This window comes from Manacus vitellinus, unplaced genomic scaffold (genome assembly GCF_001715985.3).
Source record: "Manacus vitellinus isolate BGI_N305 unplaced genomic scaffold, ASM171598v3 scaffold_3_pilon, whole genome shotgun sequence".
NCBI lineage: Eukaryota > Metazoa > Chordata > Aves > Passeriformes > Pipridae > Manacus > Manacus vitellinus.
The window spans coordinates 22,871,573-22,943,661 of NW_021940535.1; the positions used below are offsets into that span (position 1 = coordinate 22,871,573).

At 39.1% G+C, this 72,089-nt stretch overlaps 1 protein-coding gene across 2 annotated transcripts; it reads left to right on the forward strand.

Moving 5' to 3' along the window:
* Positions 1-19,664: 19,664 nt before the first annotated feature.
* NPVF (neuropeptide VF precursor) lies at positions 19,665-55,806 on the forward strand. 2 transcript variants are annotated; one of them, XM_018075229.2, is made up of 4 exons: positions 19,665-19,768; positions 53,064-53,158; positions 54,349-54,697; positions 55,580-55,806. In XM_018075229.2, exons 2-4 carry the CDS (start codon positions 53,093-53,095, stop codon positions 55,585-55,587), a joined length of 423 nt encoding a protein of 140 aa, XP_017930718.1. In that variant the 5' UTR covers positions 19,665-19,768; positions 53,064-53,092; the 3' UTR covers positions 55,588-55,806. The 2 variants fall into 2 exon arrangements, with proteins under 2 accessions (XP_017930718.1, XP_008918642.1); XM_008920394.2 differs by lacking the exon at positions 19,665-19,768 and having other exon boundaries at positions 53,012-53,158.
* Positions 55,807-72,089: the final 16,283 nt, after the last annotated feature.

Sequence of the window (72,089 nt, forward strand, 5' to 3'; positions counted from 1 at the left end):
TTGCTATGGAGATGGATATGAGAAGGAACAATTAATAGATCTACCACCTTCTGCTTTCCCACTGAGCCACACATCACACAGTAGAGCTGATAGGAAACTCTGAGGGGCTGCAGAGGGTTTCAGATTGAAAAATATTTCAATGGGTATAAAATTCCTGAACCAAACAACCTGCAAAAGCTCTGCTGTTTTTTCAAACCCTGGTCTCTTATCTCTGAACAGTCCTTCTGAAAATTTCTTTTGTGCTTTCCACAGCCTGCAAAGAGTGTTTATTTATTTATTTAGTTTTACCAGAGCAGTATCAACTACATGGTTGAGATTTAGCTATCAGACCATTTTTTATGGACAATGTAGTAGAGCTGTCAACAAGAACAGATGTGTGGGAGGGTTGAAGAAAAGGCCAGGCACCTAATGCAAGAAATATTTAGGTCCTTTCCCATGAGTAAAGCCTGAAATCTCCTAGACAGTTCACAGGCAGTGTTGTTCACAAGAAACTATGTGCATACCGAACAGAGCAGAAGGCTTCAGAAGGCTGATCAGCGAAATCACACAGCCACAGTAACTGCTGCCTATTTTTTGTCTCATGCATGTACACTCTCAAAGTAGGGCTGGGAAGGATATCTGAAAAACTACTGCTGCTGCCAGCTTCATTAAATAAAACACATCTTCCTTGGAAAAAAAAAAGGAACAGAAATGTCATTTGCTGACATTGTCATTCCCTGCTGCCCAGTAAATAAACATAACATCTATTTGTCACCATGGAAACATCTTGCATGATCCAAACTATGCAAAGGAGAGGTATTTGAGAAACTCAGAAGACTGAGAAAATGAGCAAGTATCTAACCTAAAACTTCATGTTGTATCTCTTTGCGCTTTGCTATTTTTTCTTTTCTCTCTCGAGTACAAGCATACTTATTTTAGAAAACGCAGAACATGTTTTGGAGACAAAGCTTAATATTTGCTTAACATGCTGTATCTACTGTGCCTAGTGTTTTCTCCCTCTTCCCTGCCAGGGAGAAGTGTGTAAATAACCACCTTATTTGTACATCTAAAAGGCACTTATTTCTCCAGGGACACTGCATTTATTCTTCTCATATTATGCATCAAAGTTAGAAAGGCATTGCCACAAGCAACATAAATGATGTATTGATTTACATCAACAAAGCTCAGCTTCTGCTCACATTGTGTAGGCAGTCACCTGGAGATGTGACAAACATGTCTCCTCCTTCCTGGGACCTGACCATCCTGCCTGCTTGGGGACAGATGCCAAGGTGGCCCCATGCTAGCTCCTCTAAGTCTCACAGAGACATGCCTTTCATTTACACAATACATAAGTTACTTAGGACCTGGGTACCTCCTTTTGCACTTCCCCTATAGCAGCTGTTGCAAGATCAAGGTGAAAACAGTCTGTTCTGCTTGAGTCTTTCATCATAAGTGTTACAGTCACCTGCAGACATTGAAAGAACACTAAAGTTCATGTGAAAAGACATTCTTGTTACTAGGATTTTAAAGAGCTACAGACTTGGGAAGATGTGTCCTCCTGATACTCCATATTATCTCCTGAGACAAAGGAAATCAGAAGAGAAAACATTTGCATTAATGAGTACCCCTAGACAAAATAATTTGTCACTTATCTTAGACAGGAAGCCAGCATCACACCCAAGGATCACGATCTTCACAAAATGTGCATGTAAGCAACATCTCGAACATTTAATTTGGAAGTATTTGTGTTCCCTGGAATAGGAGACAGTGCAGCTCACGGCGTTGGCAGCCAACCAGCATGACGACCGCAAACAGCATTTGCGTTTCTACCTACAGTCCAGCTCAGAAAGTCAATGAAGGTATGCTGTCTGAGTTGCTGAGGCAGTACAAGTATGAAGAGAAAGCAGGAAACCAGCTTTAAAATGAAAGTGCTAAGAAAAGAGGGATTTGAGACCTAGAAGGGTCATCAGCTCAAATGCTTTTGCCCATTCTTCTACTATTTCCCTGTGGAAATAGTAGAGGTGTGCATATCCCGTGCATAGAAAACAATATCTTAACTGGACATGACCAAAAGTATTCTGGTGCAGGCAAGAGCCATTAAGTAATTCAATTGAATTCCAGAATGCTGGGAATGACCATCAGAAAAGACTTAGAAGGTTTTAACAGGTAAAAGGTCATCAGTTTATGAATATAAAGTCAATTTTCTGCCTTCATAAAATCTCAGCTCTTGAAACTGTTTACTCTTCCACAGAAATACAATGGAGCAGCATTTGACTTCAGAGCCAAACTTGAGATTTTCTGTTCTAATTTTTTTATTTTGGTGAAAAACAGCTCCTGGTATTCACCAGTGTCACAGAGCAGACGACTAATTTCTGCATAACTTCTCCTTTCTAGTTTTGATTTCTCTTTAGCCAAAGAACTGTCGTTAATGTTAGAAAGCGCTAGTGAATATCGATTTGTCTCACTCCAGCACCCTTCTTCTGAGCAGCACAGGGACAATATCTGATTTCCTTTCAATTTTTTAGCAGTTTATGATTTCTCCTTGCAGCTGCAAGATCTTTTTTTAAACCTCACATGCATACGCACACACACACCCCCCTCTCCCAGCAAAACTGTTTTTCCTTCATCATCTTTCCACAGGCTTCCAGTGCTGGTCCCTCACATCTGAGGGTCCTCTCCCTGCCTGAGATAGAGCCCAACCCATGCACCTACAAACAAGCCAGGGCAAACCAGGCACAGGTTCTTGGAGGAGTATATGGAGTTAGGGTTCATGCTCAGCTTTAGCATTTCTGCCTTCCTGCATTTCTTCAGGTCCTCTCTTTCCCTCTCATCTCTCTATCATGCACTCTGCATTGATGCATCTCTTTGTCTTCTTTCCACAGATAGATATTTCTAACCAACTTTTATTTCTGTCATGCTGCTCTTCCTCTCTTCTTTTAGCAGTGTAATTTCTCCTCATGTCAAGTGACTTCTGCCTTTTCACCCACCTTATTTTTCCTAGACTTGAGACTCTGCTCATACCAATGTACAACTGTGCAACTATCCATTGTCTTTAGCTAAGTAGTCTTGATTCTGTGGGAAAATAATTCTCCTACATTGATGTCTCTAGTATCAAGCTTCAGCTATTGTTTTTCTTCTCATGCCCATTGACACAATATAGTACATGCTCTAATAATACCTTTCCAACTGTTAACAATCGCTTTTTTCCCCAAATACCAAGGATGGATAAAAGTTCCCTTTCAGACACATTTTTCAACAAATATTTCCCAACATGTTGACTTTATTTAGGAAAATATGCATTAATCCAAATAAATAATGGCATCCCACGGTATTGGCAATGAAAAAAATAGAAAAGACACAAACGTACAGAGGGTGGTATACTTTTGCATTGCTTTTCACTTGGGGGAAAAAAAAAAGGTCTGACCTTTAAAAGAATCCCATTCCCTCCTACAGGTTGAAAATATAAAAATGGACATTTTTTTCCATGTAATTTCTTGATGATCTATGCAGACCTGGAAAGTCAGAGGCAGTATTGGTCAGATGCAGCTATGCTGATTGAACTTTGGCAAAAAGCTGGTGCAGCTTTTGATTTTGCTGTACTCAGTTTTGCGAAGCAATCTTGGCCCCTCATTTTCAGGAACATTAAAATTCACTGAATTTAACTTTTTTTTTTATTAAAAAAGGAGAAATGACACAATTTTAGCCTGTGATTAGGAAGCAGTCTTTTATTTATAGACCCATTTGTTGCCTAAAAGCATTTCTTTTACATAATTGCTTCTTCAGACCGTTTGCTTATGTCGATCAGAAAACGTATTTTGGAAGATTAGGTCATTTGTACTTGTGTAAATCTGACCAATAATTCAAATAAAGTAAGGTCGGTTTAAATGAATACCATATCTAGCACAGGGATAAACCTATTAAATTAAAATCACTGAACATAAGACTGTTGACGATGTACTTACAATGGAAAGTGTCACATGAAGATACTTTCTATTTACTAATTTATGTCAATGACACAAAGATGGGATGAAATTCTCTTTAAAGTTGAAAGGGGGTTAGTACATGTCAGAAGGTCAAATGGGAACTGATTTCCAGTTGGCAATAAGTTAATGTTACTTCTATCAGTCTTAGAAAATAGTTAATACTTGATTCCTAATATAAAAAAAAACAAACCAAAACCCCAAGAGTGGTAAACAACCCAGACAGCCAAACAAAGGAGCTGAGTTCATCTCAATGTTACATTTTAAGAATCTGAATCAGAACGATTACATTTGTAGTATCTATTATTGGGTTTTTGAAACAATGTAATAATTCTGTCTATAATATTGGAGTTTCAATCATTCATGGGCAAAAGCATAATTTCAGATGTATACCTCAAGCCTGAAAACTTTACATAGGTGCTCGACTTCACATGTGAGAGTGGTTCTACTGAATGCAGCAGACCTGTAGTTCTCTTCTGCCCATGAGATGAGTTTTAGCTGTCAGATCCAAATTTGTTGGTAATCATTACACTGAAGGACTGATTTTCAGATTGTTTGCAAAACATTTGTGTTTGAAATTTAGATATCTAAACTGCATAATATTGCCTTTGTTTCTCCCATGGATGACTGAAATGGGAACTTATCCAATGAAATTACATCCATCCTCAGTGTTTCAGGAAAATACAGAAGTATATGCTTCAGCTAAAGAATGTACTCAAAGGCTTTGCTGAATGAGGCCCTGATGAATAGAGGGGAGCTGCACGATGGTCATTTTGATAAACATTCACCTCTGTTAAAACTAGAATATTTAAGAATTTTGTTATGTGCACAGAAATCTTCCTGACCAGGAATGAGAACAAACAGAACTGGGGACCAGCTGTATCAAGAGACTCCAATCAGACTTCTCACTCCTTGAAACTTTTAAGAGTGTGACACAGGGATATGTTTACAGTTGGTATGCTTGTCAGTTCATAAATCCTGGGGCAATTCCATGAGATATGAGTTCCACAGTCCCTTGGGTAATGGGGAAGGAATGAACAAAGAAATGAGGCCACAGATCAGGTGTCTGCTCCTGTTTATAAGCTGCTTGTCAGCATATTTTTTGTATGCATTTACATGTACATAGAAATACATATGCATGTAGAAAAAAACTGTACCCAGTGCACAGAGGATCCCTGTTGGTACCACATTCACAGGACATAAAATTCCTGTTCTGATAGTAACTGTGTTATCAAAATTGCGTTAACCCACTTTTTATCCTCTTTCTCACAACCTCAATGTTTAGGGAAGACTTCCTGATGTTTAGCACTGCAGGCCACTCATGATGCAGCCATTTGAGCACCCTGGCACACGCTGGGTGTGATGCGGGGCACAGCACCACTCCATACTCTCTGATGGGCTGCAGATGTAACCATCCTGATTCATCATGCATCTCATTTTCTTTGTGATGCTATGGTTGTCTTTTTACGCAAACAGTCCTTCTTCACCTTCCAAGCCCCTGCAAAACCTCACAATAGTTGGAAGATGACAGTATTCCCAATGCCAAGAGATGTTGCATCCAAAGAGGGGCTGGGGTTTTCCTACACTGGGTTAATCAAGAAGGGTTAAGTCATAATTTGTAAACAAAATTGAGTTTAAATAAATTTTCGTGATGCATTCTGCTTCAAGTATCCCCTCAAATGTATCACTTAAAGTTAGCATTAGAGGAAAATGCTATTAAGAGGGCATAAGGTAAACTCATTTAGTTGCTCAAATTGTATAACACAATGAATTAATATGGTAATGCACCTTCAGAGACCAGAAGTAGATAATAGAGGTGAGCAGAGGTTTTCTAGCTTGGTTTCAGAAAGGCAAAAGTAATTTATCATTCTGTTGCAGTTTTGGAGGGTAGCATTTCTCATTTCTTCTGACTCTCCCTCTGTTACTCTCTTAGTTTCATTTTTAAAACATCCAGGTTTTGAGGTTTTTCTTTCTTTTTATTTCAGGTAGAGTTCCTATTGAATTCAGCCATACATAGCTTCCCCTGGAGAGGCAGCAAGCATCAGACACTTTTAATTTCAACTTTGTGCTTACAGGCTTTAAGGGGCTGCAGCAACCAAGGACTTGTCTCTCTCAGACCTTCAGCTCACTTCCCTAGCTCACATAAGCAAGGTATGGAAACAATAAAATAGTATAATTTCTTTTTTTGCTTCAGTTGTCAGGGTCAGGGAGAGACTGCAGCTATGATTGGTGGTTTATGAATAACCCTACTCCTTTTCTTTATGGCCACACAAATACGTGTTATGTCTTTATTACGTTCGTGCATTGTCCTATATGGGCCTGTTTTTAATTAATAGAAAACAATGCCCTTTTGACCTTACCCCACAGGAAATACTGCCTCATTTATGCTAGCCATAAATTAAGCTAATACTGCCTGTGTGCCCAACATATTTCTCTCAGGTAACATTCACTCAAATATTGAACAGGGAGAGAAAAGAAGGGAAAACCTATTACTAAACCACTGGCATCAAGATGGACTCTGTATTTGTTAAAAGGCACATCTGAGAGAGAGAGAGACTTCATTGTACCATAATAGTTGTGGGAAGTAGAGAAAAGCATCTGACACAATTGAAACAGAAGGAAATTTTAGCGATGCAAAATCTAGTTGCCCAGACAGGAATGTCGTCTGATGCTATACTGAGGCAAACATCTTCAAAGGAATTTAGTGGAGAACAAAAACCTTTACAGTGGAGAATAAAAGATACTCTACAAATATATCATAATTAACCATACTAATTTGGCTGTATAATTAGATAATCTCTTTGTTTTTCCATTCGCTTTTTTAACTTCAAACAGTGCACAGCAGTAGCAATACAAAATATTTTACTTTGCCTTATGTGTATGCTTAATGTTGGCAAACAGTAGATATCTCCTCACAAATGAGTTGTCACAAATAACTCCTTGTTTGGTGGCGACATCCTTGGTCTACATCACAGCTACAGGAAGCCTAATCAATTATGCCCCTAAAATGAAATAAGAGCTCTATGGTGCCAGGGGCATAGCTCATAGAATTAATTACAAGGCAAGTTTACATACTGAAGTACCAGTTTATGGAGGGACTAATAATTTTTGATGAGACTTTGACAGGATATTACTCACAAGGATTATGAAAACACAAAAATCATTTGCAACTGGCTACTCAGACACTGGCTTGCGCCTCACAGCTGTACATCCCAGCTGTCACCCAAGGCCTGCCCCTTTCCTTTGTCAAGTGCAGACAAAGATACCCAAGGATACCATATCATTACCCAAGCAGAGAGCACAGAGCAGTCCCCCTCAGCTGCCTACATCCACCCACACAACGTCTCATCTCTCTGCCTCTCCCTCTTACAATTCTATGTTACATCCTGCAGATTATGGCAGTGTGGGGCACACAGAACTTTTTTTTTTTTTTTTTAAGACTGGGAAACCCCTTTGAAGAAAAAACCCCGAGATGTTATTAGTGGCTGCAGTGAGAGCAAGGCTGCAGGGTAAGCTCTCGGATCCCAGGGAATCCAGCCAGGGGCAAGACTGTGCAACTTCCCCAACCTCAGTGCACTTCCAAGGGCTGATAATGGGAAATAGGATTAGTCAGGCATTGGTGTTTGCTGAACAAAAACAATGTGGAGAAAAAAAATGTAAAAGATGAACAGTGACAGATGGCAGATCTTTGGGGGAAACAAGCAATTTTAATGGTAAAAGCAAACAAAGCAAATTGTGGCATGGATTAATGAAGAGCCTTTCATGCAAGAATTGAAAACATGTTGCTAATCAGCCCACCAAATCACTGAGAAGGCAGGTAAAACCTTTACACCGCTGGCTGAACTAAGGCACAGAAAGGACAAGCACCTTGCCAGTATACTGCAGCCCGACACAATAATGCAAGAATGCCTGGCCAGCAGTGGGGTGCCATCCACTGTTTTTTACCAGCCCGCTGAGTCACATCCTGGAATGGCTAAAGCTGTTTAATGAATTGCCTTTATGAAGCTTCAAGACATTAGGACCCACATAGAACTCAAATGATGAATAGCCTGCCTCAAAAATGCCATTCATAATCAAATTTTAAATGTAATTCAGCTGAATGGAATCATTGCTCTTCTGTGCACCACTTACAAGCCCGGATGTTGGTCTCTGTGAACTGGGATAGTACCTTCTCCTGAAAGACAAACTGTGTGTTATCCTTCACAGGAGCTCAGGAGAGAGCTGTAGAAAGCCACACAGATAAACTTTCCACAGAGGGGGGGCAGGAGGGAAATGAGATGTATGAAACAAGGGTGTGAGTACATGTGAGCATGTCTATTTATAAGCATCTTAACTTTTGTATGCACTGGCCACTTTCAAGCAGGCACGATACATGGGTAGCCATCAGAGAGATGCTGCGGTTTTCCAAATGTTGAGTATGGGGAAAACAGGTTGCTGAGCAGGCAGGAGGGGGACCCTACCTGTGACCTATTTGGGGAAAAAATCTAAATGAAGAGCCAAGGACACTGGCCAGAAAGTTCAAAAGAAAGTTTTACAGCACCTTAAAGCAAATCTTTCAATTGCCAAGCACAAAGTACAAGCATGTTCTTTAAATTATCATTACAGAGTTCCTTGCTACTTAGACTGGGCAAGAGATTTTTATTTAAATGGAGGTCTCCTCAGAAGTGCAAAGAGGCCTTTGGGGAGGTATAGGGGAGGAAAAATGTAATTTTTCAGGCTCCAAGTGTTCTTTTGTGTTTTATAAACAGCTGAGTGACAGCCCAGTGATTAATAAGTTACATAAATAATTATAAGCGACATGTAGCTGAATCTAGTCCACATTCCAGACATGGTACATTAAATAAAGAGAATTCTGCTCTTCCCCCTAGAAGAAAATTTATCTGGCAACAGCAGATAAATCAGAAATGATACTGTTAAAGTATATCCAATTCTTTAGAGAGACAGCTCATCAAAACCAGAAGTTTCTACTGAACCCCTTTCTCAAGCAGATTGTTTCATGTACTTCAGTCCTACCTTGTACTCATTCAGGATGAAAAATTACTTTCTTCCTTTATGCATCCTCTCTGGTTGAGTTTATTATTTACCCAGAAGTGCCAATGTGAAGAAGAGTTTTCTGCCAGTACAGCCTCATCCATAGGAAGGTAAATGCTAGTTTGCAGTGCCAACACTGGAGCTCATCAGGAGGCTCATCAGATGTGTTTAATTGGTCATGTTTTACAGCACCATCGAGAAATTCAAGTTAAATTGGTCCATCTTCCTTAGATGAGGCACTGAAAGAGATAAAAATAAAGACTGCCTGCCTATGTTTTCTGTTGCAAGCACACACTTATAGGCCATAGGAATTGAGTAGTATCTCTGTAAGTTGTTCCTAGAAGTTTTTAGAGCATCTTTCAGTCTTACCCAGCAAAATGAAAAAGCATGTAATAGAAGAGAGTAGTCTGACCCAGTACAATCCATAAGGTTAGGAAATACCCTTTTTTGAAATCCAGCTGTGCCCCAAGATCTCCTTATTGGGTGGAGGGTAAGGATGTGAACTCCCGTCAGAAAGTTGTATGATGGGAATGATCCCAGTACTGAGAAAACATTGAAAAGTATTTTGAAATATGTCTAAGATGATTTAAAAGTACTGGCTAATGCTTAGCACCTTTCTTCCCCTTCTCCACCCACCAAATTCCTTTTGCATGTGTTATTCAGGTGTGTATATGTGACTGTGATCCTCAGACATACCTCTCCCTTTGTAAGTGCTTCATGCCTTCCTTGCTCTTATGGGGAAGAGGAGTAACACAAAGACCTACTTTGGTCACTTCTTATAATATAACACTGAGTGGTTTTCTATATTTTAGAGCTCTATATTTTCTATATTTTAGAGCTTGTGGAAATATTAAAAAAGAAGAATGCTCGTAACAAACACTGTTCTTTTCATGAATTTCAGTAAAACACGGATCATCTGGTATATCATCTTAGCAGATAGTAGCCACGTTTCCAAGAAATGTCATTACTTCAATAATGAAAGTGTGTTTTTAATGACTTAGATTGTAAAATGAGGCATCATTTCCTAGATTCACAGATTTTAGGGCCAGAAGGGACTTGAATGATCATCTGCTCCCAGTTCTCTTGTAAAAACACCACTAACTTTTTTACTGCTGTTCCTGAAGCAAATGCATTGCTTCTTGTGAAGTTAAGCACAGCTTTTTCCAAAGTGGATTTAGTTGTAGTTTAGTGATAGCACTTAAACTTTCTATGTTTACAATAAATTGCATCTTCATTCTTCTTCTTGCACTTAGGATAATTTACCATTGTAAAGGTTGCTGACAGCAAGAGGAATGCTAAAATTTGACTCCTAAAACAATACACAGACACTTATTTACATTAAATTTCAGCAAAGAATCACCTGAACAGGACTACTGCACTGTTATTTTCCTGTTACTACTCCTGGCAGGAGCAGCAGTGATGCTGGTGGCATCATTAGCAGAGGCAGCTTGTTCCTGGAGCGTGTATCCCTTCAAAATGGATTGCATGCTGGGATTAGCTCATCAGCTTTTCTGAGGATCAGCTCACATGTTCAGGGTCTCTTTTTTTTTTTTTTTTTAAGGTTTTCTCGTACAGGGAAGTTTCAGCCTAAAAGCTCCTGCCTGGAATCTGAAGAAGCAGAGAACTTGCTAGCACATGTTATCCATGTCTTGCCTGCCCCTACTCCAGGGTACAAAGATGAGCACTTAATCAGCCCTTGCTTTCCAAGTTGTTGCCATGGACAGGGAAACCCTGCTCGCACCATGAGATCTTCTATATGAGTTTTGTCTTCCTGACTTTCTTTTCTAACTAACCTTGATCTCTTTTTTCCCCACTGTACATAAAGGCCTTCTGGCAGAAATGTCACCCTTAATCTTCTGTTTATACTTCTGTAGTACATGCTAGTGACCCCTATTTTATCTTGCCAGCTTTGCCCTGACACAGCATCAGCTTAATTCCCTCATTGAGGTCCTAGCCAAGCAAAACTCACCTTGTTTTCATCTCTTGTTGTAATGCATTCAAAGCTCTTCCAAGAACACCGAAGATTTATTCTGTCATTTTAATCTGTTCTGGGGAAATAGATTATCCAAACAGATGCACACTTTATTTTTAGCTTCTGATTTGTACGCTGCAATAAAAGTGGAAAAAATGCAACCTTCAGTAATAACTGAAATTTTCAGGGAAATTCTGATCCATCTCAGTGACTATATGAAAAATGCAATCAAACAAGGGAAGAGCTCAAAATATACTGGGGAGATATGGGTGAGAGGGAAACATTTTCTTGTTTATTATGGTACAAAACTGCTGTGCAGAACAACTGTCTCTCTTCTAAGGTTTCAAGTTCACTGCAAAAATAAAATCCTCCAGCAACCAGTGGAGATGCTTTATAATCACATCCTAACTCCTTATGTGCTGAGTCCTCTGACTCCTAATGTGCTGTTTTTGTGGCAAGCTGAAAAATGAACCCAAGTGTGAATTTCAAATATTTCTTTTTGTCTTACCATACTGCATATCATAGTACTGTTCTATTAAAAGTAACTTCCAGGAGAAAACTTCAGAAGGCAACATGCTGAAGATCATGTGCAAATTATTATAACTACTTTAGTCACGTATTGCAATTTTTAAAGGTTTTAACTTTAGAGGCAATGAATGGATCTCATGAAAATGAAAACCATAGAAATAAATCAACCATCAGTAATGAAAAAGAAAGAATGATATAATTTCTATTTGGCAAGGTATAATGATGTCACCACACATTTATCCTCTGCACAGGTTGAAGCCGTTCAACAAATCTCTCCCAAGCCACATACATTTGTTGCTTTAAGGATGGCTATAGAAAAGCTTTCTGATTAGTTAACACATCATTCATCAATTAGAACAGAAGGTAAAAGTTATTTCTCCCTAACCTTTAATGTAATGAATGACAGCAGAATCAAGAAATAAATAAGAGGAAAGGTGACGCCTGAGGAGGTCACTCTTTGAAGAATTCCAACTTTTTCTAGAGCAGAGGGAAATGAGGAGTCATGGACAAAGGGGGACTTAACAGCTGCACAAATACAAGCTTTTCTGTGACTCAACACAGTGGCTATTAGTACAATAAGACATATGTGCTATGTTACGAGCCCCTTTACAAAAGAACTTACTAAATAATGAGTGCACTGTTATTTACAGCAAAATTTGCATTGAGTATTGCCCACACTACTAACTTATCCTCAAAATTCCTGCAAAATCAAGTGAAGTTATTTTAACCAATTCTAACAAAGAAGTTGAGTGATTTGCCCAGGTTTTCACATGAATCTTCAGCATAGCAATTTTATTCTTATACAGTGCATATACTGAAAGATGTCCCTCCAAATATATTAGCACACAGCTCTCTGGGTTGACAGGTAACATATTCACGTAAAGGTGACAGACATGGATTGTTTCCAACAATTTATTCAAAGAGAGTAGCATCAGCTAAAGACACCAGTCATGTTCCCCACCCCAGCCCACTCAAAATGCCATACAGCCTTTTATCTCCATGCCTTATAGCACTGCAGGTAGTGAAGGCTTTCCTTGATGACAGGGAACTATGACTGCCTTCAGGGAGAGGAGCAGATCTGAAGTCAGATTTCCCATTTTGGAGGAGTGTTCTAACCACTAAGCCTCTGGGTAGTCAGCATGAATCTAACCCAAGGCTTTCTCTTACAAGGGCCACAAAATGAACTACTTCAATTTTGTTAAGTTGTTCTTTTTGCATCTAAGGTTGGGTATTTTGTTAAATAGATCTATTTTATAAGGGCAGAGGTTGAAGGAGGATATTTATTTTGCCATTTAAAGTAATAATAGTAACCTCTGATTCAATCCAAATTCAATTCTTCATTTGGTTTGTCCAGCAAACCAAAACATTAGGCTCAAGTCAGGTATTTGTTTGCGGAACAGCTGCTGCAATTACTAAGTTAGCTACCCTACCTATTGCATCAAATAGGGTGAATAGCTGCAGGCACAGTTAAATGACAGGGGTCCTTGGGGTGATCAAAATGAACATATTTCATTTACCTGAAGCAGTTGCAGGCCCAGTGACAACACCCCACTTCAAGGGCAGTAATTCACTGCAGAAGGATGGGAACACAGGCAGCCCTAGGTGCTTCTCAAGTGGATCCCTGACTGCACCCTGAGCTGTTTGCACTGCTCCAGTTGTGGTTCCCCATTTACTGCACTGGGCACTGCTGGGAGCACTGTGCACTGATGACAAGCAATGCATTTTCATACATATCCCAAGTCCTGGTCTCAGCTAGACCAGCTTTGCAGAGCCCTGATCTCACTGTCTTATTGACTCTCATGGCTGCCCAGTAACATCAGTGTAAACCCTGAGCTCATTTTATTTCCTACTATAACTTCATAAGTAGCAACTATTTCAGATGAGAGGAGAGAAATTAAACTGAAGACTAACCCCACTACCCATTCAGTGGAAAATATACAGGATTGGGCTCTAAGCTGCTGCCTGCCAGGGCACAATTAGCCCAGAAGCAACCTCCTTTTCAGTAACAGAAGTCACCAGCTTTGGTACATAACATTTCCACGCTTTTACCAGTGTCCCTGTGACTGTCATCCCTATTACGGCCTCTGCATTGGCTTTGCAGAGCTACAGCAGCTTGTGTAAAGTCCTCAAAATCTGTGCACGCTGGGGGTGGATTTTCCATCATCCCATCGGGCTTACATTGGCATAAATTGATGGGGAATTAGAGGCAGGACATGTATTATCGATTGCAATGCAGGAGGCAACAGTCTTGATTTTCATCTGCTTTGACAAACAATCAGTAGAATCAAACCTAGAGAGAATTTGGCCATATTTTTCATTTATAGTCTCTTTTAGTTAGAAGGCAGTTTGTAATCTAAAAGTACCAGTCATATTGACTGTACAGTTGTCAGCACTCAAAACACTGTAGTTGGCTCAGTCCAGATTCATTTTTGCCACCCTTAGGAGAGGCATCCAGGGAAACATTTGGTACAGGTTGCCATATATTTTCCTGTGTGACCACACTGATCTGGTAGGGATGAGGTGGATCAGGAGATGTGATGACTCCATTCACTTTCCATCTCAGATTGTCATACAGGGAAGATGTTTCTTCCCACAGAAGGAACATAACCGGATCCCCACCTGCCTGCTCTGATGGGCTGCAGGAGAGGTGGGACCAATAGAAAGGATGTTTCTGGCACCATTTCCAGCATGGAGCGAGTGAGAGACAGAGAGATCTATGCCCTCAAAAACATTTGGACCAGAGATGAGCAAAGCCATCACCCTGAGCAAAGCCATCACATCCCTGAGATCTGTGGTTTCAAGCAGTTGACAATGTCAGCCTGTAATTGAGGAAGTTTAATGAGTCAAGCAAGATGCTGTAAATCTTTGTCTCTATTCCTCTGCAGTGAAAAATTTCAGGAGCGTTCATGGCCAGAGAACATTGTCACAACCACTTCTCTCTTCTTAAACATACAATGAAGTATATCTCGCTCAGAATCATCTCATACTTCCTGGCTTTAAGGACTGCATTCATTAATTCCATATTATTGAGGGGATGTATTCTTTCCATTGTGGACATCTTCTTCCATCCATAATTTTTATTCTTTTGAAAGCTACTTTAAAAAAGCATTGTTTCCTATTGACCAGCTAAAATCTTCATTATACTCATGGTCATATATGCAGAGTGGACCTCACATAAATGTGATATAACACCAATTGCTCTTGGTTTGCTCCCATTTGTTACCTACTGATTTTCAGGGCTCTGGTATAACTATGTGTGCAGTCAATGAAACCTCCCACATCCCAGTGAAATGACACAGGTTAAACTGTACACTACATTTGTGCCTGGATGCATATTTGTTCAATCTGTGAATTTCAAGAGCCATGAGCACAAACTCGCCTGTACTAAATACACTTTAAGAGCTGACATTAAAGTTAATATGAAAGTTCAGAGGTGCAAAATAATTTAAATGTACAGAAGAGGTAGCAATAACGTTTCTAAACTGCGGCAGTGAATTATGTATATAAGAAATATTAAAAATGCAAAGCTGACTCTATTTGCATTCGGAATGCCCCCTAGTTGTTACCAAAGAGGAGGAAATTGCTTTATGCTGAATTCAAGGGCATATTACTTAGTGCTGCATTTAAGTCTAGAAGGAATATCACTCATTTTTATTCTACCACTTAACTTGGGCTTATGTAATCTGTCTGATAGCCAAGTCAGTTGTCTTATTTTCTATCACAGAGAGAGAATATATAATTCAATCACTAAACCTTTATTTTCAGCTGGTTGCAAGATCCCTCAGAACCACATTGCTACATGTAAATCATGGGCTGTCATCATCTAAGACGATGGAAATATCGGTGCTTTTGGGCAGATTACTTTGGGTAATCATAGGACAAAATTAAACTTATTCACCAGTTGGAGAATATGTAGTTGATGTGGAAGAATCAAATGATGCCCTGTTTGCTTGCAGGGAGTGGGGGTTAGGTATTACTTCAGGGCACCAAGATCTAAAAACAGAAGCCTGATTCATCTAACTATATTTAAACCTTGTCTGGGTGGAAATTTGTGAGTGAAATTTGCCTTTCTTGACTGCTGTAGTTGAAACCCCTGTACTGCGACTACCAGCAGGGATTTTTCTGTAGTATTAACAGCAGGGGGAATTAATGTAGAAATAATTTTGCAAACTAACAGTTCCTGTCTGTCTCTGATTGTACTGTTTCTTTGCCACTTCCATGTTTTCCACCATGACCAGTAAAAAGCAACCAATTTTCACAAAGCTTTTATTTGAAGTCAACTTCACTTCCAAGATATGTTACATATATGGCAGGAAAATATCACAAAACAGCTGCTTCCACCTTTGGCTTCATAAGGAGAATAAGCAGAGGACCAAAGTGGAGTTTACACATTTCTCATCCATAAGCTTCTGCATGGTGACACAGAGACAACTACTTCTTGTGTTCAGAAAGCCAGCATTATTGACCAAGCCTGGATTTAAAATGTCTGATCAAATTAATCCTAGTTTCCTGCGGCAAACAAAAGGAAATGGTAGCAAGGATGTATATATACAAGGGCAAGATATGTTTAAGTAGATAAGCATATTGCTAGTGCATCTGTTTACTTCCATTTATATTATAGGTGTACCATATTATTACCTTGTATTTTCAGCAGCCTCAATATTTAATGAAAGACTAAAATTAAAAAACATTCAAAGTGTATCACATATCCCAGGAGTCTCCCCATCCCAACAGCTGCACAATACAGTATGAATACAAATTTTCCCAACTGTCACATACTTACAATTAAAAGAAATGATCCTTTCCTCCTCAGCTCTACCAAAACAGCCTCTCAGAGAAAAGTATAGAGAGGAGATACTCAAGCTCTGTGTTAAATCACAGTGTTGCCCCTAATGCTAAGTAAGGATTTAGGCTTGGAGGTGGTATTGAGAGAAAAAATTTACATACTGCTATCAGGACATTTCAGCTCACAATGGCAGTAAGTTATCAAAACTGACCTCACTTGATGTCAGGAGAGCTGTCTAAAGTGTAATTCTGGAGTTCTGATGGGATTGACTGCTTTTCTGAAAAGACCAGGTCCCTCCTGATCTCTCAGAACCCAAAAGATATTGCATGGTTTTTTTCTCTTTTTTAAACAAAGAAACAAAAGATGGTAGGAGAATTACAGTTAAATCCAGGAAGAAGTATATGAGAGATTAAATTCAGGTATGGGAATAAGAAACTTCCATTAAAAGAGACATTGATGTGAGTCTCTGAGTGTAGCTCACTGAGGGGCAAAACAGAGTTGGAAAAGTGAACATCTTCTTAATGAATATCAGAAACATGGGGAGAGGAGGCAGACAAATCAGAGGTAATGTGTTGTATCACCCGTGTCAAAAAGAAGCAAGAAAATAAATGAGACTTGCAAGAGTAGACTAAAGCCATTAGAACAGGGATAGCTGGAGAGGAAGGGTTGAGCACAGCACTAGAAATTAGCAGCATCTGCAGAAAGAAATACAGCTTGGATTTGCCAATTTTTGGCAATTACTGTAACAGAAGATTTCTAGCAGAAATGGCATTAGTCTGTGTTAGGTGCAAAAGACTAGTGAGGAGATTACACTGTACGAGGCAGTGCAGGATAGCAGAAAGTGCTGCTCCAGAGAAGTGGTGCTGCAGGACAGAGATCTGATGCCAGACATCACTGCTTGGAAGAAGTGGAGGTAATATCCATGGAGAAACCCAAAAGAAGAATACTCTTAATGCTTTGGTCTGACATATTAAAGGGCAAACTTATGCTGACTGTTAAATCAATATCAAATCAAGACTGGAATCTGTTTTACGATCATGGACAGTGAACTCCTTAATGCTGGAGTCATAAATGACGTCACATTTCAGCAGTCCTGTGGTTGCCAGAAATGCCCATTTTAATTAAAAACTTCAGTCTGAAAGGCAAAGTGTCACTTGCTGACAGCAAGAAGTACTACTTTGTGCTTCTCATGTGCTCTTGAGGCTTTGTGTGCAGCAGAGGACAGTTTACATCCTTCTCAGCACCATCACGTCCCTCCGGCAAAAACCTGTCTGAAGACAAACCCACAATTTACACCGTCAAAACAAGTTTGATGTGAGAGCTGAGAAGAACACAGGTCTTGAGCTGGCCTTTGGGGATGAAGGAATGCCACTACTTGTGTGAAGCACAACCCCAAAGTACCCTGTGCACTTCGAAAGCAACTTCACTGGAATTGGGAAGTCCACTCCCTTATGTCCCTCCCCAGTACCACTGAGCAAGGAAGCATGTGCTTTAAATCAGCAGTGCTTTGTCTGGCTTTACAATTAAGTTTGTTTGGTATGGCCTGGACCCTGAACTCTCTAAAGACAGGTGCATTTTGCATCTGAGACTTTGAATCAGATCCCAGAGGATTAATTTTATCAAGAATTTCATATCCCAGAATGACTGAAATCAACAGAGACCTTTGCCACTTTTTTTATTTATGTTGCCTCACTTGGTGAATACATGCCAGTGACTGGGAAGGCTGTACTGCAAGATCATTTTTTATACCTTTCAAAGTAAAGCATTATTTAGGCACATGTCAAAACTTTCACAGGTCTTAAGGATTAAACAAAAGCCGCAGGTGTTTTCTCAGGGATGAAAAGGTTTACTGACATAGGGGATGTTGAAGCAATGAGTCCCATAAATCCAAAGACTGTCTGGAGGCCTGTGAACAGGAATGTCAGGAACTGACTCCCTCTTGCTCTACTGCAAATCTGTGTTGTAGATCCATAAAGACACAGAAACATCAGGATCTCATCATTATGAGGTACATTCCCAGGTCAGGATTCCCTGTGTGGCCCATGACTGATGACCAAATGCAGGTGAAATCAACTCACCCTGTTCAGTAAAACTCTTCCAGGACACTGACAATTACAAGCTCTTCTGCTAGATCAGTCACCCTAGAAAAATAGCTAGTTTGGAGATTTCATCAGACAAAAACAATGTCAAGTAAGAAACTTTGCATTGCTCTATTCTAGTAAGTCCCTCAAAGTAGTTGAGTACAGTTGTTTTGCTGTTGTAAAATGCATAGGCATTTATCCATCAAAGTAGCATGAATAAGAGGGATTTGCTTAGTGCTTTCTCTTCTTCAAACAGACAAAAAATATCCTCTCTGCCAAATTAATGTCACCTGCTAAATTCTAAGGCTAATATCTCCTTTGCTTTTAAATTTGCCTCAGATTTGTCAAAGTTGCTTTCACAAGTGCAGGCTGACATGGTGATAACCCAAAAAAGACAGTGTCTAATTGGAGCAGGACATATGTTACAGTCATGCTATTTTACAAAGGGAAAATCAAGTTTTCTAGCTCACATGTTATGATAATTCCCCGTGACAAATCACATTGTTTCTCCTCAATCAGATTTTTGCGTATATAGTACAGATCTTCTTGCAGTAAAGAACTGGGAATATTCTGTGAGTTTCCACAAAAAGCTTAATATATTACGCTTGCACCATGGAGAGCATTCAACATGTACAAGAAAACATGTCTATGTATGATTAACACCTCATTTCACCTCTGCTTTTCAGTTCAGAAAAACTGTTAAAAGTATATTTAGATAGGAACACTTTTCACACACCTCACAAGTTAAGAAGTAGAGTTCATTACTTCAAAATTTAATTTAAAAAAATCTACCTTTTGCTTCAAATAAGTCTTTTTTTTTTTTTTCTAGGCAGACTTCTTCCACCCTGGCCTAAAGTAATTTGTACTAGAAGCTCTTTGACAGAGAACACTGAACAAAATAAGCTGACAATTCAATGCAGTATGATCATCCTTATCAGTACAAGAATATTACTTTTAATTGCTTTATTTGAAAATGGCAGTAACAGCCTATTAACCTGGAAATTAACTCTGGACAACTGTTCCTTTGAGGTAATATATGGTTTATATTTCAATGAAATCTCTGTCTTTATATGGGTAGCTTTTACATAATTTTGTTGGCTGCAGATGTGTCCCTCTATTTAATTTAAATGCAGACAGAGGTATAAAAAATGGAAAGTTTCAGAATGAGATCCAGGTTCTTGCCTTTTGTCACTGTGAAAAATCCTTTTCCTCACCATGTAAAGGTTACTTTGTAAATTATGATGTAACTTTTCTCTAGAAAACTAACTTTGCTCTACCTTTGCAGCATTAGCTCCCTGGTTATGCCAGGATCCAAGGTCCATGAACGACGGGCAACACCTTCATTGATTCAATCCGGTATCTGCCCTGTTTTACAAGGCACTTGAGTCCATTCAATAGCAGCAGCCACCAGGTATGTATCGATCTGGCAGTAGCAACAGTGCCAACTTAGCCCTGATCTGGTGCAGGCTGCACTCTGACTTGCGTACAGGGATGGAAGTTGCTCCATACCGTGAAATACAGCACAAAAACTTCAGTGCTGCTTCTACCTGCAGTGTCCCCCCAGCTCTAAATTCCTTTTTTTTCTCCCTAATTTCCATTTAGTCAAGATTTTCTCATTCCCGGTGTAAGGTCAACTTTGACAACTCACAGGTGTCATCATATATTTCATCTAAGGTCTATCCTACAGGTGCCTGTAGGTGGTCCAAACAGTTCATGGAGGACACACTGCTACATGGTGAATGCAGTGAGAGTGCACAAGGCAGGCAGTGTGACTGCAGCACTGCTCTCCTGCTTCCTGCATCATAATCCCTGTGACAATTTCACCATATAATACTCCAGTAAAGGAGCTAATGCCGTATGATCTCCATTTAACAAAATTCTTAAGTACCTGCTAAAGATGTATGCCTTGCTGCCTCTGGATTCAAAAAGATTAGTCATATACTTGCAGTTAAACACATACGTGAGTATTTAATATGTTTTAATGCTTCTGTATATTCATTTGTCTGCTAAATGGCTGCAGTTCTGGATGTCCCCACTGCAAACAGAATGAAATTAATACATCAAATGCCTTCAGACCACCAGACTGTTCAATGGCTAGAGGAGTGTGCATAAGCAGAGATTTTGTATTATGCAACAATAGATAGGTACATTTTTTTGTGGATTGATATGAAATATTCATATTTGTTGTTTCTCTGAAAGCATACTTTGAGGAACTATTATGAAAGTGACTATAGAAAAACACAGCTGTACTTAAAATGCTCTTTTCCTGCTCTCTTTGTGTTGTACAACAGACCACAGATGTAACTGTCAACTCACACAAATCAAGAACCATTAAGGTGGACTTCTATCATACATTTTCATTTTCAGCTTCTGGATCTTCTATATTCTTTAGTTTAATCTATTAAAAATTTTTTAAAGCATCACCTATTTTCCTGATTTTAATCTAAGATTTACTTAGTGAACAATAAATAGTCCAATTTTCACAGAATCATAGCGTCATAGAATTATTTAGGTTGGAAAAGACCTTTAAGGTCAAGTCCAACCTTTAACCTAGCACCACCAACTCCACCACTAAGCCATTTCAGGTAAATGGTTTTTGACTGTTATTGTAGCTCACGCTTAACTGCTGAACAGACCAACAATCAAAACATTTGCTTCTATCGCAATAATTCTAGTCAGCAGCAGTAATTATTATTACTCTTTAGGTTACACCAAGTGGAAGACCATGCTATTTCCCATCAAACTTGTCATTTCAACAATGCATTTTAAACAACCTGCTATGTAGTGCAAGAGGTGGCTTCAGCGGTGCAGTCACTCAGAGTGGCTGTAAACCTGACGTAAGCAGACACTTAAGGTGAGTTTATGACTGCTTTGCATTGTTAAAGGAACATGGGCAGCTAGATCGTACCAACCAGTCTGGCCCAGGATATTCTATCATAAAGTGCCATATGGTCATTTACAGATCTGGATGCAAATTCCATTGAGATTGTAAGCAATTATATTTTAATTAAATGCCATAGCAAGAGCTGTATGAAGTGTTATTCTTTATTTTAGAAGCAAAGTAGAGAAGAGCACTGCATCACCTTGAAGAGGACTGGAATAGATTATGTTTCATGGCATTACTAGTGCAGTCCAGGCCACTGTACTCTGATTCATGTCAAAATATTAACAAACTAGCTATCTAAGACAATGATTTTGGCACCATGTACTCTAAGATTCCACTCAGAGGATGACTGAGGCACACATACACATGCAAGAATCGTGAATGTTCTCCTTACATTAACTTCAGTGCATTTATTTGTATATTAAAAGTTACACATGTCAAAATACTTCTTTTTAGCTGAAAGCAATATATGATGGGAACATCTTACTCTTTCTTTGTCGCCATAATTAAACAACCATCACTTAAGAGCCCTGCCCCTACCAAGTAGGTGAGTTTCAAAGCAAGAGCTTAAGAGCCCTGCCCCTACCAAGTAGGTGAGTTTCAAAGCAAGAGCTTACTTCTGACTGACTCTACTTCCAGATACTTGACTTCATAGTCAGACAAACCTCCATTGTTTATTTTCTCCATTATCTAATCATATTTTAATGCTTGCAATGTCTGCTCAAAATAGTGAAACCTTTCTGTACTGGATTTTCATTATTGCACATCCATGGTTGAATTGCCGTTGAACAGAAGGCAATGGTAAAGGCGCCATCAACTTCCTTTAAAGAAAGACTGGGACCCCAAGTCATTCACTGTTTGTGAAATGTATGTTCTCTTAGTATATTCCTTTCCCTCTTAGTCCCCCAGTATGAACTTAGGAGAAGCATTTCCTTGTATTTCTCGTGTCTGAATGTTACATCACTTAAGCCTGTTCTGGAAAGTGGCTGGTTAACAACTGCCACAGCACAAGCAAGTAGTTTTGATCAATCTTAAATCCTCATCCCTTGACACTTTAATCAAAATAATTTAAAATTCTATTAAGCACAATATGCAGAGCATTAACACTCTGAACCAGTGAGCAGTTGGAGTGTGGAAGCTGAGTGATATATCTGAATAACAGCCTTGTTAGAAAGGCTATCATGTTTTGCTCCTTGCTGAATCATCAGGGACGATAGTGGCAATATCACTTTTTCATTGCTAATGTATGGCTCAAAGGATCTGACAAGGAGCTAAATGTTTGATTCCCTGGGAGAAGCTGCTTTACTGAGGTATAAGTAAAATTTTCCATCTTTTAAAACTTACATGGATTCTGGAGATGTCCATCACCCAGGAGCAGGAGCAGCAACCAACCACATTCTCAATATTATTCCTGCTGCTGTGCCTTCCCCAGTCTCTCCAGTCTAGCTGCTACCTTCTCATTTAATTCAGGTCTGATGCCCTGTCTTGAGGCTTCTTTTTCTTACTGTTCATTTCTCCATGGTCAGTGACTCCAAGAGTCACTGGGCAGGTGGCATTTCTCAGCCCTGTTACCAGCTAAGAATTAAAACCATTTATTTGCCTTTCAAAGCTTTGTATGAACTAAATGTACCCATACCAACCCAATTTGCACAGAGGTTTGGAGTTTATTTGGTGATTTGGAGTTTATTTGGTGGACATTTGCAGATGTCCATCTGAATAATGACAAAGGAGGGAAAATGCTTTGGGTTGATTTTGGCTATGCACCTGCAGCAAAGCCCCTCGTGAGAAGTGCACCCAGAGAGCACAAATGCCCTCACAAGACCTGTTCCTTTTGACTAGAGCTCTGTTTTTATTGGTTCAGTGCCTTTTTTTGTGCAAAACATTTGCACAAAAAAAAAAGGTAAAGTTTGTATTTCAGGAAATATGTGCATATAAAACCTCATTTTTGTCTCCCTGTTTAAAATAGAATGGGGTAGATTTTAGGTGATCTATCCAGGCTCTTTCAGCCCAATTTTCTCTAATACTATGAAACCAGATATAAATGACACCTACCCAAAAACACAAACATGTTTTTCTACTGCATTATAAAAGGAACAATACTTGCATGTAGATTGGATCATGAAGGGCAATAGAGAGGAATTTAAATTTAAGAAGTGAAAGCAAAAGGAAAATTACAATAATAAACAAACTAGTTATAATAGACACTAGAGTAATTCCTGAAAGTAATTTATGTAATGCAAAGACTCACTTGAAAAAGACAGAATGCTATTATTTTTACTATCAAGTGTCAAAGTTGGGCAGTGTAGTTATTACAGTCCTGTGTATATAAAATTTCTTAAAAGCCAAAAAAGAAAAAAAATTAAGAAAAACTTTGAAACCTGTCCTCCAAAACAAGTCACACAAAAAGCCAAATTAGCTGTTAAACTAGCTCAACTGTTACAGTGCAGCCTTGCCACTGGAGTACATAACAACCATCTCCTGTGAATTGTTTTAGTTGCAAAGAGTAAGATCAGCAGTTGTGATTATCAAAATCCAAATCTGTGAACACAGGGAGCTTTTTAGCGTAGTAAGTGAAATCGTTACTAATTCCCCACTGCCAAAACACATACCTCAACGTGCGTGTGAGCACAGACTCTCGTGCAGTTCTTTCTTTCCCAGTAAGATCTGGTTAAAAGCTGCTTCAGTAGGTTTTAAAGCCCACTGGAGGTGCTACACATTAACTGAGAAGACTGATCAACCCATACAGTATTAAAAAGACATTTGTAGACTCATTTAATCAATAATGTACAGTGTTAGTGTGCAATTTAGATCGAGAGAAGACAGCTGTAAGATTATGATACATCAGTTAATGAAAAAGCAAAGAGAGAGTGATTCAATTCATTAGAGAGGCCAAGAGGCAACTTCTTAGCTGGTGGGAGCAGTGATGTTAGCACATACTCCTGGGTTTCCGAGCCCATAAGCCGGCTGAGGATTTCTCCCAGAGCAAAGCGCAGAGTGAGCTCTCTCACACAACATCCTTTCCACAGGTATAAGCGGTAATATTTCTGAGCCACAAAGGCTCCAGGCTTCTAAAAAGGTCAGCTAAGATTATAAAATAGCCCTATTTGATCTTGAAATGTTTCAGATGCTGACAGCTACCCAGGATATGTCGATATACATGTGGCAGCCTGATCTGAAATCCTCTCTGATTTCAAGACTCTGAAGTAAGAGAGATTTCTGTAGGAAAATGAACAAGAATATGAAATTCTGCACTGATCACACAAATTACCCTAAAGCTATACAGCAAACCCATATGGTAGGTTTTGGTGCCATTCTACAGATATGGCTATCAAGTCCTAAGGGCTGGACTGTTCTTTCAGATTTGGTCCTTTCTCACTGCTAGAAAATGCACAGTTCCCTTAATGTGTGAATTCCCCACAGTGAGCAGAGCTGGCCATATGGTCTCATTCCTAAACCAATTTGATGTAACGAGCGAGTTGCCACACAGGGTTGGAAAAGTGTAGAAAAGCAATGGTTACCTGGGTCACCATCCCTAACACACTGTGCCTTGGGGTCAACACCTGCTTTGTACTGCCCAGGAGTTCCTGCTAGGGTTGGGACCAGTATAAGAAGCGGGATTGGATACCTACAGTTGGCTCTCTTTCCCATCCCTTTTCCATCTTCTTCCTTACATCTCAAATATAAACCTCACAGCTTGTATTTTCAGAGATATCTAGATTTCCTTAGATATTCCCTGGTCAAGTGCTCCATTAATGAGGCAGATACATTTCAGCCTGCAGAATATGCCAGGCTCTTGGCAGTGACAATTGCTTCACGGATGCACCATCTGCTGCTCTTTTGGTGTGACTGGTTACCTACTTTTCATGGCACATTTCTTTTTGCTGGCTGACTGACTCCCAAATCCATGAGGTCCTCTTTGAGAAAGCTGTGCAGAGTCTCCTGATGTCAGTACTTATGCAAACACATATTTCCATGAGAATAGCCTTGCTCATCTTCATGTTCTCCTACAGAATTATGATACTTTTGCTGGCTGCAGTTTTTGGTAGCAGAAGTTTGCTCCTTACTTTCGTAGGAAGACACAGCAAAATGACCATTTTCTATCACCAATGTTGAAGAAAGTAGCTGTGATTGCAATATATGAGCTGACATAGGTGTTTGGAAAAATAGGAAGACTGTGCAGATATCCTTAGTCTTCTTCTACATAAATCACCACATCTCTCATGTGCCAAACATCACAACTCCATGAAGGGTTCCCTAAAGGGAGGTTGCAGGGAGAGATGGTCAGCTGCAGTAAATGTTATTTTCTTGCATTGCCCAGGATTTGCTGCAGACAATGAAGATTTTTCCCACATGAAAAAGCAGGGATTTGGGCACTTATTGACAGAAGTTAAAAAATATTGGAAGAAAACCCAATCAACTGAACAAAAAACCCCAAATCTAAACAAACCCACATTTTTAAAATTTCAAGGTTTTGGACATTTTCTGTAATTACTAATTCTTGGTGATGTTCCCTGTCTTACTATACATAAAATCACTCCCGATACAAGTTTAGTTTTATGTAATACTCCATATGGTGGATTCATAAAAGCCTTCTACTGGGAATACCACCATAAACTACTATTTTCTGCTATAAAAAACAACCATTTAAGTCAGACATGCACAAACAAGGTAATCTGCCATAAATTTTGAAATGGTAAAATACTACAAATGTAAATGTATTCAACTCCCATTGCAATGCATGTAATTTCCATAGCTTTATTAGAAATCCTGCAGTTGCAGTGGTTTGGCGATAGGTTATAAATACAGTAGGAATGAGTCAGCATGCAAATCCCTTCTGTGGAAAACAATTTGAGAGATTTTATAGCCCAAAGCTGTTTATTATTTTGTAAGAATAGTAATGCAAGTTCATGTTCAAAACCTGCTGAGAGAAGAATTTGCAAATATCCTATTATAGAACAGCCAGAAAAAAAAAGTATAAGACCTATATAATAGCATTGGGCCAGATCATTTTCACATCCCCATTTAGCTCATTCTTTTTTTTCTCATGCACTTATTAGGATCCTTGTGAGATTATCACTCTATCACACTAATAAAATGAGAGCACAGCTAAGGCTTGGGATTTCATTTCTGAGTTAATGGAAGAGTCCTGAAAACCTGAGACGCATAGAACTAAAAAAGGTTTCTGGATATAAATATAAAAAAATTGCCATTAATTTTGAAAGATTTCACGTTTGGGATTTTTTTAAATAATTTCCTGTTTATGTAAATAATGAAGAGCAAATATATTTTCCAAACCCCTTTATATCCATCTGACCCAAATATTTCTCCGTTTTGCATAACAGATTGCAATGAACAAATTCTATGAACATGATCTAATGATGTTGCCTAGGTATACTAGCAAGTGCAGAAAGCTATTTAATTTCAAGGCTGTCTCCATTGTGCATGTCACACTGCAGAGAAACATTTTTTATGCCAATGAATAAATAATGAGGCAGGTTCTGCAACTGTGCTGGGTTGGCAGTGGAGGCAGAAGGACATTCCCCAGCCCTTAATGCTCTGTGCCAAGCAAAGACCTTCTCTGGTGTGAGATCTGCTCAGGTTTTATACAGTGCAATGTTGGCCAAGACTGTATAGACACCAGCCAGGCTGGCCCCGACAAAGCCAGCTGCGTATGGCCGCACTGCGTGACAAGCACAGAATTCTTGGCTTGGGGCTTTCCGACCTCTCACAAATCCAGGCAGAGCATGCATATTCCCTAACTTTTGTGCATTAAATAGAGCTGTCAGTGTAGTTGTAAGGATTACAATTTTTTAACCAGGACAATCAGATCAGACACATAAAATCGTTATTCAAAGTGCATGAGTTTTATCTGTTCACTTGGAATGTGGGAGAAGAAAGATATCAGTAATGTCCAAAATTTTTTTTAACATTTCAACATTTTGACAGAAAAAATGCAAGCAAAGTGTGTAGTTTGGCAAGGGCAGTTTGCATGGAATAATGTAGGGTTGAGGGTTTTTTTCCAAATCAAAAGAAAATATTTTGGATCAGTTTAAAAGGGAAGGCTTCAGGGTACCCCAACTGTGTCCTTCCCTTACCTGAAGGGGGCCTACAAGAAAAATGGAGAGAGACTATTTACAAGAGCAGATAGTGACAGGAGAAGGAGGAATGGATTCAAACTGAGAGTAGGTTTAGAATAGATATTAGGAAAACGCTCTCTACTATGAGGGTGGTGAGGCACTGGAACAGGTGGTCCAGAGAATTTGTTCCCTGGAAGTGCACAAGGCCAGGCTGAATGGAACTCCGAGCAATCTGGTCTAGTGGAAGGTGTCCCTGCCCATGGCAGGGGGTTGGAACTAGATGATCTTTGATGTCCGTTCCCACTCAAGCCATTCTATGACTCTATGAAATTAATGGGGGCTCAGCTGATTGCTACAATGCTTGAGCAGAGTTGTCATTTGTGTTTTCCATATTTCTGCTTCTCTCTAAAGGCTGAATACCTTTGTTAAATTATCTTTCCTGGGCAACCTCCTCACCTATTAAAGGCATCAAAGGCATCAGATGCACCCAGTATATAATGACAGGTGTGGCCTCATAGAAATGCACACTACAGCCCTGATGAAATGCTAAATAAGATTTTCAAGACACCATTCAGTGGAGACAGAAAAAAAAATCTGATTCAATCTGATTTAAAAGATTGAATGTTATTTTCAATTTTGCAACACAGGACTTCTCATGTTTTGTTTTCATCAAATAGAGTTTGATTTTGACATTTTGGGGATATTTTGAACACTTTCTTATTTTGAATTCTCAGATTTATTTGAGAGAAATAGTAGAATTTTTTGTAAACTGGGTGCACAATAAACAGTATAAATTATTCACCTACTTGAGACGAAGAATATAACAGAAGTCAGCTAGATAGTGACGAGATATAAGAAATGACTGTTTATATGAAGACACTGATTTGGAACTCATGTATACAGCAGTCATAAAAAGGTAACTTAGACAACACTGGAAAACAGTTATTCCTATGGTGTATCTAATTACCATGTTATTTACAAAAATTATTTTATTTTACTTAAGAATTAGTAAGAAACTACTTTTTAAGACCACTCAGTTCTGATTTTTTTACTGACTCAGAAGTACCATAACCATAAGTCAAATCTAAATAATATTTAAGACTAAAATCAACAAGGGCCACATCTGTAGAACGTATCCGAAGTGGAAGGGGCAGGAAGCCCGCATTTGCTATACGCAGCCAACATTTCCCTGTCTAAATAACCAATCTCATTACTGTAATTTCCTTCTCCAGTTTAAAAGGAAGTCATATTTCCATATGCATGACAGAGTAAGTAGGATTTTTTCTATTAATAAGAATAACAGGTACTGAACTATTCCAGTCAAACACTGATCCCACATTTAACTATATTATTATTATTTTTCCTAAGGAACTTACTTTCCCAACAGTAGACAGAGTTGCATGAAATTCTATTCTCCCTTATGGCAGTATGAACGTAGAATGACCCCATCACTACTAACGGGACAGAGAAAGTGCAGTAGCAGAAATCTACATAAAGAAAGTCACTAAAATCATTGCCACTCAGTTTCCCACTTAAGTTCCCAGCTCTCAAATTCAGTAAAATTTTGCCCAATCTTAGTTTCATTATGCACTTCTGTACTTTGTTTATCACAGCCCTGGGATAAATAACTGCAAAAAATTACTGTTCTCAGGTAGTATAAGACATGAAGATACAGAGAGACACAAGTTAAAACAGATAATGGATTACATTCTTCTCCAGTCCCATATTTTCTTCCAGATAGCCAAACCCACAACAGCTATGTGTAACCAATATTTCTTAGGTCTTTAATTTCTGAATGAAGTCAGAGAGTGTTGGTGCTGACACTGAAAACTGCCACTTACCGAGCAAGGTTTGAGCTAATTGTCAGCAACATTAAAAGCAGATTAATAGAATAGAAGAATTTCTGTTCCTCCTCATCAGATAAGAAATCACAACAAAAAATTTTTCTTATATTTCTGAAGTCTCTTGAGGATGAGTAGGCTGTCTGTGTAAAACATTTTAAAAATATAAGGTTTGTGGCTAAATCTTCAACTACATGAAACTCTGTCCTAGAACAACTCAGGAGGAGAGATAAGAAGGCAGCTTTGAGCTAGTTTTCAGGGTTTTTTCCCTATAGTGGCCTAACCTGTTCTGTATTACACTGTTGGCAGAGCTCACAGGGACTGCCAAGTTGGTGGAGCACCAGAAGATGTGTTTTATGCTCTAGTCCTGCCTCTACCCTTGAAAGCCACACTTCTCGTGCCCCTCTTGTAACCACTGCCCTGCCTCCATGTGGGAAGGCAGGAAGCAGAGCAGTGCCACTGCTGCCTTTCTGCCATCTCAACATTCTTCTGGGGCCTAGGATCTGAATTCTTGAAAATTTTATCATAGGGCATGAGCATTTGCAGGAATATCCACAAAGGTTATTGGCACACTCAACAGAACAATGCCTAAAAGCTATGCATATGCATAAGGAAGAAAGATACCTGAGGACAACTCTGTTGCATAGGTATAGGTAAGGTCACCTAGAAGTCCCTTGCAGATGTGGGAATGTCAAGACACACTCAGAAAGATATTTGGGGACTCTCCTTTTAGAGTCTGCTACGAGCCCTGCTATCTATTAATACTGCATCTTTCCATTTCAAGTGACTTCAGCAGAAAGCAAACATAGAAATGAATCTGGCTTCTAAAAATTCCGTCTCAGTTCTCTGAGCTGGGCTCCATGAGCCACAGTACTATGGCTTAGCAAACCAGCCTCTGAAATTGGCAGGTTTCCACCACCACCTCACATATGTGCAAGTGTTTTTTCAGGCTTGTTAAACAAAAGTTGTGATTTCTCATTTCTTTCCTCTTCCACAGGATCATAATTTAAGATCTATCATTCAAGATTGAATGATGGCCTGATCTTGAGCCACGTCAATATATCACACAGGACATTAAAACCTGACCTTTATACACAGAATAATAAATACATGTGAGTCACTTACAAGGTAGTAACTCACTCTCACAGTTCAGCAGAGAGTAAGGGCTGAATCTCAACATGAAAAACTCCAGTTGTTGTCAAATATGAGTGAGCTTATAGTAATACTTTTACATTGGGAAGCCAATAAAGAAGGTTAAATGTATTTCAAAAGCATGATGATATATTAGCAAATTGAAATGAAGCTGAGCAGTCACCAAAACAACTGAAAAATCCAGGCTGCTGTAATCTCTGCCTACTTAATGCAAGGAATTACAGGATTTGTGCTAGAAGCCAGGAGCATCTTCAGCCAGCTGGGTTGGTCTGACTGCAGTACAACAGTATCAGCCAATACATTCATCTGGCAGCTTCTTCACTTTTACCATCTGATTCATCAGCCTATGCAGTGACATTGTTGCTGTGAAATGGGGAGTGGATTTGCAGGGCTTCTTGCCTCTCAGGCTCTGCTCTTTGACACCTGATCCACTCCAGGTCTTCTGAGGGGGTGGCTGATGGTGAACAGTCAGAGGGAGTAACAGGTAGTCTCAGTATGTGCAGATGTAGCCCTCAGACCAAGAGGGCTTGTGATGAGCCTTGTGTCTTTTAGACTTCCATCAGGCAGAAGTCTCTGTGTGGGGTGAGTACAGGGCATAACATTTAGAACACAGTGCAAGAAGAAATATTATCATGATTTAAAAGGTTGGCATCCAATGGCCAGGTCTCTTGAAATGCTCTGCCTCTTGATAGCTACAGTTAATATTTACACAGAGAGCTCTTGAATCAAAGAAGAGGGAAGAAAAAAAAGAGAAGCCTTGATGATGAAATTTTAGCAAACAGGGGTATCCAATATAATATTTTGTGCATTCATCAGCACACAATTTCTACATAACATTAATATTCTTTACTTCACACGTGAAGAGGAACCAGGAAGCAAGAGGGCACAAGACAGTGCCTCTGTGCTCTCCAATGCGTTTCCCACACTGGAAGCAAATCAGTGGAAACAATAAGTACATGACTTTTATGCCACCTGAGCAAGCATTTTTCTGTCTTGTTCTTGTTCATGCCATGCAAATGTGAGCTGAGACCACCAGCTATTCTCCCATAATTTTGGCAAGAAAGCAGTAGAGGGGGAGTTACTGCTGCTAGCCCAGCAGTGAATTATAGGATTTTGCCTCATAATTTATGCTATCCTGAGAGGAAACTCAAGAAAAATTAATTTGCACAGCCTAGAAAAAAGACCACTAAGGAGCCCCTGTCATGGGTCATGTACTGATTTCATTTACACAAGTGTAAATCCTACATACCATGATCAAAATCAGAGGCACTATGAAAGGCTTACAAGTAAAAGTAGACTTTGCTTCACAGTCCCTAAATACTAGCAGCAAACAAACTTACAAGGTCAGGAGATTGTTATTTTCAGTATGGGAGCAAGGAAAAGAAGGAATAGCACAAAGTGAACAGAAGAAGCCCTTAAGGGGGGAAATACGTTCAACAAGAAGGATCAGTGATGTATGAGAATGACCTTCTGAGAGAACTGTTTTATTCTCTTCCTTACTGGCAGGGAACCTAGGAGATATCTAGAGATAGAGAATTCAGTGTTGACTAAGCCCACAACATCAGCCTTCCCCTTGACTCATAACAAAGCACCTTCTGCCTGCTGTCAAAGGCACTCGAGGACCTCGCTCATAGATGCCACCTGGTTGCTAAGCCACAGGCAACATACAGCAGGGACAGCATGTGGGGTCCTCTCACCTGCAGTGCCAGGGGTGCTGGGACAGAGACCATAGGAAGAATCCTGTCTCCCCTCGGGCTGTCAATCTGCATTGCCTTTGTGCAGAACAAGATGGGCAGAGTCTCCATAAGGAGGTATTTTTTTCACCCCATACAGTTTCTCTTTCACCAGCAAGGTACAAAATGTACCTTTCCTTCCTGGAATCTTGAGCTGATTATTAACTTTTGTCAGTGCCCTGCCTTCATTTTGTCAACAGAGCAGGAGACTTTATGATGGTAGAGACATTATAAAAGTTAATGGAGAATTTTGCTTCAATAAGTAGCCCATAAAACTAGGAATCATTGAACACCAGGGGGAAGACACCAGAATTAGTCGACATTATAAATGCCTGGTTTCACAAAGGAGCACAAAAAGCTTTTAATGCAGGTCTACCTGCTGATCTACTGGCAGATATCCCTGGATGTGAACTACTTTCATTTGAACAGGATGCTCACTCCTTTAAACACCACAGTAGCAAAACTCTTTGAATTAGAAAGGGTTTATTCTGCATCTCAGTGACAGTGCTGAACTTACTTATTAATCTGCAATGTAAGAAAGCCATGGCAAAGCTGCTCTTGGACTCTACCAAGCTGGTGCCTCACAAGGTACAGAAACTTTTACAGGACGATGTGCTTTTAATCTCCTGCCTTAAAGTATTCCATAAAATCCAAAAATGTATGCAGTATGATTTGCTTCCCTTAGACTGAAAACCAAAACACTGCAAAACAGAATGAAGCCACAAGTTAGACTATTACTCATGTTTTTCAGCCTGCAAATGTCAGTTCTTTCAGCGGTCCCAGAGACAGCTCTGCATGATACTTTCAGCAACAATGCAAAAGGAGGCGCAGATATTTAATTAGGAATAATTATTTTTTCCTTTTGGTGCCAGACAAATTACAAGGACTTTGCTTTACTCTAGTAATTTCACCAAAAAAAAAAAATGTGTAGGTCCTAGTTTGCCCTGCCAGAACAGATTTACATGCACAAAGTTCCACCCTATGCAACATAAAATAGCTTTTTTGAAACAACTGCAATATCTATTATTCTTTTATGGCACATGCTCAGTACTTAAAGAAACAAAGCAAAAAATCATTACTATTCATAATTCATTCTCTATGTATTCAAACTCTGTAGTAGTCTTGCTGGGCTACCATGTCTTTAGAATGATTTTTGTAAGCTGGACTGCTGTATCTGTTGGCATCCCAACTTTCTTTTAAGCATCTAATGCAAAATAATAATTATCTTATGAACACAGATAGTATTTTTAGCATCAGAGAAATAATTATAAAGCAGTTAAAAGAAAATTCAGACATTCCTTTTCCAGGCATGTTAGTCCTTTCCTATTCTTCTTTTCATTCTGTAAATTAACATTTTTTTCAGATAAAAAAGACAAATTCATAAATTACTGCATTTGGCAGTGGAATGTAGCAATGGTGGCAAGGCACAGCTGGAGAGTTTGAAATGTGGCAGCTTTCTTCAAGGCCATCATTTTCTTGCTCCTTTGGGAATCACTGCTAAATGTGGCTACTGCTAATGTAATGAATATGAATCCATGTAAATCTCTGATGCGGAGCTGGGATCTGTCCCCTTGTGGGCAAAAAGGAATTTTTTTTCTATGCAGATTTTTTTGAGTATGTATGTGCATATAACTCTGACCTTACTTCAGCAGCTCACCCAATCTTAGGTATCCAGGTACTGTCGACCTTCTCATTTTTCATTCTGCAGCAAACTAACAATATGCACTCCTTCCCATTTGAAGATCCCTGGCAGAATAATACACCACCTGTTCAGTCCCCCTTCCCACCCCCCTCCTTACTAATTAAGCTCTGAAACTGTTTCCAAACAAAATTGGATTTTTTTTTCTTCTGCTCCCCTCGCCTTCATCCCCTGACTGCACCTTTGTAAACATTTTTGATCGGGAGTGAAAGGCACAGAAACAGCCGCAAATAAGGGGACCTGTCAGTTCAGCCAAAGCCATTAGTGCTGCATGCAGAGAGCTGGCTGGGCTCGTACTGAGCAACTGTGGCATGCCCAGGGATGGAGAGCAACAGAGAGGGTCTCTAACCATTGTCCAGAGGGGTCTCAGAAATAATGGGGTGTACAGGACAAAGCTTCTTGGCTCCTCTTCTGCCCTGCGAAGGCTACTGCTTGACTGTCTCATTTAAAAGTAGAACATCTGAATAGCTGACAGACGTTTTCCAAAGAGGGGCTGTGTGAGGTGTGCATATTCTGAGTTTGTTTCCACCGCGAAACAGGCATGGAACAGGAATTTTAATCCGTGTAACTTTCATCTCTGTGGTCGTACAGTGCCTCACACAATGGGTCTTTGTGCGCTGCCAGGATACTATGGCAATACATACCATAAATAATAATTGTAATAAAACTTATAAAGCTAAGATTTTCTTAATGGTCTCTAGAGCTGGAAGACTTTTCTGGGCAATTGACATTTTTAAAAATCAGGTCACCTAGTTAGGCTCCTAATTCTGAATTCAGAGTCTTATTTCACCATTCATTTTCTTTAAAACATAAGCCTCCAACTTGGCTCATGCAAATAAATATTAAGTGAGGGAGAAGCAATGGAAACACTTGTGCAAACAAACCAAGAATCATTATTGGATTCCATTCACAAGTTTTTGGAGAGGAATGATCAGGCCAGCCATCAAATAAGAACAGCTTCGGCCAAGATCTACAAGTAGAGGGACATTGTTCTGCTTGGCAGTTCTTCACTGAGGTGATTAACAAGCCTGGCTGATGACCCTTTGGGCTCAGATGTACAGTTAGGGTATCACACATCAGCTGAGCTATCAGGGCACTTCTTATGTGTGTGGCCTTGCAAATATAAGATTATGTGACTTGACTTCACTCTCTTCACTGGGACTAATGAAAGTCATGTTGTCTTATATTTGCTGTCACTAAAACTATTCATATAGATACCACAGGCTCAGTTGTGCCACTGAAAGGCAATACTGGCAACTATTCAAAGCAACAGATTGATTGCAGTTGGGAAACCTTTAACCAAAAGTAGAGTTACCGAGTCGGTCTGGGTGCCATTCACCTTCTCCTAAAACCCAAGTCTTGAAGTCAGAGGAATTGCACCTGAAAAGTGCATATTTTTCTCTGCGGATCATGAAGGGAGCAAAGTCAATCCCCTCAGACAACTAGACAAATAGTGTTACCTGGTGTGAGTCCTGTTCTGTGTGCCTGAGCTCTTGGGCAAGTGCTCTGTCCTCTAACCTGAAAGTTCCAGTTCAGAATCCTACTTACAGGTTATTAGGCAGCAGCAGAGCAGCATATAAAAAAGCCCTTTGCTTCAATCCAAAAAGAAAGCACTTACTGGGCTCAAACTCCTCCAAGGAGGAGTTTTTCTGGACTAGGGCAGAATTGAATGAGTGACCAAAGGAGAGGCCATGCCATTACAATCATCTCCTTTAACATATTTCATAAGAAATTTTATAGCCTAGGTAGGATCCTGCTCTGCTGCACTTTCAAACACACTAAATCACAGTTCTGCCACATCTTGATTGAGAAACCGATGCAATCAATTTCAGCTAATTATACATCCAACTTGTGAGCTTGTAAATTAGTTGTACGAAGCTCATGTCACCACGTATAGCTGGACCACTGCTGGAAAGCAGAATTTTGGCAAGGATATTTTGTGTGAAGACATGGTTTTAAATTTATGAAAGAGGGCAAACAGAGTTTCAAAGCTGAATTTGGTTTTTATGTTTGTGGACCTGCTTCTGCTTCTAATGCAATTAATAGCAACCTACCACTGACTTCAGCAGAAGAACATCTGAGGTCTTTATTCCATAGAAACTCTAGCAGTAAAATACAAGACATTCATTTTAGCTATTATATTTTTGAAGGCTGACAACAGCTGCATGAAGGACTGAATCTGAATCTCCTGGGGAGACACGTAACACTTAAATCACTAAGCCATTCCCTTTGATATCCATGCTGTATTATAAAATTAATCTTTTGTAGCAATTAATTAGAGTAGTTATGAGGAAAGTCATGCAGTCTGAGACTCACACTTATTGCTCAGTGTGGCCTTGTTTGTTTAGTCAGATTCCCTTAAGCCATTAATAGAGCTTTATGTTAATTTCCTTAATGCTTCTGATCAGCATGTTCAGAGTTACAACTCCACTAGGGCTTCACAGATTATCCCAACATAGAGTACAAGTAAACAATAGAAGCTACTTCCCCCTGCATGTCATTCTCCATGGATACCCTAATGAGATTATATCTATGCCAGTCCAAAATCTTAGAGATAAGTAAATGAAGTTCCTTGGCCTATGACTGAACTTTCTCACAAATTCAGACCTGAAGAGGTTAAAAATACAAAAACTTGCTGAAACTGTGAATAAGAAGAAAAAGCAAGCACATTCTTTAGCCAGATTTCTCTTCTCCAAAGGTATTTATCTGGAAATGCTTGAAGAGCTGAGGAAAGCACAATCCCAATTTTCTTGAAAGAAAGTGAGCTAAGAGCAAATCTTGAAAATGCCAGACCTAAATGCCAAACTGGAATTTGTTCAAATGCCTTTCATGTCTAATGCATAAAGCCTAGTTATTCCATCAGTCGCTTTAAATCAATCCTAAGTGCTTAAACATGAGAAAAACCCTAAGCTCATGTAGGAGATTTTGAGTTTATATATGTACTGTATATATTAACAACTGCCCCAAATCTCTCGTTGGTTTCAGATTTCAGTAGTGATATGGAAACAGCTAGGCACTTGTCTCAGGATACTAGAGAATAATCACTACATTTGTAACACTTTCCTAAGGAAGTCAGCCAATGGAAAAATTACACACTACTATGCTAAAAATAAATTGTTACACCTCTTAAACACAATCAAACAAACAAAAATCCGCAGTCCAAAATTAATGGCAACCCCTACACAGTGGTTGCTTATTGCACTTGGTCATGTTATGTTTTCTTCTTCAGACTCTGGAGCAACTACTCACAGCTGCAGAACTGGAGTAATGATCCTCACGTCCTTCATTTCTGCAACTGTGACTGCTAAAAGTGGCAGTCTGAGGATGTTTCAGAAAGTCAGGAAGCCCTTGGAACAGCATGTAAACTGCAGTTTGAAGGCTGCAAATCTCACAGAGATGAGACACTCCATCCCACAGGAGGCAGAAGCTGCTGGTGTGGAAAACAGATCAGACTAGGGCAGCTTGGTCAAGCCCTCCAAGCTACACACACGCATGGCCATGAACCCCATCATGAACTAACTAAGCTCCTCACCCAAGGACCAGCCACTGGAGCTATATATCTGTCTTCTCCACAAAACCTGAAAGTCACCCACATCTGAACAATCTCAATGTCCACTGATGTGTTTGTCACAGATGGTTTCAACTTGGACATGTCAGCATTACTTGTGAAAAGAGGTTTTGTCCTTCAATATCTCTTCTTTGTTGAGCAGAGGACTAGCTCTTTTAACAGTCTTTTGTCTTGGCCCTCATTAGCAAAATAATTGTAAATGTGTGTCTTCATTTACATGCTGGCTTCTCTTCTTATTTGCAATGGCGATTTGGATTTTTTTCATCAATATAGAAGCCTCATTTAATTTTTCTGCCTTTTTTTTTCCCAAACCTGAGTTTCAGTTATGATCAAACCTTATCCTCTGCAGATATCTATGTTCACTTCAGTTCAAAGGCACTGCCTTCCTATCAGCTTTTAGAAATAGGCTGCACTAAAAAAAAATAGCTGTGGGATGCAGAAGCTACTATTGAGTAGTGCATTGAACTCTTGAGATCTTTGCTCTAGACATGAACCTGGAGAAAAAAGATGAGACATATATTCAGAAGAAAATGGATACGTGCATGTCAGTGGTATATCAGTTTCTAATCAATATTAAATCTCTAACTGCCAAGATCAATAAAAGCTGTAGGGTCATAGCTGTCACATAGTTTCTCAAACATATCAACTAATAGTGATTTTTGCTTTGTGCTTTTTATGCCTAGCAGATGAGGAATCTCTACTTTCTTCTTTAATATTTTCAATATTGAAATTCATATATGCTCTCATGATCAGATGCCAGGGCCACAAGTAAGCTTACCCCCTAGCTTTGCAGACAATAAACACACCATGAAGATACTACACTCCTTCCAAAATATAGCTCTGGAATGTTGAGTTAATTTGGAGTCAGACTTTTCAGTAATGCAATGGTCAATAGCTTTTGGTTTGGGGACCTGTCTGCTGGCACCCAAAGCAATACTGCAATAGCTCAGCAGGATACTTAAATGGGATTTTTTCTCTATTGTATTTTTGCTTGTACTTTAAGACTAGCTGGTAAATCGTCACTGCTCATAGATTCTCAGGAACATGACAGCTGCATGTTCTGGTAGCATTTGATTGAATCACCTATTTAAGGATCCTTTTCACCTGTGCTTTTTCATCAGGGGTTGTTCACTTCCACCATCTCACAAACAAGTGAAAAAATTACATTTTCTGGTGAAGTTATAGCTTTACCATAGCTGCAAAGTTAAAGAAGTGGACAGGATCTAAGTAAAAGCGTAATGCAATGTATGGGACTAATCACTGTTGCAGGAAAAAGCTGACACACTTTTGGGTACATAATTTTTTTAAATATGAAGTTTAACTGAGTAATTGTAATTGTTAGACTGTCTGAGAAAAAAGGTGATTAGTTCCATTGGAAAAGGATAGATTACGAAGCAGCAAGGTTTTCAGCATGAGAAACTTGGACTGTCCACACAGGAAATTGTAAGTGCTCTTTAGGTGTAATATTAGTGCTCTTTTAGTGCAATTGTTAGTGTTTTGCTCTTCGGTTGTAATATTCCTTGCAGTCTAGGGATGGCAATCTGGAGTTGCAGTGGTCCCTGATGGAGGTGACAAGGGTTTTTGCAGTGCCCCCCAGACAGAAAAGGAAATTAATTTTATGTCTTTCTTTCCTGTCTCTTCTCTCATTCTGATAATAGTGTGTTTGTGAGGGCTCTGTTTATTCACTGTGTACAGTCTGAATTAACACAGGAGCCTGAGAAAAAGCCCCACACAGTATGATCTCTTTGCCAAATTCTTACAATCAGTGCCAACTGCTACAGAGTGGAGAAGATTTCTTTTATTCTGTCGTGTCCAAACATGAAGGAAGGGAACAGATTTTGTTTTCAGTAAAATTGGGATTTTGAAATGACCATTTTTCTTTAGAGAATAATACTTCAAAATGCACAGTGCACAACTGATGCACACATGGTAGGAGGAAAGATGCTTGCCTTTTTTTTTCAATTAGCAAATATGTAAAAGGAAAGCAGATATGACCACTCCCAAGAACGGGCAAGATATTAAAAGAAAAAGAGCACATTTTTTGACATGATCCTCTCCTTTCCTCTCTTATCTGTGAGTTTTTGTGAAAACTAAAGGTTACAAGAAAATCTGTAAGACAATGCTTTAGCTTGATTTCACAGGTATTTTGCTTCGTTGGCATTCAATGGTTTTACAAGAGAAAATAATGAAAGCAAATAAAACCTGTAACCATCCCCAGTGGGACAGAAGTCAAATGAGAAAAAGCTGATGTCTTTGAGCTGACTGAGCCACAATAGACAGGTCTTAACAGAGTAAGGAATTTTGCAGACTGCGTTAGGGACTGTCAAACCTACCTCACTAACACCAATTAACTGGAAGAGAGGGTGATCTTAGAGTCTGGATCAAAGCCTTTTTTGTCTAGATGAAAGATCATATCGGCTCTGAAAGGAAGCTACAGATGTCTATAAAAAAAAATCCCTCTTCCATTCAGCTTGTTTTTCAGTGAATTTTGAATTACTTTGTCAAGAAGAACAAAATAACAACCCAGCCGGAGAATGTGTCAGACATTTCATTTAAAAACAACATGAAGTCAGGAAGGTCGAAGCCAACTTAGAGGGACTGTTTGATCCTTTCCCAAGACCACACTGCTTTTGAGGAAGAGCAATATTAAATCGTTCACTCTAATCAGTTCTCCATTTGAAAACAAGACATCTTTTTTAAAAAGCCACAAATCAAAACAACTAGCTGCTCTCTTCTGCTTCATATGAGGATGGTATGGCCTCAGCATACAGTGCATGATACAGCAAACCACATCCAGGAATAGTGACCTCACCATGCTGTAACTTACTAAGAAGGTTACAGTGGCTATCAACCAAATTGGCATAATAGTATTCCATAAAAAGTTATGTGAATAATAAATTCAAATATATTCGATGCATTAGTGGATCAGCAAAACTTACTGGAAAACAGTATCTGACACCCTGTTCATTGCCTCATTCATTTAAGAGAGCATGGAGATGAGCCGATAGCTTTGGAGATTAAGATATGCAAGTGCTTCATTGCTAGCAAGGAGCAGACACATTTGGGAACATCAAAGAAATGCAGTCAAACATACTATAGACTGTTTTGGGGACTGAAAGTGCACATTTAGCATCAGTAGCCATTTTACCAGGGTAAGAATGCAATATGGACACATCCTCTTCTTGTTGCAATTCCTCTCACATACTTGTGTTTTAACTCTGAGGGACAACATAGTCAAGGGATGTGTGAGCTTCTCTGTTGTACAAGTGGATCAGCAGTCTCAAGTGATTTTATCATTTGTTGGGAAGGATTTTCAGGCAAGCTTTCATAGAGCACTTAAAAATGCAAGATGTCAAGATTCAACCATTGGAGCAAACAAAATGGATCTAACCCTAGACATTGACATAGGAAGGTTTTGTAGCCCAGGTAAAAGTAACCAACACCTGCAGTCTGCTAGTTCAAGAGCAAATTCTGCTGTACTGTACCAACCACATTATATTCAGGAATAGTTTTGCCTCTGCCTGCTATTACTCTGGGCATTATTTAGACTCCCTGTAGAAATACATTTACCACAAAGAAGTAATGGCTTTTATACCAAAGACAAAGAAGACAGTACTTCAAGTTTTGCTGAAGAATGGATTGAATTCATAACTCCTTCTCTCAGTTTCTTCTCTCTGAGAGGATCAGGACAGTGCTCCCTCTTGGATTTTGAATTCACCTGTGTGCAGCAATTTTATTTAGACAGGTATCAGTATGTCAAAGGCACATAGCAAATACTGCAGAATTGAAAGCACAAAATGGCATGAAATACAAGACCTAGATTTATAGTTCCTCTGAAATGTGTGAGCTGGATCAAATACCTGGATCGAAAATGTGCAGTACAAAATCCTGATTTCCTACTTATTTTGAAAAGAATTTTCTACTTATTTTGAAAAAAACCAAGCTTTCAGGTACTGTGAACACTTGCTTATACAGTGTGACTGCTGATCATTTTTGCTTTGATTTAAAATTACAGAAACAGAAGTAAAAAGGTTCCAACCTTTAAAATACAAATAAGATCGGTGAATTATCTTATAAATAAAAAATCCATAAAAAATAGACTTGGAAATAGCCTTATAAATATTCTGCTGTAAACAAACCAGTTGACTGAGCAAAATAAATTTATAAATTTAGGGTAGAACAACAGCAGAAAACAATACACATTCATTCCCTTTGGAAACCAAAGTGGATAAATGGGTTTAGTCATGTCTGTCCCGAGAGAGTCTCAAAGCATGCATTTTTTTCAATGTAAAGTGCAAAGAATTGCATTGCATTTTGAATTCCATTTTAAAACTAATTAAAGGTTTGATTGTACCACTTTCTCTGTGTTGGAATGCACTTCAATACATATTCAGCTTAAGGCATGTGCTCAAGGAGAACTACTCAAGCACTTAACATCATTAACTATGATTTTATGTGCTTTGCTGGATCTGGGCTGTGATGTATAGAGCATATTACTCATCTTGCAAGTCAATGACAAAAATTAATGTAATCTAGGCAATTAATGAAATGGATTTACTCCAGATATAGGTTGCTATATCTCAGAGCAGCCTCCTCATTTAATTTAAATGTTCAGGTTATTAAAGTCATACATGCAGGGTTATATGGAAGATTTCAGATTTTATTTACAGAGAATCATAAAACTATATTTAAAGGCCAGGTTAACTAATGGGGATATTTAAAATCTGTTTTGATATTCTTTCCCTTCCATGCTGTATTTTTGTTTGCTACTATATTTTAGGTTAATGTCATTTTCAATAATTGTTTGCTGCGTACTTTGATTGCAAAAAAAAAGCAAGTGATAATTCTGATCCCAGTTTACCAGGCAGGCTTCCTATCCTTATACATTTCCCAATCATATGCCTAAAAACTCTTTTAAATAAACATCTCATGCCCTCATGTGGTTAAAGGGAGACATTGCTGAATAAATCCTTTGGCGTGGCTTTTCTCTTTCGTTTGCACACAACAGTGTTTGGCCAAAGGAAGAATGCTAGCCAAACTGTGTAATAGCCCAATTTAGATACTTTTACCAATAATGAAGGTCTACATATAAGCAAAATATAGAAAATTATGAGCTGTTTTAGGCACTACCACGGCCTAACCTAGGACAGAGCATACAAAATTCTGACTAAAAATTGTGGTATGTATTGTATCGACCAGTGCTGAGTACAGCACCAGCTAAAACCAGTTGTTAATGTCTAAGCATCCTAAGGTTTTATCTATAGTTTAATTAAAAATACGCCCTGAAAATACCAACTTACAATCTAAATCAGTAGATTTAGAGTCAAGGTAGGGGACATGTGGGCTTTTTTCCCAAGCAAATGTCCAATCTTGGGATTCTTGGCAAAGTAGATATCAAGATAGATTTTTTAGTATATAACTTCACATCTCAGGCTCAAGAATAAGACAGAATGATTATGATATGTCACATCCGGCACCTTGTTTTTTGCAACAAAAAGAAACAAAAAATCCCCCACATGTAACTGATCCTATGACTCTACAATATTAATTTTCTAATTAGAATTAGAAATAATTTGTAATAAAACTTCTTTCCAATAATTTGTGTTCATCTAAAACCACAGTCCTGCAAACATGTCTATTATACGTCCATTAGTCTGCAGAGGTTTGGTTCCTTTTGGCCTCAGATATTCTTTTTGACCTACAGTAAAATCACTGGAAGTTATACTGAGAGATATTAGTAGAGACACTGAGTTTTTCTGAATGCCAAGGTCAGTTACTTCCATTAAAATCAAAAGCTTCTGGGTATCCCCTACCTCTCTATTCAAACACTTAACTCTTTTAAGCAGCTCTCCAGCACTGTTGCCAAGTTTGTGATGTCCTCTCTCTCAGTGCTCAGGGTACAGTGAGTAGATTGGCCAACCGAGCTGATTGTTAGACGCTTATATTTATTTATTTGCACTAAGTAATTGGCACAGTTACCTGTGGAGCAGAATATGGCTGTGACACTACAGCAGACTAGCATATGACACTTAAATTACCTACCTACTGTGCTCATCCCCTTTTGCTGTGATTACCTCCCTACCACACTCACAACTAATCAAATTAACGGTTACATCCATCTGTTCTGAACCAAAATCCGTGGCATTGTGTTAGGGGGAGATCAAGCTCAAGACCTGCCTCTTGCTCAGTCCTTGCATCCACCTGTGGTGTTCCACACTGACCTCCCCTCAGCTTTCTATTACAGTGATATCCTGTGTGAGAGGCTGGTGAGATGAACTTTAATTGAGAAATTAATGTACAGCAGGAGGGCAAGAAAGAGAAAGGAATCCATGTGAAAGTAGGAATCTTACAGCTGTTTGTCACAGAGAGATGTGAAATTGGTAGTCATTATGCTCTTCTGCATCGAGACAAAGAGTTGCTAAATTAAACAATTTTTAAAGAGACAGAGAGCCAGAAAAGGAGCTTCCCTTCTCTGTCCCCAGCCTCTGTCAGCCTGTTCCTAAAGAAAAATTTTAATTTTTGCTACAAAAGCAAATGCAAGACTATAGTCAACTATCTGATAGAACTAGGTGGCTGTTACCAATTTCTCCAGTGATGTACTGTTGTAAACAGAAAAATAAACAGCTCACTACTGTAAAAAATTACAAGGCTGTAAATCCACCAGGGGATTGTGGTGAAATCATAAACTGTAAGAGGAGAGCTCAAGTGGCCTTACACAGTCACCACAATGCAGCAATGGAATTATTGCACTATAACTCAAAATTTACTTAGTTCTTACATTCAAGAACAAGGAACTAAGATTTAAATCGATGTCCTGCACAGACTGCCCAAGTTTGCTCTTCTCCTCCTGCACTTTCTGCCTCTTACTCTTTTACTGCACTGGCACAACACACAGCTCTCATTGCTCCTGGCACTTCCTTTACAGTGCAGCAACTGCCACCAGAACTCCTTTGCTATTGGGACTAAAACCCCTTGATTTTGTCTCTTAAGAAAATTAGTGTGAGGTTCAGGGAACTGAGTAGCAAATGAACTGACTTGGCATTTGATAAGGATTTTGAGGAACAGCGTCTTACTAAAAGTTTCTGATGTCTAAACCAATACATAATTAAAGAGTGACTCTTCCAGGCCATTTCCAGGCCATCCCAGAAATGTTGGACACTACTGGTAACTCCTGGAAGGACCAATAAAGGTTCTTTACTCATAGTTTAGACAACGCTCTCAGGCACATGGCGTGACTTGGGGTGTCCTGTGCAGGGCCAGCAGTTGGACTCGATGATCCTAATGGGTACCTTCCATCTCAGCATATTCTATGATTCTACGATAAATTAGGGACCCCTGTGCAACAGTTTCAAAATATTCTCTTTCAAAATGAAGTGAGGTTGCACACAGCCATTTTAGTATATATTGGCCTCAAATCAACACAGCAATTAAACCTGAGTAATCCTGGTGTTTCCCTCTAGATTCTTTCATTTAAAAATGGCATATCCCATCCTGCATGGGGATAGATTTGTCCTGTCAGTGCTTTTATTTTTGCATGTATGTCTTCATGAGCTTTCCTCATTCAACTGCCCTGAGATACCACAATGAGCTGCAGAACAGCCAATGCATGGGTTCCAGTACTCACTTGTACCTTATCATTCCAAGTCGTCCCATTAGAAACTTTCTGATCCCATAGTCACACCACAGGGATCAGATCTTCACAAGCATCTGTCCTTTATATTTCAGATTAATAATAAATATATATATATATATATATAAATTGAGATGGAGGAAAAGTAGGGTAAAAAAGTGACTTTTTTTTCACAAGCCCATAAAAATGTCAATGCTAAAGCAGCCAAGCTGTCCAGCAATATCCAGTAGCAAGTTTCAAAGAAAGCTGCATAAGACCTGCAATAATCAGACAACTGTCTGCATTGTAATCTTGTCTGTTTTCTGTCAAATTGGTTCCTCTTTTCCCAAGACCTATTTCAGCCAGCTGAGAAGACCTGGCAGGAGGCTTGCTCAATGGCTTCCTGCCTTCTTGGATAGTCCTCATTTCTTTCCCAGGTGAGATGACAGCAGAGACATCTGTCAAGCCTTTTTCTGGCTCCAGCTTATTTGGTCAACATCAACAAAAGCTGGAAGAAGCTGGCAGGCCTCTGGAGCTGGCAAGAAGCATCAGGTGGCCTGGTTTGTCAGAGATGACCACATCTCTGACACTGGCACTGGAAGATGCATGCCTGAAATGAGTCAGAAGTTTCCCCCACTTCTCCCCAGGCTCATGTTGGTGGGTTGGGGACCTTTAGAGATAGAATTGTGAATTATTATTTCTCTGCAAGCTTCAAAAGTAATTTCCAGCCATTGACCATGGCCCCAGCATGGTGGCTGTGTTGCCTCACATTCCTTCTCACTTTTCCTCAACATAATCAGAGAATCACAGAATACGTCAAGCTGGAAAGGATCCACAAGGATCATTGAGTCCAACTCCTGGCCCTGCACAGGACCATCCCCAAGAGTCACACTATGTGCCTGACAGTGTTGTCCAAATGCTTTCTGAACTCTGTCAGGCTTGGTGCTGTGACCACTTCCCTGGAGAGCCTATTCCAGTGTCTAACCACCCTCTGGGAGAAAAACCTCTTTCTAATATCCGACCTAAATCTCCCCTAACACAATTTCAGGCCATTCCCTCTGGCCCTATCACTGGTCATCAGAGAGAAGAGATCAGGGTCTACTGCTCCTCTTCCCCTCACGAAGAAGCTGAAGACTGCAATGAAGTCTCCCCTCAGTCTCCTCTTCTCCAGGCTGAACAGACCAAGTGACCTCAGCCGCTCCTCCTACAGTTTCCCCTCAAGACCCTTCACCATCTTCGTTGACCTCCTTTGGATGCTCTATAGGAGCTGAATATCTTTCCTATATTGCAGTGCCCAAAACTGCACACGATATTCAAAGTGAGGCCGTCCCAGTGCAGAGCAGAGCGAGATAATCCCCTCCCTCAACCGGCTGGTGATGCTTTGCCTGATGCCCCCCAGGACAGGGTTGGCCCTCCTTGCTGCCAGAGCACTGCTGACTCGTATTCACCTTGCCATTGACCAGGACCTCCATGTCCCTTCCCATGGCACTGCTTTCCAGCATCTCATTACCCCATCTGTACATACACCCAGGGTTGCCCCATCCCAGGTGCAGAATCTGGCCCTTCCCTGTGTTAAACTCTGTATGTTTGGTGATTTCCCAGTCCTCTAATTTGATGAGGTCTCTCTGCAGGGCCTCCCTACCTTTGAGGGAGTCAACAGCTCCTCCCAGTTTTGTGTCATCTGCAAACTTGCTTAATATCCCTTCCAGTCCTGCGTCCAAGTCACTTATGAAGTTGTTGAAGAGCACAGGATGTAAGATGGAGCCCTGTGGAACCCCACTAGTGACAGGTCTCCAGTCTGATGTTACCCCATTATTACTGTTACCCTCTGTGTTCAATCCATGAGCCAATTGCTCACCCACCACATGATGTGTTTATCCAACTGTGTGCTGGACATTTTGTCCAGAAGGATCCTGTGAGAGACAGTATTGAAAGCTTTACTGAAATCCAAAAAATTACATTACTGGCTTCCCTTCATCAACTAGGTAGGTCACCTTGTCATAAAAGGAAATCAGGTTTGATAAGCAGGACTTCCCTCTCATGAAGCTGTGCTGGCTGTGATCAATAACTGTCTCGTATTTTAGGTGTTTTTCAATATCTCCCAGAATAATCTTTTCCATAACTTTACCAGGCACTGAAGTGAGACTGACAGGCCTGTAGTGTTCAGGGTCCTCCTTCTTGCCCTTCTTGAAAAATGGGACAACATTCACCAGCTTTCAATCAGCTGGGACCTCTCTGGACTCCCAAGACCGCTCAAAAATCATCGAGAGAGACTTTGCAATGACATCAGTCAGCTCTTTGAGGATTCTTGGATGAACCCCATTAGGTCTCATAGATTCGTAGGGATCCAGCTGGAGCAGCAGATCCCACACAATTTCAGGGAGATGTTACAAGCCTCGTGGTTAACACTCAACATGAAGTTCGGTGATGGCACTGTCAGCTCCTTCACCACCACATGCAAAGTCCAGGACTTCCAATGAATTATTACTTTCTATTCCAGAATACTGTCTAACATCAATATCGTAAAACAGCAAGAATGAGAAGAACATATTTTTCTCTCCCTTTTTCCCTTTAAAAGCTAGATGAGAGAGAGAGGTTTTATTTTAAATAATCTGGACCTGCTTCTCCAGCTTTATCAGTAAAATGCTTGCAGCCTTTTTCTCTCCCCAGGGATGTTTTCCCTTAATTTTTTCCTTTCCTAAATTGCTTACATTTTTTTCCTACAGTGAAAATCAGACCCCACACCACACAATTCAGCTAACCTAAGAGCTTAATCTTCAAACTCCTCAGAGTTTATACACAAGGCATAGAGGAACTATTAAATGAGCACAATACTTCTAGAAAAAAAAACATTCTGAAAAGGGGGAGAACAAAGAATGAAGGTATTTGAATCTATAACTAACACAGATTCCAAAGTGAAAAAGTAAAGGGAGAACATGGAATAATTAATCTATTAAGAGTCCTTTGGTTAATAGTTAATTCAAATAAAATCTACTAATGATTTTTTAAAGTCCTGAAGGAGTTTTTAAGACATAATTTATTGTTGTATTTTTTTCTCATGCACTTTCCATTGCTGCCTGTGGACTGTAGCTTTAATCAGATTTCTTGTTCTTGTAAGACTTTATGAAGTCTTTCTTGATTTGCAGCCAACCAAAGCACTTTTAATAATATATGGTAAAAGGGTTTAATTTTTAATAGGCAAGAATGGGCAAGAGCTGCTACATGCTGTAGTAGATTGGTAAGGACAGTATTACACTCTGCAGAGTAGTTAGTAAAAAAGAACGTATTTATATCTCAAATGTTATTGAAAACATGTTTATTTTATTACTAGCACCAATGTATAATTGAAGAACCTGTCGAATCTGGAATTATTGTTCACACCTTATTTACCAAGAAGACAAAGTCATTTTCAGCTTGTTACCATAATAACTCAAGCCTCTCATTGTTTTCTGTCTCTCATGGTGTTCTGCTGCTCCAAAAGCTTAAAGAAAGAAAAGAAAAAAAAAGGTGAAGTTACACATCTGTATCCTGGATTCAGCTAATCAAGGTGGAAAATATCTTCAAAAGTTGGTGACTGATTCCTAGGGGTTAACATTAAAATAAGATTATTTGTACCTTGGTATTTGTATGCATTTGTCCTCTGTTTATTACTACCCAGCTAACAGGAAAGCTTAGAGCTACATATAGGTGAAAATGTGGTTTAAAATGGTTTCATAAATGTTATTTTTCCATACCAACCTATAGTACACAAAGAAGGGGGCTTTCATAGTAGAGTGAATTCCCCTATTCTTCTAAAAAATCCCAATAGCTGAGCTAATGCCTCATTAATAAAGATAGAAATTATCACTGTGTCCTCAGTAATTGTACTGATGTTGAGGCTTTATACCCGTGGTATTTCAGCAGAGTCATTTCTGATTTAGTTCTGGTTTCCTAATGAAATGAGACAAATCTGTTTCTCTGTCCATAAGTGTGTGTCTGTCAGTCACCCTTGATAACTCTCAAGTCTAGAAGCCAAGTTCAGTAAAATTTGGCAGGAATAGACACGCTGCTCATGCAGACATCCTACAGTAAGGTTAATAGTTACTGGACCCCAGAGAATATACATTGTCATTAAATCTTCAATCAAAAAGTCATGGGAAACTGAGCTTCACTGGTTCCTCTGATCACAGAAATATTTATTACCAGTATGAAAGGGACATCCAGCCTACATCTGTAAACAGTGTCAGGATACTGAGTGGAATGAAGGTATATTTATCTGCTTAGAGTCATATATATTCAGGGCAAATGCACCTTGCATTGTGCACCAGAACCGAAGCACAACAGAACAAAGCCAGCAAAACCCACTTCATGCCATAGGAATGGGTGAAAAATGAATAGAATTGCTTGCCAATGAAAAAAAATTATACATTTTTAAATCTTCTTTCTTCAAAATGAGCCATAGGATAGGCCATAGAATACATAATGGCAAAATGAATATATTATGAATGATTTATCATTATGGAAATGCACATATGCTTATTGGTGGCATGAGTCATATAACATGCAGTTTTCACACAATGTGTTGTTAATAATGGATAAGGATTTATCAGTATATTCTTATATAAAGAAAGAGTAATATTAAAACTTGTTCTTTTACTGGAATCAAATAACTGCGCTGGAGTTGCTTATGAAATTGAGCTACTTTTGCCATTAGTACTAATTCTATTTTAATGTCAAATTTTTTAAGTAGATATCCATCAACTTGTGAAAAATCAGAGCCACCTTATTGTTGTACTACTTAGCCAAAATGCTCCTACATACGTGCCAAAATGTGCCTACTTACACTAAATAAAGAGTCAAATGTGCCAAATGTGCTTACCTACACTAAATGTAAAGACAAAAAGAAGCAAACGTTACCTTGCCCTAGTTTGTAGCATGCACTTGCGAGAAAACTCTTAAAATTAGCCCTACCTGTGAGGCCTGTTTCACATGTAGATGGCAGGGCTCATTTCTATTGAACTGGGGAATTTTGAAAACAGAAGTCCAGTTATGGTCAGGTCCTCTGAAGAGCTTGGCTGATGAGTGATGTAAGACAGCAAGACAAAACAAATGTAGGACCAGAGGCTAAGAACTCGAAAATTGTTTTCAGCTGTACTCAGAGCCCTTTCCCCTCTATATGCCTTAATCAGACCCTTTGTGGATCAAGCTGGAGCAATTCGAGAATAAACAGCCCACTTCTCCAACACAATGTGCCTCCAATAAATGTGTCTTCCCTCTGCAAATTAATAATTTTAATAGATCGTGCCAGGATGCCTCAGCTGCCTCAGTTGGAAGTTAGCTAGGCCAGTTTAGGCTGCTACTGAAGACGGCTTAAATATAGCAGAATTTTCAGTCACATTGATGAAGAGTGCTCACGTTATCCATTCTAGTACTTGAGCACTAGGTTCTTCCTCATGAAAGATAATGAACAATCATTGTAACTGCTTGACTTGAAGTTTCCAAGGAGTTCCTGGCAAATTAAAGGCAAATTAATTCATAAGAAAGTATAGGGACATACAATTCCCTGACTGTCTGGCATGAAAAATACCTGAAAACTTCACTTTATGTTGATTAGAAAATCAACATACATAGGAGGTAAACTGAATGTCAAGAAAGCCTGATTTGGCTTAGACAACATCAATACATTTTCCTGTTCTGTCTAGGGAAAACAAAATTTGTATTTGTGCCAAAAAAATGCAGAAGAGTTTTTGGATCTTGCCAATTCCATTTAATTTAGAAAGCAAATATCTTCACACAGTTAATTGAGAGACCATCGATCAAGGTTCATAAACCAGCAGCTAGATAAAAGGAAGGCCCAGTGGTAAATGACCACGTTAGATAGATATCAGAGCATGAATTGCATTCATTATTGTCTTTATTGTAGCTATAAAGAAAAGGAACTTGAAAAATCCATCTGTTCCCACAGATGGAAGCCCCCAGACATGAGGCTCCAGAGAGCCAGGAACCCACATTCAGCCCTTGGTGAAAAGAGGCAGTTGCTGCCCAACATAATAAGGACATGGGTCCATTGGAGTGGGTCCAGAGGAGGGCCACAAAGATGATCAGAGGGCTGGAGCACCTCTCCTATGGGGACTGAGAGGGATGGGTTTGTTCAGCCTGGAGAAGAGAAGGCTCTGGGAAGACCTTAGAGTACCTTCCAGTAACTTAAGGAGGCCTACAAGAGAACTGGAGAGGGACTTTTTACAAGGGCCTGTAGTGATAAGACAAGTGATAGGAATGGATTTAAACTTAAGAAGTGAATTTGGATCAGATATAAGGAAGAAATTCTTCACTATGAGGGTGGTGAGTCACTGAAACAGGTTGCCAATAAAAGTTGTGGAAGTCCATCCCCTGAAGTGTTCAAAGCCAACTTGGATGGGACTTGCAGCAACCTAATGTAGTGGAAGGTGTCTCTGACTATGGCATGGGGGGTTGGAACTAGATGATCTTTAAGGTCCCTTCCAACCCCCAAAAAATCTATGATTTCTATGATGTTTGAACCCAACCTTTTCTGCTGTCAGCCAGGGCCAGAAAGATTGCACACAGCAAAGAAACAAAGAGGAGATTACGTAAATAGTATGTACAACAACAAGGGAAAGTGGCATACAAAAGTCAGTGACTGATCAAAATTCATTCTTTTCTCACAGGGGCTTCTAATTAGCTTGCTGATACCATTCTCATCTATTTTAACAATTTGATGGTCTCCTGTCACATAAAAAATGAGCAGAATCTTTCACACCCCTCCACCTGGTGAAGTTCATCTATGAGAAACTGTTCCCTTTTCACTTTTAAATCTGTCAGTGGGATTTCCCTCTGAAGGCTGTTTATGGCTTTCAGGATCTCAGTTTCAGGGAATCTAAGGTAGAACTGGCTCCATGCACGCATCCATAAAAACAGCCACCTTAATTCTAAAATGAGGTTACTTGCGACTTCTTCAGCTTCATTGTCCAGCAAAGACAGTAGCATACTGTCAATTGATAAACAGCCCATACTATCCATGATGGCCACAGCATAAAACAAGGTCTCTTGAGACAATGTTTCCTGTGCTGCATGGAACAGACATTTTACAACCCTGGTGATAAATTGCAAAATAACATGTCTAGAATCCAGTTTCCAGTGTGAGTATTTATCACAAGTAATCAGGTTTCCTCCATATGTAGCTGATTTTAAGTATTAACTTAAATCAGTTAAAGAATTTAAGAATAACAAATGGAAGAACAACACAATATTTTTTTTTTATGTTAGTCTGGCTCACCAGCCCATGTAGCAACTGATTCAATGTGAACTTTAAGGGTACATTTAGTGTTCTGGGACAGAACATGCATGAGCAGTCCAGTGTTTTCACTGCATGCGACAAAGTGCAGATGCCTTTTTAAAAAATACTATTGGAAATATAACCTAAAGAATATAGATGTAACATAACCTTTGAAAGTTCTAAAACTTTAACTGATGGGCAGAGTTTCAAAAGCATGTGTCTAATCCATTCTGAATGCAAATTAACCTGTCCAATTTAGAGCATAGACTCTATGCACGCAAATAGATCACATTGACGCATAACATCTCTTATGACCTGATCAACAACTTAGATAGCACTTAATTTCAATGGGCCAAATGTCCCTAGCTCTACGTAAGTATATAAATGAGCATTCTATGATCCAAAAGGATCATTTAAGCAGAAAAATATTTACATGGAGAAAGCTTCCTTTCATAGTCCTTCTGAAGACACTGATACAAAAGAAAGAAACAAGGTGATTTTGTCTACTGGTGATGAAGCATTGTGACTATTGTATATCCTTACTGTTGTTGCTTAATTAGCTAATTAAGACATACTTCAGCAGAAGAAAACATTTGTAAGGTCAGCGTATCCCTAATAAGAAGTTATGTTGTTTAAAAAGCTTCACAAAAGAAATTCTGAACATACTTCAAATATATTCAAATTGGTTCCCTAATTAATATTAAGAATTGGAGCTTTAGAGACTGATGTAATAGCAAAAAAAAAAAAAATTGTTTTCTGATTATATAAAAAGATGGAAGTTTTCTGTACAGATTCTGGGCTCTCTAAATAACCTTAACCTGAGAAAAATGAAAGTAATTTCAACCAAGAAGTTTATTCTGTTTGCTTTAGCTACAGTGGTCTTTCTAACATCAACTAGTATGTGCCTAAGTGAACCAATGAAGTCCAGTCTGGAGAGCAGAGAAGACGATGATAAATATTACGAGGTAAGATCTGTATTACTATGACATTATTTGGGGGAACTGTGGATCAGATCCTGAGAATATTGGACTTTTTGGCAGAGGCTCTCCTAACTTCATTGTGCAGCATTCAGCATTACAGCACTAGCAGTATGAAAAAACCTTGCTGAAAGAATTTTCAGGAAGTTCATTCACTTGGACATATATACCACGTAAATCAATTCATGTTTCAATTTTCTTGCAATACAGATTTGCGATTAGTCTGAGATTTTTTCTGAAATGATTCTTACACAGTGGGGTCTCAATTAATATTCCTGTCAGGCACTTTATGCACATAATATAACAGATAGATTATTAATCCAAAATTAATAAAGGCATGCTTGTAATACTCAAAGAATAATAATAAACAGAGAACATTTTAAGTCTAATATAGTTAATGGTCTTAACATTTTACTCTGGAATTGACCATAAAAATTTCTTTGCACGGTTGCACATTTATTATGTCTCAATAGATGCCAAATGAAATTTGCACACTTCATCTGCATTATTTTTCATATCTGCCCTGCAAATACTCCCCAGGAAATGAAAGCCAACCTGTCTTTTTGACTTATCATCATTGGTATAATAAACATTCTTCAAACCAAAATACAATTTCAATTGTGCTAGTGAAATCCTCTGGTCTTCAGCTTACTGTCTTTTACACACTTCTAGAAAGGGTGTGCAGGTGCAATCAGAGGGATAGTTTGTTTAATGTTTTAATCATGAAGTATGAACTGGAATGGCTCATTCCCCTTCTCTGCCAGTAACTGGGAAGTCATCAAAGAGGGGCAAGGAATTGAAGTTAGGTTAAGTGGCATTTGTGTCTTTTAACTGAAATTTAAAACCATATTTGTACATATTTGCTGTTAAGGCTTGGAAACTTATTTTTGTAACAAAAGTGCCTGATTTTCAATATGCCCAGGGAAGAATACTCCTCTATAAGAAGGGTCATGCTGTTACAGCTATTTTTCAGGCAACAGCTACCCTTTACATCATGACACAGGTAATGTGGAGTTTAGCAAACACAGCTAAAAAGCATTACACATTCAAAAAAAAAAAAGAAGACTGTTACCCATCAGCTTTCTAAGGTGAGATGAAAATGAAGGCTTTGTGTGACTGGTAGCTGGAGTAATGCCCTATAAAATGATACTATTCTTTTTTAAATTATTTGTCTTTAGATTAAAGATATTTTGGAAGAAATGCAGAGGAGTCTCAATTTTGAAGAAATGGAAGACTGGGCATCAAAAAATACCATGAACCCTTTTACTCTAAACAAGATGCCAAATTCAGTTGCTAATTTACCTCTTAGATTTGGAAGGAATTATCCAGAAGAAAGAAGCATTAAACCATTTGCTAATTTGCCCCTGAGATTTGGAAGAGCTTTTGGAGACAACATACCTAATCATGCTCCAAAGGTATCACACAGGCTTGGGAGATCTCCACTTGTTAGAAGTTCCAGTCAATCACTTCTAAATTTGCCACAGAGATTTGGGAAGTCACTGACTGTCAATCAGGAATCTGAACCAGGTAATACTACACAGTGTTCACGCCATATATTAAAATGCATGTTAAATCATAGGTTAGTGATGATCAAATACAGCTAGAATTCCTCAAGGAATATTCCTAAACATTTCAATGTAAGTTTGATTTGCAAAAAGAAAGATTTGCAGTTCATCACATCAAAAAGTTTCATCAAAAGAATGAATAAAGAATCTCTTCATAAAATCTTTTCTAATGAAAAGTCACCAAATAGCCAAATCTGAAAATACTCATATGACAGGATAACGTTTGCTGCTTTTTTAGATCAGGTTCCATTTTGAAAATTTATAGCTTTGGTGAAAAAAATTCAAAATCATTAAAATATCCCATTTCAGCACTATAAAATGACAAACTTACCTAAAAATTACTCTTCCATTTTCTAAATGTATGCAAATTAGAGTTAAAAAAAGAGACAAAATACCAAGCTGAATAGCAGCATTTTGAAAATGTTTTTTTCTCACTCAAGCTATTTTTTTCCCAGATTGTCTTACAGCGATAATATTTGGAATTTTGATTGTTCATTCCAAGTTAAGATGAAAAATTTTTTTTTGACTTCTTAGAATTTTTTTCAGGATAGGAAAGCTATTTCCTGCCCATTACTAAGAATAATTGAAACCAGCTCTTCAATAACCATCCTTCTTATCAGAATTGTTGCCTTGTTGGAACTGTCCATTTGTCTTGTAACCAAGTTTCATTTGGCTACCCCTGACTTGCATCTGACACATGTGTAGAGTAGAAGTTCAGGCCAGGAAACACAATTAATAAATCAGAAGCCAAAATTTTTACTTATTTAATTTGATTCCTTTCATTCCTTTCTCACTGTCTCACCTAATTAGAAGAGATTTTGTTTTATTTGTCTTCTATTTTTAGGGATATGAATTCTAAGAGTCACAATAATACTGGGATGAAATTATGAAGATGAAATCTGAAAGACTTGGAAAAGCTGCAATGTGTGTTCAAAACCAGAAGTCATGAAAAGGAAACGTGAACCTAAATGTAAACCTGTCTTCATGTTATGAATAATATATTAATTATGTACAAACTTTTGACATATAAGGCAATGATAATTGTAGTGATTATTGTAGTACTTTACTTCAGTGGCAGTGTAATATAAATTCTATTTACTTCTGTGTAACTCATATCCTGTTGGTTGTAAAACCTAATTTCAGAACAATGGCTGTATAATTCAAAGCATTTTAAGCAAAAGAAGCATAGTATGAATAAAGATGCATGGTTCAAATAAAAAGAAACCTACAATGTGAATAACAAACAGAAGCAGGATCAAAATCACCAGTAGCCTAAACAAAATCAAGTAAAATGTTGAGAAAGCACTTTTCCTGTTGTTTATGGGTCATGTTAGATATAAATCTCAAAGACAACATGTCTCTGGTAGGTGGCTCCAACATCTCTTCTCCTGCTCACCAGCTAGTCCAGCTTTAAATTGATATTAGAATCACACACACATATGGGTCCCTTCATCAGCAGCCATTCAATGCTCAGTCTCTTCAATAGCTTGTATCCAGACAATATATCTCTCCAGTTCCTCCCCCTAGACCTGCATGTCAAGCAGACCACTCACTCAACTCACTCAACTCACCAACTAGCCCGGCTTGAGATTTACTAGCAGATCATACACGCATATGTTCACAGTGTCCATGCACACTCATATAGGAAAACATTCAATTATTGAGTTTAACAAGGACATGAGACCAGGAACAGGACATAGCCTGACTAAAATTACTGGTAGCAGCTTGACTGCATGCAGTCAGTCTCTTTTATCCCTCCTCTTCTCCATTTTCCTATGCTCGTTCTCCCTCCTTCTGTCTTGATCCCTTCCTGTAACTGTCTTTTGTGCTCCCCTAAACATCCCAAAACAAGACTAGCACTTTCCCACATCCTTTACAACATCCCATAATAAGTTTTATAAGATCCTACAAGCCCTCTCAAATATCTCATTGTTTTGCACTTTCCCATGAGATCCATGATACCAGATACAGAGCTCTGGCTGAACCTCCTCAAGTCATTGAGTGGTTCCTCTAGAGTCCCATAAGCAGTGATCTAAGAGTTCTGCTCTTTGTTACAGTTTTGTTATCTCCTCTTGCTCAAGGTATCTAAGAGTTTAATTTATTACTTCTCCTGTCTCTTGTCTTACTTAGTCTTTTGTGCTGAATAACCAGTAACCAGATATCCTTACATTCCACATATCTTTAGAGAAACTTGGAAAAAAAACCTAATCAAATTGATCAGATAAATTCATAGTTGGGACAGCGCTTGAGTTGCCATTCCTCTACAAAGTTAATGAGGCTACTTGAAACACAACACTATTTGTTCAACCTATAACTGGTCTAATTCAACCCAAAGGAATCAGACCACTGTCCTGAGAATATCTATTCTCTCTACTCACTCATACTCAAAATAACAAAGAGATCTAAACAGATTAAAAACAATGCGATTGCATCTTTTGAATGAAAGAATCCAAAACCAATCCCTGGGCTTCTCTCTAAGCCTCAGAAAGCACTTTACCTAACAAGGTCTGGCAAAAGACCTGTTTTGCAGTATAACATTTTGGTACTACGGACAAGTCCATGATGAAGGACACTGATCAACAGATTGTTGATCAGTGAAAGTCCAAGACACAGGCTAAAAACCTGCCACAACAACAGGTGTTATTCTTTCTTGAGTCAGGAAAACTGGGATCTTTTAAGTGATTTACAGTCAAACGAACAGCGGAAGGAAATGCCCGGAACTTTGAGCTGTGTTTCTGGTCCTGCAAACCTCACTGCACATCATGTGAACCAAGAGTAAATAAGGTTTGTGAGAATCCCTGAGCAGCAATAGAAGCTGCCTTTTTAAGGCACATATCACCTAGCAATAGGGAAAGGGTACACATCAATTGGCATTAATGATGGCTGCTATGGGAGGAAAGCAGAAGCCCAAACATTGGCCCAGCAGCAAGTACAATCAGGTGGCCCTCTTATTGCAAACTTCACAGCATGGATACAGGAGATGGCTGTTGATTTATTTTCCCTCAGCAGAAGAACAGCCAGGTGAAAACTACATAAAGGAGGAATTATGCTATGCTGTGCAAAATTTGTTTGGCTTGAGAGTATGTGAGTCAAGAAAACAATCACTGGATAGTGCAATGGATGAAGAAGTGGCACAACAGGCAACACACATTGGTCTAGTTATCACTCACCAGATTATTTATTATCCATATATAAATATTATTCATGAATTGTGAAAAAGCAAGGAAAGGACTCGAGTAAATCAATTGACAGACAATTGATGCTTACTGGCATGAATTCCAGTAGGGTTCAGGTGCTCCCAGCCTTCCTTGCCATACAAGTAATATTTATGTCTATTATTAAAGTCTCCATGCAAAACCACCAGGCTTATTTTAGATTCTGACTTAAACTTATAGAGAGGACAGCTGACAATCTACTGATTAATTTATAAGTCCAAGGGCTCATCATGTGGTCGATTTCAATACATCATTTGGATAGATTTAGTAGAATGTAAATTGACACTTTCTGTTTACCCTCAGAAGGAGCCAGACTTGGGAACCTGGCATTTGAAATCTGTCAATCTTAAATTCCCTTCAACTGCTTTTGCAACTGCCTTTTGCATTTTCTTCAAAATATTACAACTGGGCTAGCCTTAGCAATCACAGACCACTAGAAACTTTCAAACTCTAAACAGGACATTTTAAAAATTGCCTCAGGTTTAAGAGCAGCTACAAGCAGGAATTGGTAATACTTTCTTTAGTGACAGCCACTAAAGTACATCTAGCGCAGATGCGTGGACAACCACAGACATCTGATTTGCATTTGTGCTGCTCTCCTGATCACATAAAGTGTAGAAGGGCTTCAGCTAGTGCCACTCAGATCTTTCGTAGCACAGAGTATGGATGAGAAAAATCTGTGCATTAAGAGAGAAGAGAGAGGCTTATGGTATCCTTATGTGTATTTTATCTCAAGAACAACAGACAGTGTCAAATAAGTTTTTTTCTTCTTTTCATATCTATGTACATTTATCCTATACAACAATTCGCCAAAAGGTCAGTCCTATGGCCTTACTCAGAACTGTATCCAATTAAAATTTTGGTGAAAACCAACAAAAAATGGGTGTCTCTTACAGCTGCCATCCAAATTATTCACTTAGAGGCCTAAAGTTAACTGGTGAAATAAATATTCTAGACAGGCTTTCAGAAAACTTAAACAACTTTGTAGGCTACCATGGTATTTGTAATATTAGAAAAGTATATGGCTATAATAGTTTTCTAAAAACAGAAGGTATTAAATGCTATTAAAGTTCATTCCATCCCTTTATGACCATCCTCCAACCTGCTGAGAGTGCATAAGGTGAAGGGAAAACCAGAAGGTTGTTTCCTTTTTTTACAGGTCTTAAAGAAGGAGTCAGGTGATTAAAACAGAGATAGGTCAGAAAAATTCTGCACAAGAAAATTAAGTTCACTAAATCTCAAATTTTCAGAAGCACCCAAGTACTACTTTGTCTCACATAGCAGCACCTTGGCAGACAATTACTTCTTTTAAGGCCCTGCTTTCAACAGGAGGTTGGACCACATGATCTTCAGAGGGCCCTTTTAACCCAAACATACAGTTCTTCAGGCTTGGGAAATGTAAGACTAAGACAAAACACTTCACAAAGGAATCTTTATTTCCTTATATACCTTTATAACTTTGATCCCAAGTCCCTTACCAACTGTAGGTCACCTGCAACAACAGAAGGTTTCCTAGCCAATAGCAATAATGGCACAGCTAGGCAGGAGCATTTAACAGTTCTCATTTTCTGGAATATGCTGACTACTTAGCTATTTTCCCCTATTTTGTCATATTTAGGATATTTGTTCTGGGTTTGAAGCATTTGGACCTGGAACACTTCCTATTTGGATGAATTAATAAAGGAGAACAGAGAGAAACTTTTTAAAATCAGCTGTTTCTCCTAGTTGCTTAGCTCTGTGGATATTTAAAATACATCTACATCTTGGGGTAATAAAAGTGTTTGGAATTTATTATATGGCCAATACGGAGAAATTTACTTGTAAAAGAATGGAGACAAGTTTTCTTTAAACACTGTTGTTGAAGAGAGAGGCTCAAGGAAAACATAAAAGCATATGTTTGGTGCTGAGCTTGTCTTTCACTGTGGTTACTGTTTTGACTAAGTACCTACTTGCCTTTAGAGACCATCATCAATTCTGAGAGCTGCAGGTTTGCCTCTCCCTCAAGCGACATTTCAAATGAAATGGTACTGCTTAATTAGGCAGCTGATTTCTTCAGGCAGCTATGAAAGAAAAGTCAGAAGTTTAATTTAGATGTGTGTGAAGACATAAAGTACCAGTGGAGGTACTGCAGGATATCTATAGTGTAGATATACTGGGATCACATATGGTTTATGGAATCTTGAAAGAAGTGAACACAGGTGATTCTGAATTGCTCTTGATGTGACAAGTCTGCAGAAAGAGCAGGGGAAGGGAAAAGAGCAGACAGTTTTCAGATGGTACTTCCTGTGTCAGCTCAGCCACCACAACATGCTTCTAGAAGTTCTATATTTCAAGATATTTCCTAACAAATGTATTCTTGCACATTTATACTGCATATGATTTAATGAATCCACAAGAGTGGCCCGGAGGATTGCAGAGCCCACCCCAGTCTCAGATGTATAACTAGCGATAAATTTTTCCTGGATCTTATTTGCCTCTGCTGCTAAGTGCAGATGGTGCAGACACTGCAACATGTGCAAAAGTGATTTTCTTAGTCATCGCAGAAATCACTGAGATGAGGATACAGTAACTTGGGCTGACTGAAAAGGAACATGCAGGAAAAAGTTTGCAGGTAATATACAAGGTAATGAGGGGTTTTTTCCACTGTTTTCCAACATGTAACAGAAAAATATTCTCATTTGTTAGTATTATTTTGACAGTGAATAATCTATTATTTTTTTTAATACTTTTCTCTTAAATCACTATTGCATTATATGCTCTCATAGATCTGTTACGAAATTTCTTGTTCAGACCCTCACCAGAGAATAAGCATGAAAGACATCACTGTACATGCATGTGTACCTATTCTGTCTCTGGATACTTGACTATCAGAAAATTTGATAAGCAGCAGCCTTAACTAAAACCATTCAACCCTCTATAAGCCTGTATTGGACAGCATTATTCATACAAGGGACACATCATCAGACTGAAACTGTATGAGGTCTTTGCAAAATATAAATTGACCTTGTGGCCTGATCCTACCATCAGTCTGGGTTAAATCTAAAGTAACTCCAGTGGAACCAATGTATGGATTGATCGATCGATTGACATGACACGACGTGGAAACTGAGTGCAATTTAACTTATAAATAAGTTAAAGATTCGCCAAAGTTGTGTGTGAAGAAGCTGCCGCATGCAATTATGCAACACTCTTCATGTTAACAAGGCAAAAGTAGGGCACAAGCCCTAGAAGAAAACTACCTTAGTGCCTAGAAAATAAATGTTTAACTGTTTTTTCTAACATGCAAGTCACAGCTTCATATTCTGGTTTATGACATAAAACTAAAAGAATTGTACGTAATTAATTTGATAATCTAAATAGTCAGCTGTTATGCTCAAATGAAAGATACACATAAATACATTGTATACAGAAAACCTAACTCGGAGATACAAAACTTGGTGTCCGTTCTCTAAAGTAAAAGCAAGACATCTGCGATTACTGAAATGCGATGCAAGCCTTCGGAATTCCCATCGTTGCAAAACTGCAAAACTGGCCTGTGGCCACGAGAGGGCAGAAAGAACAGTCCTTCTAAAGCTTGATTTCTGGGAGAATCCTGTATTTCCTCACAGAACCTGGGCTGTAAATTGCCACAAGAAGCCCTGGAGGAGTTAGGAAAATGCAAACTACACAGTCAGCTTTACAAAATCTACCTAATGAACTTTCATCCTTAACAAATCTGGTCATCTCAACTTTCTGTCTTTAAATAACTATTCCTAGAACAAGTAAATTAAAAGAAAAAGAAAAAAGAAAAAAAAAGAAAAACACCTAAAAAATTACAGTGGCATTTGACATAAAGCCTGAAGAGAGGATTTCTTGCAGTGTGTATTATTAAGCTGTGTATCAATGCTTTCTAACTTTTGCCTTTTAACACCAGCTTAGGGATAAGAATACATATAACTTCTCACTTCAATAAACAGCTTGATCTGGCTCTTTTTGGATCTGAATGCATGTGTAGTTCTCACAATATCATGGCTATTAAAAGCAGTAAGAAGTCCAGAGAATGATGTCTCAGTCTTCTTCACTGAAATGCTCACATCCCTCTATTTTAGGGGGAAAGTATTAATTAGACAAATTACTTTTCTCCCTATTTAGCTGAATGGGACTCATCTTTCCTTTGCCCACCACCATGTAGGCAACATAGCTTTATTCCCTTAGACATTATGTTTTTATTTTTGGTTTCCACTGGCTACGTCACATTTCACCATCTGAAGAATATACACCTTGGAGAGGGTACTGGTTTAAGACTGCCTTAGCAAGTCATCTTTTCTGCATTAGTCAATTGGAAGGTTATAAGATCCCTGACCTGAGATCATATACTTACCACAGCAAACCACAAATTGCTATTTTATCTGTCTGGCAGAGCCATCAATTGATTTTAATCCCTGCGAGGGGAATATTCTGCTTAGGAAGGCGGATTATTCTTTGAATTCAAGGGATGCCCTGTTGTAAGGCTCCTTCCTCCCTTTGCCCCAGCAAAAGGGATAGTTTTCTTTATCTGACTTTCCACATAACTGCTAGAGTGTGGGAACAACCTTCGAAACCACTTCCAGGCACAAAGTGATTGGGAGCATGGATTCAGCAAGAGGAAGTAATGGTTGACCAACCTGATGATGATCTGCAGTAAAATGACTACTTGGTGGACATAGTGAGAGCACTGCACACTGTTTACTTTAAGTCATGCTTTTGACACTATTCCCCATAAAATCCTCATAGAGGACTTGATGAATTATAGCCTGGATGAGAAGACTGAAAACTGGTTGAATGGCTGGGCCCAGAGAGTGATGATCAGTGGTACAAAGTCTAGTTGGAGTCCAATAAGGAGCAGTGTACCCCAGGACCCAATACTGGGGACAGTCCTGTTCAATGTCTTCATTGATGATCTGGACTATGGGGCAGAGTGCATCCTCAGCAAGTTTGCTGATGATAGAAAATTGGGAGGAGTGCCTGATACACCAGACGGTCATAATGCCAACCAAAGGGATCTGAACAGGCTAGAGAAATGGATTGATAGGAGCCTCATGCAATTCAACAAAGGCAAATGGAAAGTCTTGCATGTGGGGAAGAACAACCCCAACACCAGTACATGCTGGAGGCTGACTAGCTGGAAAGCAGCTTTGCAGAAAAGGACCTGGGGATGCTGGTGGACACCAAGTTGGACAGGGGACAACACCATGCCTTCCTATAAGGAAGCTAAATGGTATCTGGACTGCATGAGGAAGAGTGGTCAGCAGGTTGAGGGAGCCTCTACTCAGCACTGGTGAGGCCACAACTGTAATACTTGGTCCAGTTCAGGACTTCCCAGAATAGGGGAGATGGAGCTACTGCAGGAAGTCCAGTGAAAGGCCACTAAGACAATGAAGGGCCTAGAACATCTCTCATATGACGGAAGGCTGAGAGAAAGGGACTGTTCAGCCTGGAGAAGAAAAGGCTCAAGGGGGATCTCAGCAATGTGTACAAATACTTGAAGGGAGGCTGCAAAGAAGATGGAGCCAGGCTCTTTTCATTTGTGCCCAGTGACAGGACCAGAGGCAATGGGCCCCAACTGAAACACAGGAGAGTCTGTCTGAACACAAGGAAGCACTTTAGACTGTGAGGGTGACTGAGCAATGGCCAGGTTGTCCAGAGGGGCTGAGAAGTCTTCCTCCTTGGAAACACAGTCCTAGGAAGCCTTCTTTAGGTGGCCCTGTCTGAGCAAGGGACTGAGTGACCTCCAGATGTCCTCTCCCACTTCAAACATTCTGCGAATCTGTGATTTTGTGATGTCCATCTTTCCCTGACAGCACTGTCACATCAGCAGAGAACATCAGCACAGAATCCACTGCAGCCTGGTAAGGGAGCTATACAGAGATGTATGAAGGACCTTCACCATCACAGTTATTTGTTTTCCAAAGAAACTCACTAATCTAAAGATACAGGCACCAGTGAAACATATAACTTAGGTACTGATAGATTTACATGTGGGGGTGACCTCTTCTGTGTGAAGATTGAGAGTGTAGAAGTTATGTCCTAAGCCTTTTTCCTCCAGTCAGCACACCCTCTATAACAACAAATGAGGCAGGTCATTCACATAGTATCTTAAAACCACAACTGTAAATCTTCCATAGTATTTTTTTGGAAGGAAATAACAGAGATTTTTCAACAGTTGAGTAATAAATGAAATGAATGAAAAGATTCTGCTTAGCTTTTCCATACATCCAGCTCTAGACTAGGATGAAGCATGAAAAAGAAACACAGAAAATATTTTTTTTCAGATTATATTGAACTTGTGAACTATGGAAATCACTGATACAGCTATATCACTTGCATATGGCACAAATATTAAAGAGTAGTTCACTTTAATGTGATGGCCAAGTCATCCATGTTAAAAACAAACCAGTGGTCCAAAATCATAATAAACGCATTACTGGCTCTACTGGATATTAATAACATGACAGTGCATTTAATAGGTATTCAGAAAAGATATTTATGTATTATCACTTGCCAAAAGACATGCTTTCAGGTTTTTTTTTCATACTGCTTTTCCAAGAAAAGTAGGACCTCCAGCTAATTTTGCTCTGACTGGTGAGAAAAAGAGAACAAAAACACTCTTTTCAAACATATCCATTTATTTTGAGGCCAATTCAACTCAAACAAAAACCACATTGAGAGAAAAGGTCAGCAGAGGAAAGTAAACCAGATCAAAATCTATCAGCATGTCTGTCAAACACAGGAAGGCAGAAACATCCAGCAAGCCAATAACCAGAATCCAAACTCCACCAGTGGCCAGGTCCAACTGTTTGAAGGATGGCGTGAAAATCCCACACAGGACCTAAACAAAGAATATTGGTATCTCCAAGAGTGGGAATAAAAATTGACACTTCACGGAAGTCCTGCTGCTGTGCTGCCTGCCTTACTTGAAATCTACTTAGGCTCAGCCAATTTGTCAGAAATGGAACCGACACCCACATGATTTCACTCAATTATTCCCAATCAAATTTTCTGTAACTGGCTTGACTTGTGGTTGTATTTACCACTTTATTCAGGAGAGGTAAAACTGCACATTGCCTATATATGTCTTGGATCCCAGATGCCAGGTGTTCTCTAACATCCTCCCCCCTCATACAACAGTTAACCACCTGCTGGCATCACCAGCTGTCTCATTCTCTGTATGTCACTCCAGAAGATCCCAAACACCCTCTCACTGTGATGTCAAATTCTACCAGAACACAAGACAAAGCACAGTCACAATGCACTGGACTGAACAAGAAGGCAGGCTTAGTTCTGAGTTCTACCCTTCACAGTTTCTTATTAACATTTTCTTCCAAAGAGACAGACAATAAAGCTTGGGATGAGAGAGGCTATTCCCCAAAAATTGTCTCCTCTTTTGGAATAATATCTCTTTGGGGTTCTGTAAACACAATATTTGAAAGGTTATTACATTTAGAAATTAATTTTTGTATAGGTATCATTTCTCAGAATAATAATGTATCATTTTCCTATACCTTCCTACCTTCTCCCACTGGAAGCTTTTTCTCATCAAAGCCTCATAGTGAGATGATTCATTCTCTTGACCATGAATTTATGAAAGCTCTGGGGCTGAAATGTGTATGATCATGGCTCCTCCTTTGGAGAGATATCATCCTGGAAACAAGTAAGTTCTTTTGTGGGTGATTTCCCCTAGATCAATAAGGATTTGGGACTTCAGTCACTGAGCTGTAATCCCCTTGGCTTCTTCTACCAAGGAATCAGGCCAGTTTGCCAGGGAACAGAACTGAACAGACAATGTGCGTCTTTCTGCATGCATTGGACTGCGTCCAGAGACCACTGTTCATAGGGATGTCTTGGACCTTGATCTGGATCCTGCTGCTAAAGGGAAGTGTGAATGGATACGAACTTGCGGTCCCCAAACCAGTCACCTGGAAGTGCTGTGCAATGAAAATTTTTCTGGAGACGAAGGCAAGTTTTAGGATTTGCGTGGTGGCTTTGGACCAGTGCAGCTGCAGGGACATGGTACATACATGTTCAGTACCCTTTTGATGAGGGCGTATGGGTTACTGCCTATCAGTGGCACTTGTGTTGATAGCTGGGTAAGACTGCAAGAGGGGTGTAAGTCTGTATGTACATTGTGGATTTGGAGCTGAACGCAGTCAGATCATGATCTGGTGCTACGGATGATGATTAAAATGCGAGGAGACTGATGAAGTAAAATTGATGGCATAGATCCCTGCCTCAGTGGGCATCTGCTGCTGTGGAGTTGCAAGGAAAACCTACGAAATGTGGCACCTCCCCATATGTGCGACAGGTAGAGGCAAAAAATCTACTAGTCACAGGCTCCACCTGTAATTTTGGTAGGCAGAAATACATGTCTGAGAAAGGTTAATAAAGCCAGATAGAGAGGAAATTCTACTAAGTTCTGAATAATGTGGACTCAGAAGTGCGTTACATTATAGAACCACAGCAGTTCTGCTGGAAGGAATGTCTGCCTTCTGTTTCTTGCCCACTTGCAGATTGTGGATGAACAACTCGGAATATTTTTCTCATTGCAAGCCAATTGTACTTGAATCTGAATCACCAGGATGAGATTCCCCCAGTGCTCATGTAGCATATAGCAGACCACCCAACACTCTATAAATTGCCAGCGTGATAGAACTAATTTGATTTTTTTTCACTTGAATACGCCACATCAGCTTCTTCTCTTCAAAACCATATGGCCCAAACCCCCAGATATCCTAGAAGAATAACATACTTAAAATATTTTCAAATTAGTTTCCTATTTTAATAAGACAAAGCAAAGTCTTTTGCATTTCATTGACATATTCCAGAGAAGGAGAGGGCTTGATCATAATATCTTTTTTTGTCAAAGTTTTGCACAAGTCAGGATGGCAAACATGTCCCAGTGAGATGAATATATATTGCACTGTTCTCCGTGAGACCCCTCAGATTCCTCTTGCCATTTTAAAATCTATATCTGAAACCTAGCAGACCATTAAGAGCACAGCAGTGCAGAAGTGGCTTGAAGATACAACTGAAAATGTAAGGGGTTCAAACAAAGGCCTCTCAACCTTCTCCATGTGATGAGCCACTGGGGTTTAGTCAAAAGAAGTTCTGTCACAGCTTGTGGAGAGCAGAGTGCTTCCCTTTGTATTTGTAAACTTGTACTAGACATTACTACATGCCCCTACTGTCCTTGTCATAGGGCAAGTGGGCTCCTGGGGCCTTCCTCAAGATTCTCCCAGAAGAAGCAGGGCACAGATACAAGGGAATGCTCTGCTGGCTTTTGGTGGATGGGGGAGGAAGCAGTAGTCCTTCTTCATCTACTCCATCTCAGAGAGAAGACTCTTTGTCACTGTGAACCAGAGCCTCACTGGGTAAAAAGTGCAAGTCCTGGTGCTTTCCTCTTGCACAACAGAGTGGCTCACAACAGAGGCAACCTGTTTAGGTATAAATGCCCACATGGCATTCTGGAGAGCACAGGAGTTTATACTGACCTAACACAGCACTTCTCACAAGTAGCTAATCAACCAGTATTGAAATACTGGTGAAAGAAGAACTAAAGCATTTCCTGTCAGCACAGAAGTAGAAATAAAAATCATGGCAATTAAGGAAAAAAAATTATTTTCTTTTAAAAGTATCATGGATTTAATATCCTTTTCAGAGTGAGACTGGAACTTTATAGTGAATCTGAATTCACCAAGTGAGACTTTCTAAGTCCAAACTTCCTCCTCTGACTACTTGATAGCTTATTTCTAGCTTATGTTCATCAATAACAGAAAGCAACAGCATCATATCTCTTTAATCTGCCTCCTTTTTTTGGTTTGGTTTTCTTTTATAGCCCAGTACAATAACCAGGTAGCAGTAGTAAAAGCAACCGCTGTTTCTTGTCGACGCTTGCCAGAATTAGGCAGAACTCATGTTTCCTCCTCAGTATCCAGGTGGACTAACAAATTCCTTGACATTTGGTATTTTATCCTGCATCTTCTCCCAGAAGTTCATATATGAAATATGATGCTACCACATGACCTGCACCAATACTGTGGAGAAAATGAGGGACCTGAAATCCTACCAAGAACCTTTGATTCAAATGAGGTACTAACTCCACTTCAAATTCCTTCTTGTCCAACTGTCTCACAAGACAGGTAAGAACATAACTTGTAAAGGTAAATTATTCCATTAGAAGTATTTTAGATCAATTTACTCTTACCAAAAGTATTTTCTCATAGTTATGTTTTTCTGGCAAGACACATTTTTTTCTTTTTCCTATAATGAACCAAAATATCCTCTACTTTGTGCAATAATCCATCAGTTTCCTAGGAAAGATGTTCATTACAGCTGAAAAGAGGACTGCTAAAATACATTTTACTGTGGCTTTAGCACTCAAAATCTCCTGAAATAATTTTCATAAATAATAAAACCAATATGTGCATTACATTTCTAATTTGGAAAAAAATGAACATATTTCAAAAATGAATCACCAACATCTATCATGCTAGTCTTTGATCTACTCCTGTTTTAAACAATACCTTTTTCTAGATTACAGATTGACCTAGAATTACTGAGAAAAACTTTTCAATTAAAATTTAAAATTACAGGAAGTCTGCATTTTGCTTTCATACTCATTAATGTGTAATTGTGAAGTTCCAGGAATCAATGTGTTTCTACCGTATTTTGCAGGCTCAGTCATACTATTAGCTAGGCTGCAGGATATGGCAGAATTCCTGCAGTTTTCAAAGGTCTGTAAAGCTGAACCTGTGCGCTGCTTGGTACTCCCAACAATTTTCTTTTAATCTAAATTTCTCGTTTTCCTATACATTACAGATTCCAGAGTGAGCCTCAAATCCTCCAGTTTTCTTTCATGTGAGATTTTATCTCTTTTGTTAGCACAGTCAGGTCTTAGTTTCCATCTTTCTGACAGCCTTCTGGTTTACTACTACTGATAACTTCTTCCATTATTTGTAATGTCTCATATACAACATCTGAATTCCAGTCACAGTACTTTGATATTATTGAATAAGCACACTTGTCAAACCGTGTCTTGATGCCTCCCACTTATATCTCTGCCCTGAGGCAAGTTTTTGCGGTGTTCCTTCCAGTACAGGAATTTAGTGAATTTCCATCTGCAATTTTTTAACCATTGATAGACTTGAAATTTTACTGAATTATAGGCCTGATCTAAATTGTAACAAATGTACAGGTGGGAATCATGTTGGCTACACAAGATACCCAATAAAAGGAAATATTATGCTCAAAATGGGCTGTGATGTCAGGATCTGAATGCATTAGCAAAGCATCTTTCAGGTGACAATTATGTCAGACCCAACTCTGAAACACAAACATGAAAGGTTTACAAACATAGACAGGTTGTAACATTCTTTTCTCTGTGAACAGGAAAATCTGTATTGTAACGCATGTAAGTAAACTACATTTTTCTGCTACTGTAAACACACACTCACATGAAATCAGCAATCCATGCCTGGAAAGAAGATGGTTGCACATTTTACAGTACCATACATGTTTTTAAAATGTTGCATTTTTTCCTCGTCACATAAATACAAACAAATAAACAGATAGAACAGTTGTTCTCAGCTTTTAAAAATAATGCAGAATAATTCTATAATTGTGGAAGTTATAAATGCTAATAGTCTCTACTAAATCATTGACTATATTACTGAGACTCTTAAGGATTGTTCATCATCCAATCTTTAAAAATGTGTTCAACGTAGCCCTCTTTTGACAGTCTCTGGGCTGAGATATTTTTTAATGTGTCCTTGAGACCTTCAATATCAGCTATAAATGATCCTTTGTGAGAAGGAGACTTGAAAATATTTTAGGTTTAACACAGTCCTATTTGACTTGAATAGATGATCAGATCTTTGTATACAATGTTTCTCTTTTACGTCTAAGGTAAAGTGCTTGTTCTGCAACTTAGTAGCCCATAGATAGCACTCAGCAGGAATGGTTTATTAATGTTTCCAATGAGAGTTGGCCTAATGAAGACAAACATCACAGCAACACAGGTGACTTGGCATCTGCCTGCCTACTTTCAGAAAGGGGAAATAAAGCTGTAGATAGAACTTAAGAAATAGATGCTTCGGTTCCTTCAGAAACTAAAAACCTGAAAAGTTTTCTGATAATCTATGGCACATGAGATTCTTATTTTGGTTCATCATACTGTACAAACATATTGTCCTTTGCTCCCTGGCAAAATGGATAAAGGAACAGCATCAGACAGCAGCAGTGATGCTGAACCACACAGAAGGAATTACATGACAGAAGGACACTGCACTGCCAAGAAACCAGGGAGAACAAACCACAATGTACCAGCCCTGTCTGTGTGTTGTAGATTGTGAGCTCTCCCATAGATTTTCCTAAGATTTATTTAGATATCTAGGACTTTGCCACAGTTCGAGTCAAACAGAGAAGTTTCTGGAGCTGTTATTGTAAATTACTTAAAAGTCTATACTCAAACCCAATGTTACGATTGTAATGCCCATTGAAATGCTCATAGGCACATAATAAGGAGCCTATTTCCTCTCACGTTTTAAGAGATGTGTGCTTGGGGATGTTATTCTACCTTTGAAACAATGTAAGACAAAATCAGAATTAGAGGAACCTTACAACTGAAACACACCATAAGCCCGAATACCGGTAGTACCTGTAGATTGGCACTTTTTCCCAGTATAGATTAATAAGAAGCACCCCTTCCCCTTCGTTTCCAAAGTAATGCTCAGTGCCAGAAAAGATTAATAACATTTCTGCTTAAACAAGAATTTCTTTAGCTGATACACATTGCTCCATCAGGAACACACATCCAGAAACCTAGAGCAATGCCATACTTTGGAACATAGTGCAAAGAAACTGTGCCCTGTCAGAGCAAGTCAGAATATCTCCATGATTCACCACAGCCTATGCTGTGATAGCAGTGCTGTGGTTACACTGTGGTCAACAAAGGCACTCCTACTGGTCTGCAGCCATGTCCAGCTGCTTCACTCCTTAGTAAAAAAACACACAATATCAGAAAAAGATGGTGGTAGAGATAAGGTGTAGCTAAACAAGAATGGGGGTCACTCAGTGATGGAAGGGCTCACTCACTTTGGCTCTTATACAATTACAGAATCATAGAATATCTCAAGTTGGAAGGGACCCATAACAATCATGAGTACAACTTCCTGCTCCTTGCAGGACTTGACTCCTTAATAAGATGGTTGGATGTGCAAGTATTCTCCTGACTGAAAAATTCTTGCAACCCAAAAGAAAAGGAAGTTTTAAATTTTCTGTGAGTTTGATGTCCAACTTTATAACTCAGTAAACCAGAACTATGTGAGGTGAACATGCATCAAAACACATCAAACTGCTTGATTTCAAATTACACCAACATATGGAAATGTACTGAGTATCCTCAGCCACTAGCACATCTATATGAAGTGGCTGACACAGCTTGCATTCAGTGTGAATTACAGCTACTAAACAATAACGTTTCTCCCCCCTCTCTAGAGATGGAGAGGAAAAGTTTTCAAAGGCATAAATAAGAAATTCTGAAATCAGTGGGAATTAGATACTAAAGCTTCCATCTGTGCTATTGCATATATTTGCTGTCCATATGCCACTTACGTAGTACTGGGAGGACAGCACAGGTATCTACATGCTGGCATCTGGGACTCAATTACACTGCAAGATGTACATGCTGCATGTATCTATCACCTTCTTTCTTCCTCTCACAGATCAAAAGATAATAGACTTCATCCAACCTTCATTAAACAATTGCCAATCAGTGTTGTACTAACTTTTCCTAGTGACAGTTCACCATAACAGCATTACTCACAATAAGCTGAGTAAGTCAGAGCCATGAAAATAAAGCCAAGTTGTCATTGTTTAAAATATTTCAGGTAACAATCACTGTTGCTGCCACAAAAAGATATTTTGGAGGGTTGTTTTTTCTGTTTCTTTTCTTTCAGATATAAAGAATTCAGGAAATTCCTTTATTGCTTCAATCTTCCCTGGAGAGCAGAAGGGAAGCATGGAGGAATTGCACTACCTGTACTACCAGAAGACAAGAGAACAAAGAACCTCCATGTACATTTGTTAAAGGACAAAAGACATAAATGCCTTATGGTAGTGGTGTAG

Bases quoted from the DNA above. Each gene is read 5' to 3' on its own strand.
- NPVF (XM_008920394.2), top strand. From the start codon at position 53,021: ATGAAAGTAATTTCAACCAAGAAGTTTATTCTGTTTGCTTTAGCTACA. The intron at 53,159-54,348 runs GTAAGATCTGTA...ATTTGTCTTTAG, and splicing joins ACGATGATAAATATTACGAG to ATTAAAGATATTTTGGAAGA.